Below are 72089 nucleotides of genomic sequence, written 5' to 3' on the forward strand. Positions count from 1 at the left end.
TATATTATTATATTTTTGACTGCAAGCACAACAACGGAGAAGATTAGAAGAGGCAAGATAAAAACATATTAATCTAGTTTAGTACCATTAGTTGCATGGTTTTAGACAGGCGAAGTCCTGAATTGTTAATATGCTGGAAATCAATGAGTGTCTGTATGGCCTGTTGTGGATGATGGAGAAGATGTAAACCAGTAAAGGGTGGGGTGTCTGCCTCAGTGCTTCTGAAGATAAACATGTAGTTCAAGAACGAAAACGACTGCATTAGAGAAGACAAGGGGGGGGTCCACAAGAACAATAATGTGACTTTTGTTTCGTTTTATGTTATACTATTGTGAAAAAAACTATTACAAAGTATATACTGGAACATCCCATCCACCTCCCAGGCATTTTTATCACAGTAAACAAGATTTTCAGTTACTAACATTCAGTCCTCTTCGCCTGCAGCCTCTGGTAGTCCTAGCCTTTGCTCTCTGGGAGCTCAAGTAGTTGTCATTTCTTCTGTCTTGTTTAGTGATCTGGATCTAGACTTTTATCACCCTTCTGCACTTGTTTTCTTATGGTTCTTTGTGTGAAATGTCCAGTTTATTGCTTCTTTAGTTTCCAGAGCTCTTCCTTCTCTTGCTCTATTTTGACATACTATACAGGATTTTTTTAATCATTTAGGGATTTCTTTTCTTCCCCTTATGTTTCTATTCCTCTTTCGTCATCTTAACTGCCTTTTTGTAGTTAAAAATAGGAGTAGTATTATTTCAGGCTTTACTGTTCAATTAGCTTTGTGACCCAATTCTTGTATTTTCTATATTTTTGCTCATTAATTGCTTGTTGTATTAATTTAATAAGTAATATATATTTTGTAAATGCTACATGGGTTGGATCGGCATCCAGACCAGAAGAGGGGATGGTTCCGGACAGGAGGCTAATAGCAGGCAGAAAAGCATCCTGGGCAGGACAGAGAAAGGTTCCAGATCCAGAAGTGAAGGCCAGAAGGGATGGATGGACAGCCCACCAAAGGAAGAAGATGTCACCAGTGACTCTTAATTCTCTCAGGATGCTAGATGGCAGCAGCCTCGGATATTGGTCCTCAGTACAGAACCAGTAGGTCATGCCAGGAGCTGTAGTCCGGCAACACAGCCCTGATGGGGCTGGTGGGTTCCACAGGGAGAGGTGTTCCCCAATTCCACATGACTCAGATGTACTTGCATAGGGCAGTGTCCCTGGCACCAGAAATACTCCTGGTTCCTCAATAAAAGGGACCACGCTCCCTGTTACATTAAAAAAAAATCAATATGTTCATCTTCACCTTTGGTCAAGAGCTCTGGGTAGTTATTAAAGGAAAGAAACTGCAAATAAAAGTGGCCGACATAAGGGTTCAACAAAGGCTTGTTGGGCTCAGTCTCAACGAGAAGATCAGCAATACAAGAGAACCCTGGAGAAGAATCACTGCTTCTTCAGATTGACAGAAGCCAGCCTGCGGAAGATTGGGAATGTAGTTAGGATGACCTCAGACATCTCTCTCAAGGAAAACAGCCCACTGTGTGAAACTCAAGGGAAACCCCTGGACACTCAGGAGGAATTATATCCTTCAAATGTCCTGTGGAGGGAGCATCTGGGTATTTCCCAAAAAAGAGTGAAGCAAGTTGCTGTGTTATGATTTATTACCATACATGGTAGCATCAAAACCATCTAAAAAAGATCAAGTTCATGCTGAACTTTATTTTTTTAATTAAATTTATAAATGTAGTAAAAACTCTAAAACCTTAATTCAAAAAGAAATACCAAATAGAAAAAGAACACAAATAACCAACATTTCAGCAGAAGGGGGTTGAAGAGCAATGTTACACAACCTGATGCTATGACGGTCTTGGTTGGCTGCAGCTGCCATGTCTCTCTTGAACCCGGGACCATTGATAGTCAAGACCACATTAGCTGGGTAATGAGGACACAGAACAAGCAAGAAGTGGGTGCAAAAGTGAAAATAGTGCTTTTATTATCAACAATCAAGGACTAAAATCCAAAATGCAACTAGTGTTGTGCCTTTCAAAGTCATTAATGAATACACCAGTCAATAAATAATTAGACAAAAAGAGGTGCTCTTCAGTGTATGATTAAAAAGTCCAATGTAGAAGTTGAATTTGAACCCTAGTTTGATGTGCCCCTGACATGTATGTACAGTAGGTGTGGTGACAAGACAAGGTAAACCAGCAAATGTACTGGGTTTATTCTGAGTCTCTACTCAGAAGTGTGGATTAAGTAAGGAAAGGGCTTAAGGATGTTTTATTATTGCAGTAACAGCAAGGCTTGAACAATTAGAAGAAGATAAAGTTAAAAGTGCTTATCTTTTAAGGCTTGCTTGCTTTGATACGTAGGCTTGTCTGTGGCTGACAACTCAGGATAAGAGTGGAACAAGGAACTTGTGGTCGACTGGTCTGTGTAAGATAAGCACAAAAGTGTATGGGTGTACAGAAGTTTAAGAGGCCAGTGTATTTTAACACTTTGGGATCACAAACCTTTCTCTGGTTGACGAAACTGACGAGCAGCCATCCAGCCAAGCGGACCAGGTGGATAGTGACCTTCTAAGGTATCTCTGTTCTGCCATGTCCTGTTAGCAGCTAGGTGTCCCCAATGGTATTAGAGCTTATTATATGAATTGTGATTAAGGTCTGATTTTGGAATGTATAAAAGGAAGCAGCACAAACTCCTCCTTGTAACACACTTCCTTTCATTGCTTTGATGATATATGTTTAATGAGTGTTACCCCTTAAGGATTTAGAAAATAAAGAAGATTGATTGATGCTTCCTCCTGCCTGTGCTTATTTTCCTCAACGTAAAGGAAGAACAGGACACCCAGCAGGGATGACCAGTACGTTTTTTTCCACACCAATAAATAAATAGGAGTGAGGGAAAATAACAAAAACAAAAATAAGAACCAAATTCACATTCACAAGGAAAGCCAAATAAAAATGATGAAGGTGATGATGAAGTTAAAGTGTTTTGCCCCTCTTAGTTAAGATTTAACAATTAAGTTAATGAAGTCATTCTGAGATTCCAGTGTTTAGGTGTTGTTTTTGTTTGTTTTTGCGGTTCTCAGATTACCAGTTTATAGCAGGATAAACTCGAACACATGCTAATACGACGTACTCACACCGGGTCAGACTAGAGGTGGTAATTAACTGAACATTCACACATCCTTTGTTTTTAGGCTTTTTCACCATGGGATTGTCAGAAACATACAATTGTAAAGAGAATTATCCTGTCTCTTCCTGTGCAAGGGCAAGTAACTCAAAACCAGAAGGTTTTGTTTTTCATTGAATTCCTATATGCCACTCTTCTACCTAGTGAGAGTGCTGCCATTCACTATCTCTAAACTGTAAAGTCAGTGTTCACTAGTGGGTTAAGCCATTTATAACCGTTGTGACAAACGGCTGGGTCCCATGCCCGGCCGAGATGCCCCTGCTGTGTATGTTCCGGGGGAGCAGCCATGGACAGCTCAATACCTCCCCCGGGGCGCTTGGTGGCAGCCTCCCTGACCGATGCTGATTCCCCAACCTCCCGCAGGGCTCCATGGGAGATGGAGTCCTCCACAGCTTGGTTGGGGCCCGGGGTGGCCGCTAGGAGGGGCTGTCTCCTTCCAACAGCCCGGCTGGACGAATCTGCAGCCCCACTCGGAAGTGCAATTAGGACCAGGTGGTCAAGCACCTGGAACGCTTCCGGGTGGGTTATAAAAAGGGCCAGCCACCACCACTCGAGAGCCAGAGTCAGGAGGAGGAGGACTAAGCTAGAGGAGGAGTGGTGGTCAAGGAGAAGAGTGTTTGGGTGTGTTAAGTGCTTTGTGGGACTGTGTTGGGCCTGTGGGACACGGGGAAGGCGTGCCCCATGGCTGAAGAGAAAATAAAAGTCTGTTTAAGTACGTGCCTCTGTGTCAGTCTGTGCCAGGTCGGGCACTATATAGCGCCTTTCACACCGTCCTAGGTTTAAGTTCCAAAGCAAGTTCAGTGCAACATCTGGGGTCATGGAAATTTTAATCTCGCTGAACTCAGACATATAATATATACGTCTGGAGACATCCATGAGTGAATTTTGTGTTAAATTGGGTGGGAACAATTAGACGGCTCACTGAGAGTCACATTTCTAAACCAAAAAAATGGCTCATGAAGGCAGTGCATAAAGTAGGGGTAGTAATTTTTAACTGCAAAGAGCAGTGATGTTCTTGTTAACCTGCTTCAACAGAGAGCAAGCTTCTGTTTATGATGAATAATCAAAGACTCCTAAAAAAAACCCTATTAGATATTGTCACACACGTACACATGGATTGACGGTTTACAGGCTCAAATACAGTGGACCCTTGACTACAAACTCAATTCGTTCGCGAGGGCTGGTTGTAATTCAAGTTGGTTGTAAGTCAAGACTATTTTTCCCATAAGAAATAATGGAAATGCCCTTAATGTGTTCCGAACCGCCCACAGCAACACTTACTTAACTTTTTTTAATAGAAAAGGGTTGTATAATGTGCATAATTTACCAAAAACACTAATAATTTTTCTAATGTACTAACTAAAAAGTTATAAAAAGTGCCTAGCCTACCAGAAACAACAATTTCATACTGTACTCACCATTTAAGTTGACATCTTTGGCTTGCAGGAAGGAAGGAGGAGGAGAATGAAATGGAAGGTGGTTATTGTTTGGAAGGAGTTTCCTTATACAAATCTTTTCTTTGTAAAATCGTCGAGATGGTGGATTTTGACATGCTGTACATATTAGTGAGATCCATTACATGAATGCCACTCTCATATTTCCACACAATTTCCTTATTCGTTTCGATTGTGATTGCTTTCTTTACCTTTGTTACCTTCACTTCCTTCCTTAGCAATTATTGAAATAAATTATATAAATCACTGCACTGACCGAAATTACGTCCACAAACACATGTATCTGGGCTCCGACTGATGCTTACAAATGCTCTCGGCTGTTTGTTTACAATCGCGCAAGCGGATACACATGACCGCATTCGGGTCGTAATGCAAGATGTTGGTTGTAATTCAAAACAAAAATTTTGGTCGTAAAGCAAGTTGTTCGCATGTCAGGCCGGTCGTATATCAAGGGTCCACTGTATTGTTATTTCTCAGCCAGACCAGGGGTTGGCACTGTCATCTGATCCTTTCTCCTCTTGTACCTCTGCGGACCAGCTGAAGACCGTGCCTTTCACTGACACCACTGGTTCATCCACTGATGATGTTACTTCTGGGACCTTTTGATGACATCAATATCAGTTTCTGTTCCGGCCTACCTGACTCCACCTTTTCCTCTAAGACTGCATATTTCTAGCCCAGATTCATCCTGTTAGTGAGTTTGGTTTTGAACTCCGCCTTGTAATGACGTGTTTTCTTTATTTTCTGATTTTTCAGTATGCAGGGTGGCAATCCCCAAACCATTTTCTGTCTGCTGCCTATTGTTTACTGCAACATATAAATGTGTGTCACATATACAGAGAGCACATTGCATGTTTTAAACATGAACATACCCTACAGGGAAAAAAATCTATCTATACCATCAGATTATACATTGGCAATCAATGGACGAGCAGTAAACGTGAATGATTAAGTTGTTGCAGGTGCTGTGTGTGTTCTCTGTTGTCCAGTTACAACAATGATAGTGTGGGAGTCAATGTAAGCTTGAAAGAATTGGCAGCTATGATTGTGAAAATATGAATGGTGTAAACGGTATGTAACACTCCGTCAAAAGGACTGACATTGAGAGAGCTGACAACGAAGAGCCACCGGAGATGCAGGTTTCAGTCCTCAAAACACCCAAATCAACAAATCTGCCTAACATCCCCAGTAAAGCACAGACAAGGCTGCAAAGCACACAAATTCTGACTGCACGTCTAAACAAATAACTAAAGGAAGTTAACATTACTGTGTAACTGGAAATGCAGACATGCCATGACAAAATAGACACAGTGTTTTAAACATGCTGTATATCTATAGATGAAAATGCTTATCTAAAGTCTTTATTTGCTGTCATTATGCTATATAGTGATGAACTAGTTAAAATCACAATAAGATTTCATAGCAGATAGAGGGGCATCTCAAGAGTGCAGGGCCCAGTAGCTGTAATATACAAGTTAATTAGTAAGCTTCAGTTACCCTGTGCTACTGAGCTCCTGAATGGATAAAGCAATTTTAGCCTTTTATTTTCTCCTAGCGTCAAGTCTTTTGTTCAGTATCTTTTGCTCTCTCCCTTAAACCCCAGCAGCAGTTTAAATGCATGGACTGGAAGAAGCCCTTCGAGTGAAGCCTTTGCAGTGCTGGATGTTTCCACTATTCACTACAATCTTCTTGAGGGATGGTCCCCAGTCATGTATTCTTGATTGAGAATCATGTCTGGCCCCACAAGACTATGGATATTGCACCCTTGTTTAAAAGTATATCAGTCAGGCAGGAAAGCTTCCTCATTGCCAGTGAGAAGTGGTATGTCCATGTCCATATCTGACATCTTTGTTTATACCCTCAAAGCACCTCACACACTCCTTAAAAATAAGCCTCCCGTGACCCTGCTCTGGATTAAGTGGACTTAGAAGATGGTACAGTATGGTATAATTGGTTTGCAGCAGACCTCTATCACTGAGCTGTGGTACAAACAGGTTAGAAAGAAGGCCAGTTCAGTTCTGTCGGAGAGTAGCTAACTTCATTTTTCCTAAATTTCACATGCTGTCATTAGGCTTAGGCTCCTGAGGGTAAAGAGCAACAGATTTAAGAACTCTTTTATGCCCAGAGCTAATATATCCATTTTGAGTTCTGTTACTTGTATAGATGCTGCTAAAGTCTGATTTACTTTATTTACTGTTATAAGTAATATTTCTTCTTTATACAAGTCTTGACTCTGTGTATATATGATAATTGTAATTGTCTAACAGTGCCTTATGTTTTGTACTTTCCTTTTGCAATCAAATTTCCTTCTGGGCTAATAAAGCCAAAGTTCACTATACGTTAAAGATTTCTGGATATACACATATCAAGCCTCTTTTTGTGCATATGCAAGGTTTTTAAATCCAACCCCTGTTTTCTATCTGCTAGTCCAGGGGTCTACAACTCCAGTCCTGGAGAGCTAGTGTGGCTGAAAGTTTTCATTCTAACTCTTTTCTCAATTAGTGACCTGTTTGTGCTGCTAATAAACTGTTTCCCTTTATTTTAATTGACTTTTCTTGAGACTATGATGGCTGAATTGATTCTTTTTTTTCCTTAAACAGTACCTAAACATAAATCTGATGTGAAGTGAGCCAACAGATGACCAACTAATTTGGGGCCTCAAACTCCAACCAGCTTCACTTCATTCAGTTTCTTAAATTGAAGCCAATTCTTGTTGCTAATTAAACCTGTTCTTTAATTCCATGGCGCTCATTCTGCCATGGCAGACATTTCCAAAATTGTTGGTTTTCTTTTTTAAGAGCACTGTCAAAATGTTTTGTGGACCTGAGCAGATCAACATTACTGAGGCCTTCACCTTTCTTTTTCAATTATTGTGTGATGGACGCAGGTTGTTGTTTATGTGTTGGTACATTTTGTGTCTTAATATTGTTTGGTTACTAATTAAGGAAAAAAGAAATAATTAAGGGGCCTGAGTCTTAAGTTGTGCATCAATTAAAATTAAGGCATATACAGAGTTAATAAAGAGTTAATTAGCAGCAAAATCTGGTCACTAATTAAGAAAAGGGTTAGAATGAAAACCTGCAGCCACAGTAGCTCTCCAGGACTGGAGTTGGAGACCCCTCTGCTAGTCGCATCCCACCGATACTGAGATATGTTAGACATCACACTGGAGAAAGTCTTCTCATGATTTGTCTAAATAAGATTAGTTTGTGGAGATCTCCCCTCTCTGGCTTGATATCCATGTTTTGAGACCTGAGTTCTACTAAATCATAAACACAGAAAGCCTAGCCTTTGAACGTCAGAAATGCAAGAGACACAAAATTTGAAATGTTAAAAACCTTGACCCTGATCTAATGCGGTGACTGTAAATGTATGCATTTGAGGCACCAGAAACGTACTGGACATATTTTGAGTTACCGTAATATCACTAAATAACTGAAAATGGTTATTTGAGGGTGGACTTGCTTTTTCATTCATATACCCATGTAATCACATTTTTTTGGATGGGCTCTACCATCTTGCCCATGACAATACAATTTTTGGAACTATTATCACTGAGGATAGCTGAAGTGAGAAGCCTGTAGATCATAAAATGTTCTTGAGTTCTTTGGCAGAGTAGCCACTCTGGTAAAAAGTAACATCTCTCCATTTGGTCTTTATTGCTGTGACTTAGGTAAAGAGGAACCCAAAAACATTAGAAATGGATTTGTAGTCTGTTTGAATTGACTCCTTCCACTAGTTTACTTTTTTACCCGTTCATTTCTAAAAATTTCTACAGCTGTCTCTAGAAATTGTGTTCCACAATTGATGCTAAAAGTCAAAGATGGTGAAGTAGACCGGGCAGGCTAGCCTTTATTAAGTATTCCAACAGCTGACCTTCACTATCCCTTTAATCAAGCAGAGTTTCCTAGAGCTGGAATTCATGTTTAATTCCTGTAGTTCGTATATTTCATTACTTCATACTCCAAACGAATAAAAGAAGCATCAAACTCCAGTGTCATTTGTGGACTAAACCCATAAAAATGTTTGATCAAATTCACTGTGAAAAATGTGTGCCAAAGAAAGAAAATCAGAGAGAGGACAGATCCTCCTTCTTGTCCCTACATAATATGAGTACAGTGATGTGAGGCTGTTACAGGACTACTTGGAGATATTAATGTGCAGTTTGTGCAGATGCTACTCTGTGTTTCCAAGCCAGTAACTGTAATGCACAGAAGAGGAAGCTGTGAGACTTTAAATTAAACTCTTGACAACTGTTCCATAATTTACATAGTTTATTCTTTAGTACAAGCCTTGCACATATCACAGTGGTTAATAGAATGTACAATCATAAAGGCCTTTATAACCAGCATGGGCTGAGGAAGCTTACAATAACTGTATAGAGTATCAGCGGTCAGCACAGACTGGAGTTATATTTGCAATAGTTCACTGCTGAAGTCATTTTCCCATACAAGGTGTAAGTATGTCCTCAGCTGGTCAGGTAAGCTGCTGAGTTTCTTAGTCTTTTATATATGTATTTTATACATAGCTAATTTTCTTATTTCTGATTTTAAAACAACATGTTTAATTATGAATTATGACACAGAGGAATGCTTAAATATTCCGTATAAAGTGGATACATTTTACAAGCTATGATAATGGGGCAACCTGAATGCAAAGGAAAAACAATCTCTTTTAAAGTTTAATAAACTGTTAATATAATAAAGAACACTTTTTGAACTAATATTTTTTAAATGAAACAAAAATTTAATTACTGGAACATATCCGTATATAAAAATTTAATATACATATGGCTTATAATGGCTAAAAAAAATTAAAATGGTTAAAGAAAGATGGTATTTACAGCTAGTCATGACTGGAGCAAAAGGAAAAATGCAATACAAGCATTATTATTTTGTGATGATGTCTACTAATACAAAATCCTATGTTAAAACGTTCAGCTGGATTCAAAAGGAATTAAAAAGTACAATTTTTATATTATGGATAAAAGGATGATCAAGCCACATGCTCTGACTTTGTGATATCACTCCACACTGAGTTCAGTTTTTAGAATAGTTTGTTATTTGGTAATAATATTCCTTTTCATCTTTCAGTTCTGAATGGGTCTTTTGTGGGAAATTCAATGAGTGCTTGTCACGGTTTAATCATGCAGTTTTACAGTATATTGCATAACATATAAACAACAAATAAAAACTGCAAGTACTATTGTGCCCCCTATCGACTAAGAAAAAAACATAACAGACTTAAAGAAACAACCTGCCTTATTACTGTGACAGAATAACAGAAGCAACAGGAAATAACAATTAAAATTACAAAAGTGTACATTTGATTTTTTTAATACATAGAGCTTACAGAGATTAAAAGTAGTTTGTACTAATCCAAACTGTTTAAAATTAATGTAGTTAACTTGACACTCGTTCATTTCTTAAAGATATGTTATTAATGAGTTTTCTTATGCTGCACCACAGCAGCAATGGTCTCTTTCAATGGACAGATAAATGTCAATTGCTTCCTTATCCTGTAATCGGGCAGAGTATCTGGTGCTTTTAAGCATGCTGTCGTAGAACCAATGCTAAAAAAATCCTAACCTTGATTCTGCTGTACTGTCCAATCATCACCCCATTTCCAACCTTCCTTTTGTGTGTATGGTGCTAGAGAAGACTGTCACCTTGTAACTACAGACTGTCCAGATTTAAAGTCTTTCAAGGACTTCTTATGGCTGCAGACTCGAGCTTTTGTAGTCTGCTTAGCCTGTTTGACCAGTCTGCTGCCTTCGACACTTTCAACCATGGCATCTTACTACGTCACCTCAGTGATGCTGGAATCTCTGATACTGTGTTGGAATGGTTCACGTCCTATCTTGCTGGAAGGAAGGAGCATGTTGTCTATCTTTCCTTGATTTACATGCTACCCCTAGGTTAAATTTTACACCAGCACAATGTCTCTTTTTTTGCTGATGACATGTAAATCTATTTAGGGAATCTAGGATTATCACAAGCCACCAAATTCTTGGGTGATAAACAGTGCTGGATGAGCAAAAACAATTTGCAACTAAACAGAGACAAAAGAGAAGCCATCATTCTGGGTACTTCATGTTTTGATTGCACTAATGTTACTGTAAAAGGCCACATGATTGCACTATACTCTTGTAATTACAAACCCAAATGTTGTGTTCCATGATACTCATATCATACCATAGCCATGATACCATAGCCATATTGTCTCTGCATCTAAGATATCTTTCTATCACCACAGGGATGTATCCAAATTTAGATCATCCCTGTCAATGCAGGATGCTGAGAATTTGGCCCATGCTTTTAAATCATCCTGTTTAAGTTACTGCAACTTTGTTTGTTGGTTTCCCCCAAAAGACCATCAAGAAGTTACAGTACATCCAAAATACTGTTGCACGTGTACTTATTAATACTCAAAAAAGTACTCCCATATAACTCTTCTATTTTTTACTTAACATCGGCTGTCTGCTATGGAGCAGATCCATTATAAGAATCTGCTCCTCAAGTAACAAACGCCTTGCTGCCAGTGCACCTACGTATCTTTGGGTCCTACATACTCCATGCACTTTTTCTTCTCCAGTCAGCATCATCTAATTCTCTGGTTGTCCTGCAGACAGAGCTGTCCACAGTGGGAGATCAGGCCTTTTGACAGACAGACAGACAGACAGACAGATACTTTATTAATCCCAAGGGGAAATTCACAAATTTTGTTCCCACTGCCTCCACCTATGGAACAAAAAGTCTGTATGGGCCTTCCCATCACTGACTGTTTTTTAAATTGAGGTTGAAAACTTAGCTCTTTCAGTGATCTATATAGGTTATTTATTCTACCTTTTGAATTTTAATGTAAAATTCTTATATTAGTGCATTTTTTTCTTTTCTGTTTTAATACAAAGCTTCTAGAGATGACATTGTTTATACCGTGTGCTACAGACATACAAATTTATTACTATTATTATTAACATTACAATTATTAAGAACGTTGTTTAACCCAAATATATTTATCAGCATGCTAAAACCTGAATCTATGGAATCCTAGACCTACATTATAGGTAGGAAAGAAGTGAAAAAATCATGAAAATTTACAAGTGGAAATCTCCTCTATGTTTAGTTGAGAAGTTTACAAAAACTTCACACTGTCAGTGGGATATATTGCATCCCTACACATAAATATATATTTTTATTTCTTCACTCTAAATTATAATTTCCATTTTATAATTAGCATTTGATATATCTGAAAAATATTTCAAGGATTTACTAAACTCAAGGAGTAGAAGGTTAGGAGCATGCACTGCTCACCACATGACAGGAGTACCAGAGTGCAGCAGGTGACACCTCAGCACCACACTGGAACAGCGTGAGGTTTTTTTATGGTGGCTGGAGTGCCAATCCTGCCACCAACCCCCAAGCAACACCAATAATTAATTTTATACAAGATAGATGGGTAAAACTATTTTACTTCGTATATACAGTAGACCTAGTACATTCTTCCTCAATATTGTCTGAGGAACAGGTTAAAAAGTCAATGGCATAATGAAATCTTCATCCTGTATATTTTTCACACTGCCTAGATAATATATAGTTTAAAATATCTATAATACCAAGCGGTTATTGCAACTGGCTCACCTAACAGGTGCCTGGCACTACAATCACTCCTTCTTCATCTTTACAGTCTCCTCCCTCGCTACAGTGGAGTCTGCTGGAGTACACTCTTCAGCTTCACAGAGTTTGGAAAAGCACAGCATTCTTCACTGGTGTTTCATTGTTCAGCCCGTAATACCTCAGAAGAGCTTAACAGCAGAACAAGAGTCCTGGAACTTCACTTTAAGCCACTCAGGTCTACTGAGTACGATGTCTGTTCTGAAACTTTGTTGCCAGTTTGGCGTTGCCACCATTTTATTTCTGAGACATACCTACCACAAGGCTATTTCTAACTGCTTTCTCAGGAACTTCCTCTGAGCAGACAAATTAGCACCAAGTACTCCCAAACTTCTCCGGACAAATTATCCCTGCATCAGACCTCAAATGGCAGATTTCATACTGTCCGGCCCTTCTGCTGACACTCAGGGATATTTCCTGATTTTCAATTAATGTGTCTCGCATATCCATTCCTCCCATGGAAGTTACATCGCTAAGGACGGCCTGCTTTATGGTTTTTGACAATAGGATGATATCTGGTGAAAGGTCTGTTATGACAACTTCCTTGAGGAATCTGGGCTGTCTCTTGAGATTTGCCTGCATCTCCCAGTCACCTGCTGTACCTCCTGACTCTTTAACCACCTTCTTACCATACCTGAGGCAATGGTTAAAGTGGAGCCACTGAATATATGTTTAATTTTTTCCTCCTTACTTTCTCCACTGACAAAGCCAGCTGGCACAGCACATGGTCATGACACCACCTGAACTTCCTGTTCGATAGGCTTGCTTGGCAGGATGAATGGATATACTCATAGCTGGTAAATCTCCTGTGTAGCCCAAGCAATCAGTCAGTCGCTGCGTGTAGAAAATGATCAGTTTAGGTAGAACAAAATGAATGGAAGACACGAGAAACTTAATTCATTGAGCCTCCATCATCCAGCTGACCTCCTTTTTCATGGCTACAGCTCTAACTTGCCTATCCTCTTCTTCCATAATCTGCATCTTCCTCTGAACCATGCTCCATCACTCTTTCTGCCTTGTGTTGTTCCAGCTTGACCTGGAAATACAGCCCAGATCAAACTTACGTATGTTCACCATCACTTTAATGGCAGCATGCTTCAATCATGCCACTGCTTTCTCAAAGATCTGTTGGCAGAGCACTTGAAGGCTGTTCAGACATGAATATCTACTTGGTGAACCCTGACATTTTCTCACAACATCACTACCTGTGTGATTTTGTGGCTCTGTATTCTTTCATGACCCAGTCTGACAGCAGCTACAGTTTATTCCACTTGTTGTATAATTTAATAGGACAAAATCTTTTGTGGACAATCAACCCCTAAAGAATATGTTACTTTTCCTCTCCAGCACTTCTACTGTGATAAGGGGTACCCCTAAACCAACAGAGGGCATAGAAGTCTGGGGAGTACACTGTGTTGGTAGCTCCAGGGTTTAGCCAATCTGCCAGACCACTCTTACCCAGCAGTGTCCACTATTGTGTGTATGTTTGGTTGAGCATCTCCTTCACACTCCTGCTATTATTAGGCACGGTTCTGAATCATTTCTCCAAGTTTTACACTGACTTCTCTCTTAAAGTAGAAATTGTCTCTCCTCCAGTCTGTGCCATATTTAGCACCTTAAATTTACATTACATCAAGTACATTTATTTTTATGTATTCTCACATACTATGCAAAAGTTTTCATTTTCTTTTTGATTTTGTAAATCATTACCCCAACTGCCATATATTGTATGCTCGCACATTGAAACAAATATTCTGTTTGTATACAGACTGGTAGCAGTAGCAGAGCAGAAACTGAAAATCCACATGAAAATGGGAAAAAAGCTATCACTTAAATTTATAAATAATATGTGAAACAAGCCGTTATATTCAAATAGAAAAGCCACCCAGAACTGCACATACAGATCTTTCTATCCTGCCACCTTTTACAGGCACAAAAGAACAGATTTGTCTCAGAATTTTTTAAAATTCCCTGTCTTGCAGCTTGTATCTTAAGGGCGTCTAAATCATCTTAACTATAAAAAAAACTGTTAAGTCTGACTTGCTGGGTGAAAGAGGCTCATTCAAAGCACATCTCTATACAGACATCTTGCTCTGAGGCCACGTTTAAATTGTGGATATGTAAGGGCTATGTACAGATCTCTATCCAACTTTCTGGCTTCAAGCTCCTATTTGATGCTACAGTTTACAAATGATATTCTATAGTACCATAAAGTTCAGTATAATATAAAATTTCAAAATTAACTTTCAGGAGGAAACTGCTTCACATCATATTCTACAACTGACAGTATAACAGGTCATAACTAAAATATTTATGCCTGATGCTTTTCCATTCATAAGTGGTCAATCAGAAAGCATGGACCACTCAGACCTACAAACTAAATTAATAAACATACTTTGGCATCAGTTTCTCAGTGCAAAATACAATTACGTTATTAATTTGAGTGCAAAGGGTTTAACCCTCATTTTATTTAATTTTCTCCAAATCTCATTATCAGCTAGTATAATATAAACACCTAATTTTTAGTTACAACATAAAAACATGTGCTACTTTCCTTTAGAGCAAAAATAAGATAATAACAAAACAAACTAAACACTTAAGCGTTTAAACAAGGATTGGAACATTAGCAAAAATGTAAAAAGTAAATGCTACTTTAATTTACACTTTAAGTTTTTACACATATACAAACCTAAATTTGGTTTATCATGCAATTGTTTTTGGCAACAAAAATATTAGCGTTAATAATTTAGAAACACTGAACATGTTAACACAGAACCAGAAGAGACAATAATCAAATAATGTACAATTTACATTGCTTGCATTTGAACATAAACATTGAATACAGGAGTCAAAGCAGTGCTGTTTGTACATATTTGAATTCCTGTTTTGTAATTTTCTTAAATTTTTGTTTCCTGAGCATCTAAATTACTCAGTGTGTGTATATAAGGCATGTGCTGAATTCACAGTGCATTATAAAACTACCTCAGAATCAACTGACATATTTGGGGCTTTATTACAAAGAAAATGCATCTATGGCAAAAGTAACTTTTACCTTCATTATTTTAAATCTCCTTTATTTGTTGATGGTCATGATGGTATCACACCAACGTGGACTTTTCAGGCCACCCTATACCCAGCAAGGCCTTTGTGAATTCGTAGATTTTCCCAGGTCAGTTGAGACACAGACCCTATGTCCTGGGTCTGCCCCTAGGTTTCCTCCAAGTAGGACATGTCTGGTACACTCTACTGTAAGAGAAGGGTGCCCACGGCCATCTAAACCATCCTATAGGCTCCCTTAGTATGTGACATGCAGTGCTGCTACAATAAGCTTCCCCAGATTGCCAAGCTCTTTACCCAGTCACACAAACCTGCACAGGAGCCACAATTTAGTCACTTGTACTCACTGTTCGATTAAACAAGTTTACTACTGGAAAGTTTAGTCTAGGATCTAGCATATTCCCTATTCTGAAGATACCAGAAAGTTCATTAATCAAAAGACTTTTTTTCCAAGAAAGCCAAAATTCTGCTAGTGTGTAAAACATCCTTAAAAAACCTGGAAAACAAAATATTGAAACCGCTGACCATGTGTAATAATATTTCGACAGTAATGGTAATACATGCATTACTAACAGCTTTTTGTTATTTTTGTGTTTTATATTATTCCATTTTGATGTACTAATTTTTAAAATAAATTCAAAAAGTTGACAAAAAATATACTTCTCTGAAAATGAGCAATATATATTATATTTTCTTTGACACTATAAGCACCGCACTACTTGAACACATACACAGACTAAAAATGACCACATTTTTATGTGAATTGCTATGATACCCTTTAATTACCGGTATATGTTTTTACCATTTTTTATTAAATATTTTCCTTCTAATTTTTTCATATTTTTAGGTTTGGAACCTGGACATTTTTCAGTACACATTGCACTAATTAGTCAAATGAAAAGGAAAAATACATGTTCCAAAATTTTAAATATCATTTCCAAAAGTCTTTTACTTTGTTTTCACTGTTTTATAGATAACAAATATACTGACTAACATGCTGTCATGCTTCAATAATCTTTCTTTCAATATAAAAATAAACATATTTTTACAAAATAAAAAAATATACTTAGAAACAACACCAAATTGATTTTAAGCCCAACTGCTTTTAAAGTAGAAGTGACAGTGCCTGGAAATTTAGTGACATCACAAACTTAAAGCATGACTTGCTGAAAAGCTGAATGTGTTAGGAAGAAAACTATGAAAAATTACAGAAATGAGGAAAAAATAGTTATCGCTGACAAATAAAAAATTGTACAATAAATACAATGATGCAATAAACGCAGCATGTAATGCAATGGAGGGTCGAGAGAGGCAATGTCTTACACCTTGAATTGAGTTACGAAGCATTACAGATGCCTTCCAGAAAGAACCAATTCCAAAAAAAAAAGTTTTTAAATTCCTGGGGAAAATAGCATTTTTTATGCCTTTAAGGTATAGACCCAGTGTGTAAATACATACAATATTTCCACTGAAATAATATTCATTAATAATAACTGTGTTGTGTTCTACCTGTATCTTACTAAACATTGTGCAATCAAGACTGCAGTACTTTAGAATAAAGGACAAATCAGAGACTTCTTGATTTTGAAAAAATGAAGCTGGCCTTTATCTAATACTGTACATTATTATGACAATGAAGTATTATTTAAATATACAGTAATCCCTCGCTATATCGCGCTTCGCCTTTCGCGGCTTCACTCCATCGCGGATTTTATATGTAAGCATATTTAAATATATATCGCGGATTTTTCGCTGCTTCGCGGGTTTCTGCGGACAATGGGTCTTTTAATTTCTGGTACATGCTTCCTCAGTTGGTTTGCCCAGTTGATTTCATACAAGGGACGCTATTGGCAGATGGCTGAGAAGCTACCCAACTTACTTTTCTTTCTCTCTCTCTTGTGCTGACTATCTGTGATCCTGACGTAGGGGGTGTGAGCAGGGGGGCTGTTCGCACACCTAGACGATACGGACGCTTGTCTAAAAATGCTGAAAGATTATCTTCACGTTGCTACCTTCTGTGTGCAGCTTTTAACTATGCTGCACGGTGCTTCGCATACTTAAAAGCTCAAAGGGCACGTATTGATTTTTTTTATCTGTCTCTCTCTATCTCTCTGTAACTCTCTCTCTCTCTGCTCCTGACGGAGGGTGTGTGAGCTGCCGCCTTCAACAGCTTTGTGCCGTGGTGCTTCACATACTTACAAGCCAAACAGCCCTATTGAATTGTTTGCTCCTTTGAAGAGGAAGATATGTTTGCATTCTTTTAATTGTGAGACGGAACTGTCATCTCTGTCTTGTCATGGAGCACAGTTTAAACTTTTGAAAAAGAGACAAATGTTTGTTTGCAGTGTTTGAATAACGTTCCTGTCTCTCTACAACCTCCTGTGTTTCTGCGCAAATCTGTGACCCAAACATGACAATATAAAAATAACCATATAAACATATGGTTTCTACTTCGCGGATTTTCTTATTTCGTGGGTGGCTCTGGAACGCAACCCCCACGATGGAGGAGGGATTACTGTAATTCTACAATACAATATGTTCACTTTAAACCTCTGACAAGTAATGCTGAAGACAGCTTACTGTATTTTCTTTATCACCCTTTTTTCAGTATGTTTCCGCCTTTACAAAAAAAGATTGTAATGACTATAACTGGAATATTTGGGCAATCACGCCATGAGGCAGACGGCTTTTGAAATTGCAGCCTTCCTAATTTTTTTTTAAAAGTGCCATTTTTTTTTATGGAGTACAATAATCAGAGAAAAAACAGAGCCTTGACAGTTATTTTTGCACAGATCATCCTGGGCAATTAACTTAAAGAAGAAGCAGCACAATCTTTTGCTGTGATGCGACAACCCAAGAGTCCATTAAATACCGAATGCCTGAGTAAAGCAGTAGTATGCTGTAGTAAACTGTGTGCAATGAGCAACAAACACATTTCACATCACTTTCTTACCCACAACTCCTGAGCCAGAAAAAAAGGCAAACATCCTGATCTGTTTACTTTATCAAAATTTGAACCTTTGAATTGCATTATTAAGTTATATTTGGAGACAACCAACCTAATTTGGGCTGTCAGGACAGATGTGGGATAGAAACATATCAATCTGATTTTTCACAATAATTAATGGTGGATGCAGAGCATGGGGAAGAGAATGAGCCAATGTCATTTCCCACGCATCCACTAGAACAACATCAAGCCCCTGAAACATACGTCTTAAAAGGATGTCGAGCTGCAGTGAGAACCAGTCGCTGTTATAAAGGCTAACCTCTGGATCGAGTGCTTGCAAGTTTGCTGTTTTGATAACAATTAATGTATCCGGACTGCGATCCAGCAGTCTCAGTACTGCCCGCCGGATATTGCGCAGTCTTCTGATGTAAACTTCCACAGGGAAGGTGCTAAAATGGGACCAGATGGTAATGGCAACGACAGTGTTTTTGCCCCCCTTGATGCCTTCCAGCTCATTTGCAATGTAGCGCAGCTCACTTGCTGCTACAGTGGAAAATCGAATAGGTGGTCCATGGCATCTATATTTCAGCATAATATTATGCTCACTATCCACTGCAAGAAAGGGTCCCACTTGCCTGGGATTTCCAAGATTGAACTCTTTGAGGTCTGAAAATACAAAGAAAACAGAAAATTAGACCCACCAGCCCACCGCAGCTGAGGGCATATAATGAGTAATAAAAAAATCAATGAAATATAACATTTATGCTATTAACTTCAACATGATGCAGTTTCCTGGATAAAGAACTGATTTTTTTACACTTTCTTTATTTTTAAAAATGGCATGGAGACAGAAAGATTAATTAAAAAATACATGCGTCACCAACTGAGGTGTATTTTTCTGTTCTTAGTTTATTTGTTGTTTATTTTGCTAATGCAGATAGGTATGATGTTTGCATTGAATGGTGGCAAAGAAATAAACATAAGCTCTTTAGTTAACAAAAACATTTATTAGGGAACAATTTAACTTGTTCCTGCAGTTTGCTGCCATTTCTCTTTATTGAGGCATTATTGTTCTAGTAGGAAAGACAGCACTTTTTATCTCTAATGTGTGAATAATCATACTAATTTTAAAGTAAACACTTTTCCAGTAAACAATGTCTCTTTTTACTCATTATCAATAAACATTTTAATTTAGTGCTTTTCCTCTTTTCTGGTTTATGTTTGTCTGTAATTCACTTACCCTATAAATGACACAACCACAAACACTCTATATGGATATGAGCTACTCATTAAGTGTCATACTTTGAAAGGTAACAATTTTTTTCATGTGAATCAGGCATTTTTGAATTTTATTTGGAAATGTTACCACTTTGGTTTTAGACATAACAGTCTTTTCTCTTTTGCAATTTTATACAGACCTCTCTGATTGGACTATAATCTTAAAAAATTTGTCCACACAGCACTAAATACCTTACCGTATGGAAGTTACGTACCCGGAACAAAAGCATTTAAATATTCAAACCACTGGCGAACCGTAGAGTCCCCAAACAAGTAGATGACTTTTCCTTTTAGGCACTTTGTAATAGACGAGGTGTCATTAAAACGCTTTAAAATTTGTGCTGCTGACATCCACATATCTTGGAAATAGAAGCCGGAAGGAGAATACTTTGCAGTCTCGGCATGTATACTCTTAACAGGTTCTGGCAGATCTGCAGAAAATTACAACAGATAAAAATAATTTAGTTGTGCATCACAACATAAATGTCAGGAATCCTCAACCATTTTCAGTCAGTGTTTTTAGAGAAAACAGATGTACTGTACATGTTTCTTTCCTTTGCAATGGGTCTCTGTTTTTGGTGGAGAATTGTTGAACAGACAAATCTTTAAAGTCTCTTTGCATTCTTTGTTAATTTTTTGTCAGGACTGCATGTTTGGACTGCATTCCATCAAAATTTCACACTCTATCATGCATCCCAATTTTGCTGATAAATCTATTCACATAAGCTTGTGTGTGCACATTTACTTAAAGCTTACGTGTATACTCTCACATTTTCTGGAACAAAAGCTTTTCAGTAATGTGTTCAAAATATGTGGTGCACCAATTCATGTGTCAGTTTTGCAATCACATCTGTTCTTACACTTTGTCATGATATTCTAAGTGTTTCTTCCGTGGCTTTAGTTTCTTTTTAATCACCTATTTTATTCTCCCTTTTCATATTTCTTTATTTTCTGTTATTAAATATAGTATATTTTTTGTTTGTATATTATTTGTTAGTGAACATTGTTTTGTTGATTAATTATTTTGTAGTATTGCATTATGTTGATTATGCATTTATTAGTTCTTCATCTTATGTTTCTTGTAAACTGCCTGTTGAACCTGTGGGGGCTGGGCCACCTAATTCTGCAACTGAAGGGCCATTTTCAGGCTTCATAATCAGCTAAGAAGCTTCTGTACTTCATTGAGGAATAACTTTAATCATTATTAGAAATTATCATAGTATTCATTAATGATAATAATCCAAGTAAATGTGGTGCATCTTTATTTTTGTTGATTAATCTTTGGAAAACACCTCGAGTTGCATGTAAATTTATGATAAGGTGCTATATAGTTTATTATTATTATTATTATTACTATTATGTTGATCATCTTCAATCTTTGGTTCTCTTTGCTCCTTTAAATTTTGTTTTTGGTTTTTGATTTTCTGGCTTTGGACTCATTTTTTGGCATCTTTCAATATTTTGCTGTTTTTGTGAAAATCTACTGTTAATAAACTTTCTAGTTATTAATAAATCCTGTTATGTTCTCTGAGTCAGGGGTTTTACAGATTCCCTCTCCCTTAAACGTTTATAGGTGTTGCTCCTTTTGGCCTGTGGTTTCAAAGCCTGCTTCTTAAGTAATAATTACTTTGTTTTTGAGTCTTATGTAAACTTTGAAAGCTACTTTTTTAAGTGAAATCTGTTATTGAATGCTGTGGAACTCTACAACAAAACACTTGAACATGACTTTAAGATACTTTGAAAAGATTTGTGGACAAAACAGAAATCTTTAATGTATAGTATACTATCAAGCAAGATAGATCAAGAAAACCTAAACTTAGCCTGTGTTGCTGTATGCAGCAAGAGTCCATTTATAATCATTTACCCACTGGTATTTCAAATATCTTTTAAAATCTGTTCATGTCTATTTATGCAACCAGTTGAAGATCTAAATAAATAAAGGTTTTCTGTAAAACCTTTATATGGGAGGTTCTTGTGGTGACCAAAATTGGTTTGCCTATGGCATCGCTCTAAAGAATCACTGTATCACCTTTATTTTTAAGAATCTAAAGTTAGATATCTTTCTCATTGACCACCTGAGCATTGACATTTCCCAGTAGGCAGTACCCTTACAAACAGTCAACCCACTGTCTCTAAAAAGGCAGAGGATCTTGAAAAGATATTAAACAAATAATCAAAAGCAGCAGCAAATTTTTCCTTTTTGCCTCTCAAATTTGCATCGAAGCAACCTTTTCTTCCACTGATGCAAACTTCAACTCCTGTCACACGCTCTGGCTAAATCCCCACCACAGACGTTAATTTGAAGTTAACTTTAGTCAGTCTTCAATGTAGCGTTGATTGAAGCACATGGTGCTCCACCAGTTGGTGTAAATAAAGAACGTTCCCTTTGGAGTTAATTTGTAATGATGACTCAAGACTCTTCTTCATCTACTCAGTATTTTCCACAGCGACTCCCCTTTCTAACCCATCCAGTAAGCAATTTTTGCCCAGCAAACGCTGTCAAGCCACAGACATAGAGTGGGGATGCAGGTGGGCAAAAAGCAGTTACATGGAAACATATTTCAGATAACATGGTTCTTAACTGAAAATAGTTGGACGATGTTGATCATTTAAGAAAAGCAACTGTTAAGCTGCCTGAGGTATCTACAGTAGTCCTTTAAGGACTACAGGGAATCCATGGACCATCAAAAAGAGTTTTACCCAGATGCCCTATCCTGTGCCCTGAAGGTTTTTAGTGATAAAATTGAAATCCATAAATGTCCTGTCAGAAATGTTGATCCCAGTTGAACTATTTAAGGAACAGAAAAAAATGATGAAATGTTGACTATGTTTTGTTCATTCCTGAATGAAAAATCAATATAGTAGCACAACTCTTTCACCCTATTCTGTCCAGAAAACATAATCCAACCCTTATCAGACATTCTGATATGTCCGGAGAAGTGTCTGCATTAATGTTAGCATTTTACATCCAAGGCTTCAATACATCTCAGCAACCTCATAAAACATGACATGTTCAGTGTCACACATTGTGGCTTTGAACTGACATAGATGAAAACAATGGACATTCCTGTCTTTTTTTTTTTTTTTAGTAAAGAGCACTTTTCTTCACTACATTGGAGATGCCACACATTAACAAAGGAACTGCAAACATGCACTTAACTTAGAAGCAGTGTCTGCACATACACACTCAGACACATGAGCCGCCTTCTTGAGAATGAAATAAATAACCACCATCAAAGAGGAATTGCTCAGGAATAGTCACAGATAGGGCAACTGAATTTAAACAAGTGCAAAATTTCTGAGCAATAATAACTGATAATAGACTGGTTGGTGGAACAAACTGCCCACCTTCATCCGTTCTGCATAGTCCTTCACCTTTTAAAGAAATTTTTCTGAAGACTCTCCTCTTCAGTGGATACCCACACCCAATACACTTATTAATAGTTTTGATTTGGGATTCTGTAATGGCATAGGCAACAGTGCTACTTCTGCATTGTACTGTAGTGCACTTAGCTGATGGTTTTTACCAATGACGTACAAGTAAGCTTTTAAGTACTGTCTAAATGTTGAGATCAAATATCCAAAATCCCAGGTTTGAACAGGGTAAGTTACCATTCAAAGAGTAGACAATGAAAAATCTGTTGCAGATTTGTATATTAAAGTAATCAATCTCTGCTTTCTTTTGTCATGTAATTACCAGACAATACAAGGTTCAGTGCAGGCAGGTTAACGTTCAACATTTCTTGCAGTGATGACTAGAACAACACTATGTATGCTGAACACTGAATGTCTTGGGTCTTACTAATACATTTTTGATGATTTTAAAATTGCAGAAATGGAATACAATGCTTCCTTGAGAGCATATAATGTTTCAAATAGAGTAATATTGACAGGGGTACGTTTTACACAATGCAACAATTCACCACAAAAAGTTTACAAAGATGTTATTGATTAACTCTTTTTACACGTTCATTGTTTCAGTGATATCCTCCACGCCATCTCCCTTTCGTTAAAGACGCATACAGTGCCACCCCGCTGCCTGCGCTTGGGAAAGGAGATCATAACCTGGTTCTGCTTCAGCCTCACTACAAACCAAAAGTGAGAGTCCTACCTACAACCACACGATCATTCAGGAAGTGGACCCCGGAGGCTGAGAATGCTCTGAGACAATGTTTTGGAACTACAGACTGGGATATCCTGCAGGGATCACATAGTGAGAACATTGAGGAGGTTGTTGACTGCACTACTGACTACATCAACTTCTGTATGGACATTGTAGTTCCAGTAAGAACTGTACGCTGCTATGCTAACAACAAGCCATGGATTACAAGTGACATCAAGGGCCTTTTGAACCAAAAGAAAAGGGCCTTTAAAGAAGGTGATCAGCATGAGCTCAAGCGCGTGCAGAAGGAATTCCGAGTCCAGCTCAGGGCGGCGAAAGAGCAGTACAGGAGAAAGCTAGAGCAGAAGTTGCAGAACAACAGCATGAAGGAAGTGTGGGATGGGATGAAGATCATCACTGGCTGCAGCTCAAAGCGGGGTACCACCATCGAGAGAGACGTGAAGAGAGCAAACCAAATGAACATCTTCTTTAACAGGTTTGACCACCCTAACCCACTCTCACCTCGGAGTACTGCACTCTGTACACATCCTTCTGCTGATACCAACATAGGAGAGACATCCCCACCCACAATTACAGCAGCGCAAGTGAGCAGAGAGCTGAGGAAACTTCGTGCCAGCAAAGCAGCAGGTCCAGATGGAGTATCGCCACGACTGCTGAAGGTCTGTGCATCAGAGCTGGGGGGGTCCTCTACAGCGCATCTTCAACCTGAGCCTGGAACAGGGGAAAGTCCCGAGGCTTTGGAAAACATCTTGCATCACCCCAGTCCCAAAGGTATCACGTCCTGGTGAGCTGAATGACTTCCGGCCTGTCGCTCTAACATCACATGTGATGAAGACCATGGAGCGGCTGCTGCTTCACCACCTGAGGCCACAGGTCCAACACGCCCTCGGCCCTCTGCAGTTCGCATACCAGGAGAAGGTGGCAGCGGAAGATGCCATCATCTATATGCTACATCGATCCCTCTCCCACTTGGACAGAGGCAATGGCGCTGTAAGAATTATGTTTCTAAACTTCTCTAGCGCCTTCAACACCATCCAACCTCTGCTCCTTAGGTACAAGATGACAGAGCTGGGAATAGATTCATACCTGGTGGCATGGATCGTGGACTATCTTACAACAGACCTCAGTATGTGCGTCTCGGGAATTGCAGATCTGACATTGTGGTCAGCAACACAGGAGCGCCGCAGGGGACTGTACTTTCTCCGGTCCTGTTCAGCCTATATACATCAGACTTCCAATATAACTCGGAGTCCTGCCACGTGCAAAAGTTTGCTGACGACACTGCTATCGTGGGCTGCATCAGGAGTGGGCAGGAGGAGGAGTATAGAAACCTCATCAAGGACTTTGTTAAATGGTGCGACTTAAACCACCTACAACTGAACACCAGCAAAACCAAGGAACTGGTGGTGGATTTTAGGAGACCCAGGCCCCTCATGGACCCCGTGATCATCAGAGGTGACTGTGTGCAGAGGGTGCAGACCTATAAATACCTGGGAGTGCAGCTGGACGATAAATTGGACTGGACTGCCAATACTGATTCTCTGTGCAAGAAAGGACAGAGCCGCCTGTACTTCCTTAGAAGACTGGCATCCTTCAACATCTGCAGTAAGATGCTGCAGATGTTCTATCAGATGGTTGTGGCGAGTGCCCTCTTCTACGCAGTGGTGTACTGGGGAGGCAGCATTAAGAAGAAGGATGCCTCACGCCTGGACAAACTGGTGAGGAAGGCAGGCTCTATTGTTGGCATAGAGCTGGACGGTTTGACATCCGTAGCAGAGCAACGGGCACTCAGCAGGCTCCTATCAATTATGGAGAATCCACTACATCCATTAAACAGTGTCATCTCCAGACAGAGGAGCAGTTTCAGCGACAGACTGCTGTCACTGTCCTGCTCCACTGACAGACTGAGAAGATCATTCCTCCCCCAAACTATGCGACTCTTCAATTCCACCAGAGGGGGTAAACGTTGAACATTATTCAAGTTATTGTCTGTTTTTTACCTGCATTTTTTTATTACTCTTTAATTTAATATTTTTTGCTGCTGGAGTATGTGAATTTCCCCCTGGGATTAATAAAGTATGTATGTATGTATGTATGTATGTATGTATGTATGTATGTATGTATGTATGTATGTATGTATCTATCTATCTATCTATCTATCTATCTATCTATCTATCTATCTATCTATCTATCTATCTATCTATCTATCTATCTATCTATCTATCTTTCCTTAGCTGCTTCATCTGCTGTGTTGCCCCTCTGTTGGAGGATATGCTGATAATCTGCATGCACTTCCACCAGTGCCTCTTGTTCTTCTGGTATGAAGGTTGTTCTCTTTGCCGTAAATGCATGTTAGTCCAAGTATATATCTCTGCAGCCCAGAGCTCCAAGTAGGAGGAGCTGTCTCCAGTAGGCAATCCAAGTAGGTGGAGTTGACTCCAATGGGCACCAATATAGACCAGAGCTCTTTTAGATTATGGTTAATATTAGGGCTGTGGGAGTGTTATCTGACTCAAATAATGCCAAGTACTGTCAAGTAAGTTAGCTCCCCTTACCTGGAGCTCCAGATGGATGCTTTGGGCTGCAGAGATGCCAGCCTGTGTTAATCAGGATCAACCTATCTAGGATTGTATTACCCAATTGATATCCTGTGTTCTGGAACCAGCTAATCTGCTGGTGCAAAAGCATGCCATATCAAGACGGAATTCGTTCTGACATTCAGAATTATCTAATCCAACTTTCTGGAACAGACCCTAGGAAGTTGGTGTTCTATTAGAGTGTGTAGGGACCTTAAACTTGTTTTGACTTTTCCATACTGAGACAATGATCAGCTAATACACATTCTGGAAGATATCCTATGGGATAAACTTTAAAGGATGTTAACAAAATGTTGAATACATTTTAGTAAATATGGTGCAGACAAGATTATAGAATTACCTTGTTTTACTGGAACTTTCACTACCACATAGCCGGCACCAGAGGGTGAGATAGGTATTTTGATATTCACATCACTGAAACCAAAGTAAAAATTTTATTTATCAAAAGCACAGCTGTTCATTCATTTATGCTTTAAAACTAAAAATACACTCAAATTAAACATTTATTCATTTTTCTCATACTGAAATTTTTTTTTTGTTTCTTGTTTTCTTTCTAAATTACCAAAATAAAGATAAGCATTTACCTTTGGAAAAACAGGATCTCTTTCCCAACAAGAATGTGCTTCTGATAGCCACCTTTGGCATGGTCAATCCGGGTATCGCAGCTGAGAAGCTTGGGTTTATAGCAGAACCAAGGCTCACCAGTATGTGGGTCACTGTAATTACAAAGAGGCTGGTGCAAAGGAAGGCACAGGTTGCATACTGTGGTCTCTGACAAGTAACCAGAGCGAAAAAGGCTTTTAAAGTAAACACGGTCAGGTCTTTCTTCGCGTAGCCGTTTCAAAACTTGCACAGCTTCACTAGGATGGACCAGAATAATAGAGATGTGAACTTCACCAGGCCACAGCAAAGAGAAATACACAGAGTAGAAACCATTTTGGTGGTCTACCACCTTTCCTGCAGCTCCAGCTTTCAGCTCTGGGCTATGAATGCGAGCTAGCAAGAAGTCACCACCATGCTGCTTTGGATGACCTAGGAAATCATGCATATGGACCAAAACTTCCAGTATGTCACCAATTTGGAACACTGTCTTGGAGTTAATGATAACAAAGAAGCTATGTTTGGGGTCAGAGCTTTGCTGAAAAGGGATCCCTTTGTGAGGTGGTCCAGGCCAAACAAGAGACTCTTGTAGGTAAACTTCTTCAGAAATCTCCTCGGGAGTAAGGTCAGAAGCCAGATAGCCACAGTGTGTCTGGTTAGCGCTGCCCATGTGAGAAACATCCTTTCTAAGGGCTGTTTTAATGTCACTCTGTAGCTGGTTAAGAGCAGAAACAGTTCTGCAGTTGAATTTCTTTTCATTAGAAGAAAAATAAGAATTAGAAATAATAAAACAGGTATACAATAATTATCAAAAACAATAAGACAATGCAGGATAAGAACATGGAGAATATTTACTGCTATCAACTTTTCAGGTTGTGGGAAAGCTTAACAGATACTGACATTTTTAAATGGATAAATAATATGTATCAATAAGACAATTTAAAGCATCTGGGTAGATGCAAAAAATGAGTCAAGGAAGCAGTGTCAGTTGCACTGAAGAACAAATTAAGAAAACAAAAAGAGCTGGTGGATAAGTTGTTAACCAGGCCAAAATTAAAACAGACAGAGATTTGTGTTAAACAAAAGAAAAAGTAAATTGTTGTTTATGAATGATCTTTACTTAGAGAAACAACAACTAAAATTATCTAGAAGGTGATCTAATATAACATATCAACTTTCATATCTAATACCCCACTATATAAAAAAGAAAATCTACAGTATTTATCATAAACTAAAGAAAACACAGAAGGACACATGTTAAGGAGACACAGCGCAATAATCTACAACTAAAAATAACATGCCAAGAAACCATGTAACATCACAGCGACCAGACACATAAAGTGGTGGCAGCCATTAAAACCAGAAATAAAAAATGGCAGCGCACATAAAAAAATAATCTTCCGAAATAACTCTAATTATTACAATGGCACAATCATTAACAGTAAAATTGTAAGTAACTGATAAAACAAAAATGAAATTCACAGTGTTGCTGACACTTTTAGGGCAGGTCTTGGGATAACTTGGGAACTCTTGGGGTTATTCTCTACGAACCATGTCACTTATTTAAAGGGACAGGCCTACTCCAGGCAATTTGTCAGTACTGAAGTGAAACACAGACCAACATGTAATATATTGGGTCTCCCTGCCACTTAGTGAACTATTTTGTATTGAAGACCCAGGAATAACAATCTCCAGGGATCAATGGGTGGGAGGGACTGGTCTTAGACTTCAAGAAGAAGAAGGCAGACAACAAACCTATCTATAACAAAAAAAACAAAATCTGTTGAGAGAGTCAGAAGTATTATATTTCCCTGAATCACCATAACAGATGATGAGTAAAGCCTGGACGTCTTTAAACTCAATGACATTTACACGTGTACAGTGGAGTCCATGAACACGGGGTGTGTAAAATTCTCGTATAGCACCTGCTCAAACCAGAACTGCAAAATTCTATTGGGCAGTGTTTCTTAAACTATAGGTCGTGACTTATGGGCATGCTTGTGATGGGTCGCCATGTGATTATCTAATATGAATTCTGTGGTGAACGATATACTGCCGTCCATTTAGCATACTATTTATTACAATGGTATGCAAAACAACACTGCTGGAGCATCACTGAAAGCTTTCTTTTCTATGGAATGAAAATACAATGAATATTTCAAATGATATCAACACACCCCTCACACCCTATGAATCAAGTAACTGAGGTGACTGACAAGGAAAGGCAGGTATGGAAAGGGGGAAAAAGAAAGGAATGACAGAGACAAGTTTGTAAGGTTTAGTGGACTGTGGCAATAGATTAAAATTTTGAAATGGAAAAAATGGGTACGGCATAAGGATGTGATGATTTTCAGGGAGTTGTGGAGGGTGATTTTACAGAGTGAAGGCACATATACTGCTATGACAGTGTTGTGTTCTAAATGCAGTTTTAATGGAAATGATTGGTGTCTCATTATATGTTAACCATCACAGAATTTGTTGAGTCCAAATTTGTAACAATTTTGTATTAAGTTTTTCACACCCTAGTGAGGATCAATACCTTGTCATAACAGTATTTTAAACTGGTTTGATAAACCTTAATATACTGGTAGTTTGAAAAGCATGTTTGTTGAACCAATGAGAACTGGAAGGACACAAGAAAATATCAAAAGAGTGAGACTGGCTGCAGAGAGGACTGTTCAGTGCTCATGACAGTGTCAGTTGGAAGTATTTAATATTTCAAGTTAGACCATTCATTCACCCGTATAAAATACAAATAGCGCATTCATTTTTTACTAACAATTTAGCTATGCAGCTCAATTCTTTTATTCCGGTTATTGAATTACTAAATGCAAACAAGGATGTTGAACATCTGCAAACTCATTTAGAAGAATGTATTGTTAACTGTGGTGCTCACTTGAAAAGCATAATTTTATATAATATTTTTTAAAGTATAATTGTCAGATTTCACCCTGGGGACAAATAAAGTTCTATCTATCTTTCTATTTATCATATTTTTCATTAATGCTATTTAATCCATTTTTGACCACTTTATTCCTTACCCGGCACAGAGTCAAGTCTATAATGTAAGTGATCATTTATTCCATCCTTCAAAAACCATCATATACTTGCCCAGCACCCATTATGAAGAATGTATTTTTTTTTAGTTTTACTGATGCTTACACTAAGAATTTACACCAGCAGTGATATACTTCAGAAATCTATTCCCTGTTCAAAACACTAATTATTTTTGTTTTATTAATAATATGTTTGCTTCCCACATTAGTAATATTCTTATGAGAAATATTCTTGAATGAAAAAATAACTTTTAACATTTTTTATGGGCGGCACGGTGGTGCAGTAGTAGCGCTGCTGCCTCGCAGTTACGAGACCCAGGTTTGCTTCCCGGGTCCTCCCTGCGTGGAGTTTGCATGTTCTCCCCTTGTCTGTGTAGGTTTCCTCCGGGCGCTCCGGTTTCCTCCCACAATCCAAAGACATGCAGGTTAGGTGGATTGGCGATTCTAAATTGGCCCTAGTGTGTGCTTGGTGTGTGTTTGTGTGTGTCCTGCGGTGGGTTGGCACCCTGCCCGGGATTGGTTCCTGCCTTGTGCCCTGTGTTGGCTGGGATTGGCTCCAGCAGACCCCCGTGACCCTGTGTTCGGATTCAGCGGGTTGGAAAATGGATGGATGGATGGATGGATTATATGGTCATTGTTATTTGTCTACATATGCCTCTGCTGTCATTATAAAAATCATGCTCCTGTTGGGTCCCAGTATGGTACTGACTTTCTTGTTTGAGTCATCAGTTTAAAAATTTTAAGAACCCCTGCTATAGGGGATAGTACAATTGGCCCACAATATTAATGGCATACAGCTCTCCACTGTTGAAGACATATACAGTATGACGCCGGCTATTTAAGAAAACAAACAATTTTAAAGCCTTTAGCCATCCAGCACAGTCATTTTTATCATTCCTGCATTTCAATAAATGGTACAGGGCCTTTAGCTCTCACTCCAATAAAGCTAAGGACAGTTTTTATCCACAATTTGTAAGGCTACTCAGTAGTCACTCATAATGACTGCTGCATTAGTATTTTTTTAATATTCATTGTCTGTTATTGATTGTACTACTATCACAAATCTACAAAAGGTATGTAAGACATCCATTGGATTGTGTACATAAGCCAATCACTTTGATTTTGAACATTTTAAAAAATCTAAACAGGAGAAGAAAACATATTTAAGATATCTCAAAATGAATTTCAGATACCTCAACAGTCAGTCAATTCCAAGATATGTTAAAAGCATTTTAAAATATTTTAGTTACATCTCTGGGTAATTCCTGTATTTTTTTAATTGTATTGATGTTAAAATTATGAGATCCCATACATAATGACAGATTTCACCAAGTTTTTGTCCACTTGTCTGTCAGCTATTGTAGCACAAGCAGTAAAAGATAATTCCCACAAAGAACAACACACACAGAATAGCTGACTTACTCTCATGATTCTGATACTCCTGACTTTACAAACCAGTATTCCTCACTGTAGGAGCTGGACGGGCGGGGAAAAGGGTTGATTTACTACAAGGATGTGAGGACAGGAAAGAAGCCTCTGTGACCAGCTGGTATAAAATAATGGAGGGACCACTGGAAGCTGAAGTTGGTTTGGGATCCGTACCTGGACGGGACACCCATAAGGTGGAAGGTCAGGGGAGAGCAGTAATTCCTGCCTATTGTCTCCCCCTGTAAGCTAAATGGCAGTAACCCTGGATATTGGTACCCTTTTGGACACTTGCAGGGAATGCTGGGAATTGTAGTCTGGTAGTGCAGCCCTTAAGGGGTACTGAGGTGCTGCCAGGGGGTGCTGCAGGGAGTTACACTTCCTATCATTTGGGGCTTCCGTATGACCCAGAGGTGCTTCCAGCAGGCGAAGCCCTGACACCACAAATACTCTGGAGTCTTCCATAAAAAGAACCGCACTACCTTCTCCAGGTGTGTCGGAGCTGGGAGCGGAGATAGGCAAAACTCAACTGGAGGGGTAGCAGTGCAGTGAAGAGAGAGGGAGAGAGAAAGAGACAAAATATAGTATTTATTCATTGTACAAAGTACTTGTTTAATAAAACCCCCTTTGAATTAAACCCAAGACTGTGTCTGTGTGTTCATGCTTGGGGTTTGGGGCTCTGTGGCAGCCCCTAACCTTCATACTCACAAACAAAAAACATTACTTTTTCATTGCCATGTCTATTTAAGCTCTCCCGCTTGTCTGCCAGTTGCTTGGAGTTATAAATATTGAACATGTTTAATATGTATGATTTGCTGTAAATTGGGGAGGTTAACATTAATCATTACATACTTCACGTTACAGGACAATCTGTGAAGATATTATCATATAATAGTTGAAAGGATTAAATTTGGCTCAGATTATGGCTGATTATCCAGTAATGTGCGCCTAGCGTAAGTTGAAACAGCTTTGTGTCTGAGAAAACATTTTAACATTTAATATATAAAAAAGCTCTCTCTAAAATGTAATTTTGACTAGTAAGAATTCCAATATTGTACACCTACAATATAGTATACTGAAGAAAAAAAGATGCCAGTGAAATTTAACTGCTACTGCTAAAATAACCACAAACAAATGAGAATAACATGAAAACAAAGCAGTAAAACAACAAAAACTACAGGAAAACAATCCCAGCTATGAACAATAATAACAGTTGTAATGCAGTCCTCCAGCAACCTGTGTGATGTTCTTACAGCCACCACTGCTAGACATGTCTAGAGTCAATTCATGCACTATTTTCCCATTTCTACATTAGGGACTGATTAAGCTGCTGGGCAAAGGTCAAGAGAAAATGTAGGTCAAGGCAGCACCTGCACACCAGCATTCGTTCCTAAGCAGTTAGAACATCTTCACTAATCTTCATAATTAGTGATATCTTCAATTGCATTTTGACTGATTATGTTTTAGGTATCCTTATTTCAAACACAGTAAAGACATACTGCCTGTCATTCTAAATTTGATTACTCAGGCTTTTCTAAATTTGATATGTTCTTTGAGTTTTGACTGCAAACCAAAGTGACCCATCTTTCTTCTCTGTAATGGTTATAAATTAGTTCCTACAATTCACATCTCGTATAATGAAGTAACACCTGGATGCCTCAAGCTGTGTGTGTAGACTGATACTTTTTCAGTCCCTCAGGAGTGAATTCCTCAGCCAAACTTAAGTATGCTTTATCTTTCCCATTTATTCCCATGAGCACAGTATTACTAAATTCATGTATTTCTGAGCATTCAAAGTACTGTGAAGGCATGCCAGGTGAGGACTAGAGTTGCAGGCAACAGTGGGCTGGGAAGATAAAGTGAATAGTGCCATGGGGCATTAGAGTGCATGCTTATAGGGAGTGTCTTGGATGAAATAACTCCAGAAACACTGAAATTGTTACACAGCAATGAGGGTGAAAGGCAATGCTTTAAAGTTGCCCAGTAAAGTTGCCACCTTACACATGGCCCCATTCTATGTGTTATGTTAGGGAGGCTATAACCTCTTGGAAGACAGCCCTAAGAGTTCCAAAGGGTATTCCCGACTCCAGAAACGATTTTAGTGCTAACCCCAGAAGCAGTTCTTGGTTGGGACATAAGAGCTCTGTCTTGTCAGATTTCCAATTGATTTGGAGTTTAGAAGAAAAAAGATAAAGGTTTGAATGGTGGGAAGCAGGCCAAAGAGTTAATGAGGTACACAAGGTAAGAGAAAGGAACATACTCTGGTGTCTGAAGATAGCCAAATGCATAAGGCATGTTATCGAACAGACATGGGAGTAAAGCTGTATTGATAAGGTCCAGAGGGCCAGCCAGAGTTTTTGTTATCTGTTTTATTATGTTATTTTTTCCTGCTTAAATTTATTTTTCTCCTTATGATTTTATTTTATCAATAAAATAACCTTTTCAGTGTATTTTAGCATTATGGGCATTTATTCTGGATTCAGGAATATCTAGAGTATACCCATCATTTTAGTACATATGTTTATATCCTTTCACACCACTACACCACACCTCAGCATTAATCCATTTATGGTGATCAACTTCATTCATGGTGGCACAGTGGGTAGCGCTGCTGCCTCACAGTTAGGAGACCCGGGTTCACTTCCCGGGTCCTCCCTGCATGGAGTTTGCATGTTGTCTGCGTGGGTTTCCTCCTGCAGTCCAAAGACATGCAGGTTAGGTGTATTGGCAATTCTCAATTGTCCTTGGTGTGTGTGTGCGCACCCTGCCTGGGGTTTGTTTCCTGCCTTGCACTCTGTGTTGGCTGGGATTGGCTCCAGCAGACCCCCGTGACCCTGTAGTTAGGATATAGTGGGTTGGATGATGGATGGATGGTACTTCATTCTAAACTGTAATGTGCTACAAAGTCTATTTTGTAACATTAAGAAGGATTGCAAACACTATTAAGTCCAACAAGTTCATTATTATACATTGTCACACATCAAGCAAGTCAGGAGCATCCACGTGGCCTTATGAAGGTAAGGACACAGGCACCAGCACTGGGAGAAATGCGATCACTAACAGCCTGTCTCCTTCTGTCTGCAGCCCAGAGGACAAAGCCTACTGATGTCACTGCCAGCTTGGCCCTGAAGGTCCTGCCTCTTCCGTCCCAGCAGCTTATTTAAAGAACCATGTTGATAGAAGTCAGTGAACAAGAGAACAAAGAGCCACAAAGAGGAGTGCCACAAAAAAGAATCACTGGACAAGAGGACACTCAATGTCTACAATTAATTCACTTGGAATTTTTGTTTTCTTTTCTCCAATCTTTATCTCATTTTAAATGGGGTACAATCTGGTTCCCAACATTTTATTCTCTTCATCTTGTCCTTTCTCAGTACAACACAAAAAATTATTGCTTTTCATTTTCCTGAAATACAGAATAATAAAAATACTGTATAAAAAGTACAAACTGCAGTTAAGCTTTTTTTCCGGTCATTTATCCAATTGTGGCTGCACTCGGGTCCTAATCTGGATCCTGAGTTGGTTCGTCGTGTGGTGGGTGCAGCAATGCACTGTATCAGTGCATGCTCGTAACCTCTATCCAATTTATGATATATATTGTTGTATCATACCAACTTAATTATACATAAGACGGTGCAAAAGTTTACAAATTAATTTACTCACTTGCATAACTTACCTCTAAGTTGTGGATATTTCTAAGCAAGAACAATAGACCAAAAAGTGCTATAAAGACAAAGAAAGGCAGGTATTTGGAAAGATTACTCCACATGGTAATTTGTGATCTCCCCTTCAGCCATCTTCATCTTCACAGATCCAGAATCGCTATATTTTTAGTTAAGATTGCTAATAATCATGTGCACATCCTAAAACAAAAAGAAACACATGGTTTATGAATCCAAGAGTGAAACATGTAACAATACAAGCAACATGTACTTATATTTTTATAGGCCTTCCTCTTTTTGGGAATTAGACATTTACCCCTACAAATGTATCTGGTAACTGTGGTTTCCTCTCACATTATGATTAGTTACCTGGTAACTCTAAATTGGCCTCCAGTGAATAGGTAAGTGTAATTATGTGAGTGTGTGTGCTGCCCAGTCCAATGTTTATTTCAGCCCAATTATTATAGGACTAGCAAAATACCCGCGCTTCGCAGCGGAGAAGTACTGTGTTAAAGAGGTTATGTAAACATATATATACATAAACATATATACATATATACATATATATATATATATATATATATATATATATATACACACATGCAGACACATATATATACATATACATATTTGTATATCTACATATATATACACATATATACATATATATACATATACATATTTGTATATGTACATACATACACATATATACATATATATACATATACATATTTGTATATCTACATACATACACATATATACATATATATACATATACATATACATATTTGTATATCTACATACATACACATATATACATATATATACATATACATATTTGTATATCTACATACATACACATATATCTATATATATATCTATATATATATATATATCTATATATATATATCTATATATATATATATATATATATATATATATATATATATATATATAGCTGATTACCCAGTGGATTCGCTCAGTGAGTGCAAGAGAAAAAAATAAAATGTATGTATAAAATAAGTTTAATTGCCAAATTTATTTTTCCACAAATAAAGAGCACTTACAATAACATAGAAATCAATATAAACAACATTAACATCATTATTATATGAGAATATGAAGTAATATATAAGAAGCACATTGCATATAAATATAAATTATTAAACAGTAAAATGTTCTTCTATAATACGCTACCGTGGCTATTCGTTTGTCTGTCCAGGATTTTAAATCAGCTGTAGCTCGCAAACCGTTTCACCTATTGACTTGAAATTTGGTACACATATACTACGTCACGTCTACTATTCGCTTTCCCACACATATGAACATATATATATATATATATATATATATATATATATATATATATATATATATATATATATATATATATATACACATACATATACACACACATAGACATATATACATATACATACATAGTGCGTTGCAACACGGGCTGTGATTGTTACATGGGAGGGAGAGGACAAATCACAGCTTCCCGCTTTCTAATCGGGCTTGTGATTGCTGCTTTGACGGATGCCCAGATCCCACAGTATTTCCCCTTAGGAGAGGCGTTAGGCAAGTGTAATTGAATAGCGGTGCTGCAAGTTATTACTCTTTTTATGTTTATTTTATTTTATTGTAGAATCAACTCACAGCTGCGCGCACCAGTGCGTGCGTGGCGGATGCGTACGGCTGACGTTTTCATTGTCTACCACCTTCGCTAATCATTCTTGAGGCAGATTGAAGACTTAAGTGCCAGCTTAACTGAAAAATTAAAGAAAACATAATAAGTTTTAAAAAAAATCAGTTTTAACGGGAAAAGATGCCGACGAAAGGAGAGAAGCAGCGGGACGCTAGGGTGAAGAGCTGCTCATTAAGCAGCAAGTGCATCAACCTCTGAGCAAACGAATGGTAAACGTACAGAGAAAGAGGATAAATACTATGAATGGTCATGTCAAGTGTATTCACTCCACGTTATCGTGCAGTGCGCTGTTACTGGTATTTTGATAAAAGAATCTGAATAACATAAAAGAAGCGTATAAATTATTAAACAGTAAAACATTAACATTTAAGAAGTAAAGATACATTGAGTACTACTGTAGTGCTTTCGGGTATAGTACATGTTTTGTTTGCCCATTACATGCATAAATGTATACATTTTTTGGTGTACCTACCCAAGAACACGCGACATGAGCCGGCAGTTAAAAATTTATCGCTCCAGCAATTTTAACTCTGTTACAAAGTCATCTAATATGGTATTGCAAACGGCAGCGGGAGCGTTTCTATAAACTCAATTTAAACTTACTGTTTACACCGTGCTTTGAAGATGCATAGTATGCGACACGTGTTTCGCCATAATTGTGGGCTCATCAGGAGTACACAGTCACTGCACTCCCTTATGGGAATCGATCCTCGGACGTAGAGGCGAAGCCCCTAACGTTGTGCCACGGCGTGTGGTTCGTTCATTTGACAGCATGTACATCGGGGTAATTACATTGCAGGCATTCGTAGTCTGATTCACAATCTGATTGTATGGGTGGTTACCTACCAGGTAACGCTTGTGGTTGGTGAGCAAGTCGGCTAACTTCTGCCACGGTGCCCTCTTTCAGTTGCGAGAAGCACATCATACAATGGTTGAAATAGTTTAATATATATAGCAAAATCACCGCGCTTCGCAAGTCGGCTAACTTCTGCCACGGTGCCCTCTTTCAGTTGCGAGAAGCAGATCATACAATGGTTGAAATAGTTTAATATATATAGCAAAATCACCGCGCTTCGCAGGGGCGAATATGGTATTGCAAACGGCAGCGTTTCTATAAACTTAATTTAAAGTTACGGTTTATACCGTGCTTTGTTTCATATTCTTTTCCTACCTTATCAATTGTGTAATGTGTTTTTTGAACAGGTTTGATTTATGGAAGTGATCACTCCTGCTGCGTTCAGTCACTTCACGTGAGCCGCTCTCTTGTGTGATGTTGCGATGTCCACGGGTTTATTTAATGTTAGCTAAGACCCGGCAGTTAAAAGTTTCTCGCTACAGCAATTTTAACTCTGTTACAAAGTGATGCAAACTGTCGTTTATACCTCGTGTCTTCTCATTAAACTTGTATCTCGCGAATATGGCATTGCAAACGGCAGCGGGAGCGTTTCTATAAAGTTAATTTAAGGTTACGGTTTACACCGTGCTTTTTTATACCTCGTGTCTTCTCATTAAACTTGTATCTCGCGAATACAGTATTGCAAACGGCAGCGGGAGCGTTTCTATAAAGTTAATTTAGACTTACGGTTTACACCGTGCTTTTTTATACCTCGTGTCTTATGAAGATGCTTGTATGCGTCACTCACACGCTTCTTATTGTTTCGCTGCCTTGTCAATTGTGTAATGAATGTTTTCTTCAGCGCTCTTTGGGGCTCCTCCTTCTTTTCTACGTACTGAGTTCACAGTCAGTTCACGTGATTACGTGGGAGGCGTGATGACGCGACACGCAACTCAGTCTCCTACGGCCATCTTGCTGCCTTCCATTACAGTATATGGACAAAAAAGAGGTTCCAGTTATGACCATTACACGTTGAATTTCGAAATGAAACCTGCCTAACTTTTGTAAGTAAGCTGTAAGGAATGAGCCTGCCAAATTTCAGCCTTCCACCTACACGGGAAGTTGGAGAATTAGTGATGAGTGAGTCAGTCAGTCAGTCAGTCAGTCAGTCAGTCAGTGAGGGCTTTGCCTTTTATTATTATAGATAAGCTATAGCTTCATGGGGAAAGTGGTATTTGAAATGTTAAGCTGAACAAAATGCAGGTAAAAAGGGAAGTAATCTATTAAAAAATCCCTCAGAAAGTACAAATCTGATGTTCAAACGTCCGTAAAAATGTAACTATTTATTCAATTTTTCTAATACCACCCATTTCTGTTTTTCAGACTTCCACACCCAATTTTCACATTGGACTAATGATTGTTTATAACAGTTGTAACAAGATTAAGCCCTTGTAATCATGAATTAGATTAAATCAGTTAAAAGTTTAATGAATAGATGAATGATATCAAGATAACCACAATTGCAATTGTTTGCATGTTGTGCAAGGGACTGTAGTTTAGATGTAGTGGTAGCATCCACAACTCACAGATACACACCTACTTTCATCTGTATATTCATTCAGAATAAGTTTAATATAAAATGAGTGTAAACTATAATGTTTATTTAATTTGATCAGAAATATAAATACATTATAAGGAATTGTGGGATTAATTTGCCACTGAAGTGCCATATCGTGCTGATGGCAGCAAAGATATGAAGAAGACAGCAGCATCCTTTAACTATGTATCCATTTTTTGTCATTAAGCTTTACATCAAGTCCTCAAATTATTTAATTATTTTTTGTCCATCTACAGCTTATCCAATTAACCTCATGGGAAATCACTGCCTAGACTTCTTCCTTTTGTGTTCAAGAAAATTCTCTTGTTAATTATTTATCATTCCTCTTGAAGAATAAAGATGAATTATAAATGTGGGATGCTTACTTAAATATGTAAGATGCCATGATGTCTTAAATCAATTTCTGTATATATGCACATCAAACCAAAATGATCATCCTAGCAACTGTGCTTGAAATGCAAAATATACACAATATAGTAAAATAAATTAATTTTTACACACATGGACAGAAAAAAATAAAAAATTGTATCATAAAACAGCAAATCCTAATAAATCACAAAGTTTCTGCCTGAAACTATAGTACAAAAATTATCACTTGCCTCAGATCATTTTAGACCAATGGTAACAAAAAGATAATAATGGTAAAAATAACTTTGTGTTTTCCTGTTTCCTGTAGAATTTTGATCTCACAGTGGATAAATGAAGTCTGTAGCAAAGATGGAAATCCCTTTGTAGCCAAAAAAGAAATGTTTGCTAAATATTGCCGCAGTCGTAACCACTGTTGCATGTGCAGTAGGGAAACCATGCCAACCACAGGGAGAACTTCATAATACCATCCATAGTGTCCATACTGTATATAGTTACCAATCAATTTATACAAGCAGATATGCTAATGTTCTAACAATTTGTTTTTTGTGCTGTGAAAGTGATCAGACTAAGTGATAATATCTCAGGTATCTAGGATCAGAGTTTGATGTTATATCATTCTAGGAAAAGAAACTAGGTTGTTCATTTTAAGTATGGTAGGCTGCTGCCTACAGAGACATGAGAAGTTCAAGATGCTCAATTGGTTGTAGTTATAGGCAAGTTTGACAAAAATATATATACAACTTATATGCATACAAGATTAATATACTCATCATTAACCCATCTAGACACTCATCTGTTGTCTATACCTAATGTTTGTATTGCAAAGCAGTGGGTACCAGAACCTGTGTCTCTAGCATCTCTACATCTCTAGCTTCAGACACAAGACAGGAATCATCTTTGAATGTAACACTCATGTACAAATCCTCCCTTGATTCCAATGAAACAATTAAGAGTCTCTAAATAACTTAACATAAACATCCTTGGAATGTAAGAAATGTAAAATCAGAAAACCGAGAAGGATACACAGAGAACATGCAAACATCTACACAAACAGTAATCTGGCCCCATGAATTGCAGCAGCCACTGTACTGCAATGATGGCTTCAAACGAAAGAGATGTTTTCAATTAATAAACAAAATTACTTTAGAAACCCGCTGTCATTTAACCTACTCAAATAATATTCTGCCTGAATGTCCCTGATGAATAGCAGGTATTGCTGCTGCTAATTAATATACTACTCGTATAAAGTAACATGAGACAAGCTAGTTCAAGCCCTTAGGCTGATTTTAATAACTAAAGCAAACAGTATTTGAAGAATCTACATTATTAGAAACTGACTAAATGTGCACAAAAATCCTCTTCTTAAACTCATGTACTATTTTAAAGACAATTAAATAGTATTTAGGCATCATGATGCTGCTACTATGCCTGATAGGCATCCTGCCATGGATATATATTTTGGCCAGAATCCAGTGATAGGACAACATCCTTAAATAAAGATGAACAACACATTTTTAAATTTGACAGCAATTACATATCACAGGGTGTCCAGGAGAATCATGCTGAGTGGTTGGCTGGACTTTTTGGCACAGCCTGTCAGCAAGGGGATAACATCCATCTATCCATTATCTGAAGCTACTTTCATCTAGTGCAGATTTTCCCAAGGTAACTTTTCTTTTCTGTTAGTTACATTTCTAACACAACAGCAGACATATTCCTCAGAATGTACAACATAATTCTTTTATGGTAAAATAGAACTCCACAAAAGAACAGAAACCAGATTGGAAATTATCTGAATTTCTGTGTTACTGTTTGTGATCCACTGCACTAATGAACCACACAGCACCAAATGAAAACAATCGTTAAATTAAATTTAACTAAGGCCTAATTTGCAGCAGTCATAACTTTCAATCTTCATTTCCATTGTCAAACATGGGAGACAGATGACTGAGTCCACATTCAGTAAATATATTGAGCTGCCTGGTCCATCTGCTTTTCTTTAATAACAAGCATAAGTAATGCTGATAGTTCATAAAAAGTAGCTTCTGGTTTAGTAATACATAGAGTTAGATCTAGATAAAGCAAACATAATTAAGGTTAGATGGAAATAGTTTGAGGATTTGGAAAAGACAGATGAATCAGAGTCTCTTTTAAACCAGAGTAAATGCAGAAGGAAAGAAACTAGTTTTTATGGTAAATGGTTCTTGATTTTAGTGGCCAGTAATGTTTTTGTGATGGCAGTAACCGAAAGAGATGGTTACCCAGGTGTGTGTAGATTTTGATTATATTTTCTGTATTTTTCCTTATAATATATACAAGTCCTCAGCAAAGGGCAGTATCGGCAATAGAATCATTTCTGCTCTCTAAATTACAGGATACAGTTCATCTTTTGAATAAGCAGTCAAATTTCCATACCAGAGAGATAGTCGAAAGTGAGGATGCTTTCAATGGCGGTACTATAAAGCTGACCCAGCACTGAATAGGAAAGGGTAATCTTTTTATGCTGACACAGAGAAAAGTTATGTTTTCATTCCAGGTCGAAATTGATGGTGGCACCATTCATAGCCAGGGGAGTATTTAGTTAGAGATTATTGAAGTTGCACCAACTGTTCAGCCAATCTGCCTACCTCTTATATCGTACCCTATCCCTGTCTGTGATCAGGTCTAGCAACCTCTTCATGTTGAAAGCATTAGGGTTTATTTTATTACTGATGTTAACACTTCTCAGAATCATCAGAGACCAAAATATTAATATTTCTCATATTTTCTGTAACGTCATGATTTACCAACAGTATAAACCTATAAAACCTATGATACTTGCTCACTTGATACTGATCTAATATGCAGCTCCATAACATTTACATTATTACTGGATATACATGTCAAAATTGAGCCTAACTTGGAATCGAAAGGGGGTCTTCAGCCTCAAATTGTTGTGATTTGTCTTACTTTATTAATTTTTTGCTAGATTACCTGAATTCTTTTCAGAATACCTTATATTCTATTACAATTTTTTGGGTCACAGATTGTGTTTCTGTTATTATTTTTTAGCTTAGAATCTGTTTTAATATGATTGTAAATATTTTGCATCTTTTACGACTGCATTTTGTTTTCCATGCAGCAGTTTTCACAATGTTGTTATACAACATATTACAGAGGAGTGTGTGATGCAGACATCATCATTGCCATGGCATAAAGGTCGGCATCACGCACCCCTCGGTCATCTGAGTTTGATGATAATTTAAGGAAATTAAAGTTGACCACAATTTGATATTTGAGTTAGTTCATTTCGGGATAAGACTTTAGACTTCCAATATTAATTAGCGATTTTGTTTTGACAAAAGATCAGGCAGACCAACGTTTCTTCTCCTGGTCACATTTATTTCTTTCCTGTGTCTTACAAATTTTCAGTTGGATTTCATCAGTGCCTTTTCAAACAACAGCATCTTAAATATTTTAAAATAATATTCTTATGGAAAATAATAACCCTGAAATGTGCATTGCTTGAATTGCTTGCAGTCTTCTGATACCTATGATGTTTTCCTAAATACTGTAAAAGAGTATTCTTTCTTGAATACTTTCTGCTAAATTCAATTTAGTATTCCCCACGCTACTCAGAATGTTCCTACATTGAATGCAGGTGACAAATGGCACATACTATCATGGTAAATTTATCAAAATGTGTTTCTTAGTGGTACTAGGGTATCATTTCAAAATATCTTTGTCAAATGTATTTTAAACTCATCTCAGCAAATGTTATTCCCATAGCATATGGGGAAAGTAGTTTGACAGGATGATACGTAAATGGAAGGTTTTCATAATTTGGGACTAAATTATGCTTAAATGTCTTCTTAAACTATACACCCACAGGAGGGATTACACAGACTTTGTTTCCATGTTTGTATAGACTGAAATGCTAAACTAACTGCCTGAATTCCTGAACTGACTTAACTGCAGCTGTTTATCTTAGTTAAGGTTTAACATTCTTGTTTGTTTTGATTAAGGTTAAACAATTGATAATCTAGCTTTCATTTAACAAGAGGCTCAATGAGAAATTCATTCAAATATTGTAGTTTAATTCACTGTATGTATTTGAACAGTACTGTATACTAATTACTTAAAGTTTCATTTAGAACATTGATAACAAGGAGGCATTACTCAGCACTCACAAGATGGGCATATTGTTGCTTAAGATAAAAGGCTTGTTTATACTTGACGAGTCACAAGAGTCCACCAGACCCTTGCATCGGTGACCGCATGCCTCCAAAATTTTTTAACTGCACAGTCCAGTGCCTGTCGACTACACATGTACAATACAAGAAAACATGCACTAATTGTCGAAAAAGTTGTGTGAAGTGTTGCTACTTGCATTTACACAATCCAACAGTAAAAGCACACAGTGATACCCAAATATCCACATATTTATGGCAAGAAAAAGTCCAGACCCTGGACAAAAATGAAAATTTCTGCTGGCATAAATGGAAATACCTGTGAGATTGATATGTAAAGGCAAAGAAATAACTTCTGGGGAAAAGTCTGGAGGATTCTGCAACTGCGCAGTATTGTGCACCGCGGACCAATCACTTGAACTATAAGCAAACCAGGTTGCATTTCCTCTATGCACAACCACATCTGCAGCTGCCTGTGTCCAAGTATAAATGTGCTATAAGAATAACCTTAGCTGTTGTGAGTAACCTAAGCTGCTAAGAGTCTGCCTTTACTGTAAATAAAATAAGTGCTGCTTGGGCAAAGAATGAAGATTACCTTAAAACTGCTGCATCCTATATATATGATTTCTTGTTGGTGGGAATAAGATCTTATTATTTAATTCCAGGTTAGTAAAGGTAAGAGGGGTTTCCCTCAATAGAGTCTATGCATATTGTAGTCAGGTGAAACAGTGCTGTATGTGCAAGGGTGAACCTAGGTGGCTAAAGCCCCAGCTGCCTCATGGATATGCTATGGCTGATGTCAAGGCTGATTACAAGTCTGGTAAAAAGAAAATATGAACACAGAAGTGAAGGTGCTACATAATACTACAGTTTGGAGTATTTGCTTCCACATAGCAAAGGAGCTAAGGTTTAGGGTCAGCGTGAAAAGCAAAGCATTTTCCATGTTATTGCATTGGAGATGTCTGTCTGCAAGACAGGACAGGAACAGGAAATTAGTCCAGAGCATCATATTTGATATTTATTTAGCAGTTTTATTTTCCTTTTAACCACTTCTGCAAATTTCCTAGACAATAAGAATACTGTGTTAAAAATAAATTATTTTGCCTCTGTAAGGCAGTGTCTCCCATTTTGTATTTTTAATTGACATTTCTTTTGCCCAAGAGTAGCCCTTTACACTTTTGTATGTTAAATTGCAGTTTTGAAGTGTTTGCCCAGTTCTTAAGATTGTCCAAATAAGCAACAATTATATAAACTGCACAGTAGTGAGTGATACTGCTAACAGGGAACTTAACTAAATTCAGTATGGTCAACTGTTGGTGTGGAGTTTGAAAATTCTCTCCATATGTGTCTAGGTTTTCTTTCAGGTAATGTACTTCAGTCCCAAAAACATAGCTTAGTTAATTATTCTAATTTAGGCCAGTGTGAGTGGATATTTGAGTGTATGTGTGCTATGATGAACTGGTGCCACTCAGAATTTGTTTCTGTCAATGCTGCTCCAGAAACCTATAACCCTGAACTGGGCTAAGCACTAAATTGAGTAGCTTGTAAAGTATGTGATGTAAATACTGGAAAAGCAGTCAAAAACAAAACTTTTCTTTATCATTTGATATTTAATGGACTCCCAAAAATACAGAATTGACCCTCTGAAACATAATGTCTATATCTGAAACTAAATAAATAGGTAAATAAATCCAAATAGCAAAAACTGTATAAGTGCATGCAATGCACATATACTTAGAAGAATAAAGATTTTTTATTTAATAAACAATGAAATAAAGAATGAATTAAATGAAATAAATGTCATAAACAAGAAAAATGAGAAACTGCATCAGGATATGAAAGACCTGGAGCAACGTTTAAGTACTAAGTTTACCATAACATTTATAAAAATGCTACGAACAACTGATGAAAACCTACAGGAAAATTCAAGTAAGCTGGAGAGTAAAATGAAAGTACTTGCTGCTAAGCTTGAAAATGTTAAGCAAACGTTCACGACCCATATTGAAATGGTTGAACAATCAGCTTCCACTATGGATGAAAAAGCAACAGCTGCAAAATCAGAATGCAAAGTGCTCGCTGACAAACTTACAACACTGGAAGATACAGTAGATGTAGAAGAAACAATATTGTATCAGAATTCAAGGTCTTCCTGAAAAACGGGAAAGTCCAAACCCAGTGAAATTCATAGCTGAACTATCCTCTAAAATAACTGGAGACATCGAGATCTCTGCAACGTACCTAATGCCTCCAAACCAAAAAGCCTACTGTAGATACTCGCATATTAGTCGATCTCGCAGATAAGTCCAGTGTATTTTTAAGCCGAAAATTACGAAATTTCTTATGACCCGCGTATAAGTCGAGGGTAAAACTTGACAGCTATCAGAGATAGAGGGCGACAATCAGCTGTTAATGGCGACAAAACTCACTGTCACGTCACAGGCATTCCCTCTGTGCTTGGAGAAATGCTACACTCGTTGACTCGGCAACTAATCCTTGCGTGTGCGTGAGTTGCGAAATGTAAACAAAGGCAAGATGGCATCGACATGTCACAAGGGAGCGAAGCGAGTGCAGAAAAGAAAACACTCGACAGACGATGTTTTGCACATTATCGCTGAGTTGGACTCTGATTTTTCAGAATCGGATTTTATTGACAGTGATCAGGAATCGAGCAAGAGAGTGAGAAGCCGGCATCAGCTGATCGGACACCAGCCGAACGTATTCGCGCAGCCGATGCACCTACGGCAAGGTTTGCATGGGAGGAATACCCAGACATTGATCCGTGGGAGCCGAACTGGCTACCGGACTTCACAAGACAGCATGGCTTGCTGTTGGACACGACAGATCACACGCTGCTGGACTACTTCAGGCTGCTCTGTCCTGATGCTGCTTTTCAGCTACTGTCAGACGAGACAAACAGGTAGGCAGACAGAGAAATTTTTTGAATCACGGGCTGCGCTTGCATCATATTGGTAGCATGCGTTGCCTTGGTTCTTTTGATTCCAAATCTGGTTGCACGTGGCAGCTAATGGTATGTTTGTTATCCAAAACCTGCAAAAGCTAATGCTCAAATTCAAGTATTTCACAGTTTAAAGAATTATTTAATGAAATTAGAAAAAAACTAGCTAATTAGCAATAGTATTGCTGGCTTATAATTATTTCAAAGACCATGGGAAACGGCAGATGACCGGTGACTTAACACCGTGAAGCGTTGAGTGTACAATGTCATTACCCAAATTCTATGGACAATTGTGTTGCCCCGTGGATAAGTCGACCCTGTTTTTCTGAATGAATTTTAAGGCATAAATTTTTCGACTTACTGTATAGGCAAGTATAAACAGTAATTGTCCGTTTCGAGAAACTACAGGCCAAACAAAATCTCATGTTCCTACGCAAAAAAGAACGATGAGATTATTTTTGAAAATACCCGCATTGGAGAGAAAGAAAGCAATGCTATTTCCTTTTTTATCCCTTAAGCCCCAATATTTGTTAGTGACAACATAACAATATGCTTCATAGTTATATCACTTGGAAATAATATGACATCTATGTCAAAGCTATCATTTGTACAATGTACTACCTTAACCTAAGACTACAAAATGTCAACAAAAGTTCAGAAGAAATATTTCCATGACTAAATGATGAACTTTGTGAGCTGGAATGTTAAAGCTCTCAATCATGAATTAAAGAGAAAGAAAGTACTCTTACTCTCGCACTTAATAAGTCTAAACGCCAAGACAGTATTTTTACTGAAAACTCACTTATTAACAAAGGACCATTTTCAGTGGCAAAGAGAGTGGTATGGCCAAATTTTTCACTCTATCAACTTACAGGAAAAACTTGGGGCTTATTGGCAGGATTGGCACCCCAGCTACCGTATAAAGAGTCACACTGTTATAATGTGGTGCTGAGTTGTCACCCACTACACTTGGGTTCCAATTCAGGTGGTTCATTGCGTGGTGGGTACACATGCTCCCAACCTAGCAATAACAAGAAAACCAGCGGTGAGGGAATGTTATTACACAGCACTATCGCATTTATAGTGTCAGATGCAATATCTGATTCTAAACTGCAATATGTCATGGTGACGGGCAATTTATCTAATACTAAAATGATTCTGATTAATATCTATGCACCTAACATGGGTGATAAAGATTTCTTCTGAAATGTATTTGCATCTGCCCGTAATGTGAACACTTATAAAATTATAATCGCGTGAGACTTTAATTGTTTTAAATCCAGACGTGGACAGATCGTCAGACAGAACAGCGAAACATCTAATACTGAAAGGATAATTACACAGCTTGTAATGGATCATAACTTATCTGACCCATGGAGGTTCTTAAATCCTAACCTAAGAACATACTCCTTCTTCTCATCTGTACATTATTGTTACTCAAGAATTGATTATTTCCTCATAGACAATAATTTTTTGGCCAGTATCAAATCTGTAAGTATGACGCTATCATTATCTCTGACCATGCCCCTCTGATCGTGGAGCTTAAATTACTGCTTCCTACACACTCATCTTGTAGCTGGCGTCTTAACCTCCTGTCATTAGCTGATGAAAACTGTACAAAATTCATATCCATTTCTTGAGACAAATGCATCCTCAGGGGTCTCTGCAGGTATACTCAGGGAACATGCATATTATTTCATATCTTTCTCACAAAAATTACCATAATAGATCTAGAATATGCCAGGTCTCCAAATGAGGCACTCTATAGAAAAAGACAGGTTTTGAAATCACAATTTAACCACTTGACTACTAAAGAAATTGAACAGCTTATCTTTAAATCGTTACATCATTATTATGAAAACGGAGAAAGGCCAATAAGAACTTAGCCCAACAAATCCACAAGCAGGAAATACAGTACATAATGCAATAACAGCAATAAACAACATAGATGGAGATAAAATTATTGACCATAAAAATATAACTGACACATTTAGAGAGTACTATAAGTCATTATATTCTGCTAAGTTTTAACAAGATAAGACACAATCTAATGTGTTTCTTGCTTCATTAGAGATACCACAGCTAGATACTCTTAGTACTGTGGAACTGGATAAACCTCTGACACTTTCAGAACTACTAGATGATATAAACTCACTTCAGAATGGGAAAGCAGCCAGCCCTGATGGATACTGAGTAGAATTTTATAAAAAATTCTCAAATAAGTTAGCCCCACTATTATTAGCAACTTTTATAGAAGCTAAAGACAAAAAAAATCTACCTCAAACATTTTGCCAAACACTAATTGCCATCTTTCCTAAGCAGAACAAGGACCTACTACAATGTGCATCATACAGACCAATCTCTCTTCTGAATAACAATGTTAACAATGTTAAGATACTCTCCAGTTATAGCCAGAAGGATTGAGAAAGTCACAATCACAGGACTAACCAGGATTTTTTAAAGGCAGCCACTTAACTTCCAACCTTCTACATTTGTTTAATATGTATTCAGCCCTTATGTATATCTAACACCCCAGAGATCTTATTTGATATGGTTGAATTGGACTACCTATTCATCACATTGCACAAATTTGGGTTCGGCCCAAACGTATGTGCATGGATCAAACTACTTTATACTACTCCAGAAGCCTCAGTTTGTATTAACAACATTATTTCAGATAACTTCAAATTAAAATGTGGTACACAACAAGGATGCCCCTTATCAATCACAATTGAACCATTGGCTGTATACTTTCAAAATGCATCAGAGATAAAGGAGATTTTCAGAGAAGGACTTGAACAGAAAATATCACTATATGCCGATGATATGGTACCGTATATATCAGACCCACAAAATTCTGTGCCAGCAGTCCCAAAAGCATTAGCAGATTTTCAAAAGATATCTAGATTTTGAATAAAAGCGTGCTTTTTCCAGTGAATTTTCTAGCATGTTAAATATCATGGGGTAAATATAACAAGTAAATATAAAGCTCTTTTTCAACAAAAATTTGCTGTCTACATGGAAAACATTAAACAAGACGTGACTAGATAGTCTATCCTCCACCTTATGTTAGCAGGGAGAATCAACATTGTTAAGATGATCATCCTTCCCAAGATGCTCTTCCTATTTCAAAGCATCCCCATATACATTAACAAATCATTTTTTAAGAAATTAGAGTCAATCATAACTTCATTTATTTGGGATTCTAAACATCCATATATCCAAAGGGTGACTCTACAACGACCTAAAGCATGGCATTATCCATCTTTCAGTTTGATTACTGGGCGACAAATATGCAAGCTATAAAGACCTGGAGCCTCATGTACAATGCTGTGCATAGAATTCACACTAAAACATGGCATAGGGACAAAAGTGGAAATGTGTGCACACACAGAAAAATTCAGATGTACAAAGACAGGCGTAAGCCAACTTCTACAAACTTCTGCTCCATAAATCCTGGTCAGCTTGAATTGTAGCGCACATGCACGTGCCTGCCGCCCCACCCCAGCTCCTCCCAGAGTTTTCAATATAAATATCATCTTCCCTTCAGTGTTTGGTTAAAAGACAATAGCAAAAGCACATGAAAAATAGAATTTCAGCGAATGCGAAGTGAAGGTAAGGAAAAATGTACTATTTGTTGGCTTAAGTAGTGGTATAAGCAACAAAAGCGTGGTGGAGACATTCAAAAGTTCAAGTTTAGAAAGTCGCACAGTGCCTGAAAGAAAAAAGAAGTGGTCAGATATCACAGTTGATGTGTAAATGTGAGTTGCAGCCCGCCATTTGTTTATTCTATTTCAGACAGTATTACAAAAGCTGACCCACGTGCGATGGTCAGGTGGTAATTGTGCTGCTTTCCTGAGCATGTCTTTGGGCGCTGGTTGTACATACACGTTTTCTCAGAAACCGCTGGGCAATCATCTAGCTGTGTGCAGATGGACACTGTTCTGAGATCACAAAATGCAATATTGAATGCTGTAAGAGATGTGTCCAATGAACTAAGGAATATAAGGGTTATACTATGTGATATTAATAACAAATTAAATGAATTGGTAAAAATATAAATGCTGCATCTGATTACCTGTTTTTACATTCTGCTGATTAGATTCAAACAAAGTTGTAACGATGTCCGATTTGACTGATCATTTGGTGGGTCAGGGTCAAGTTCGTCATACAGCATCTCTTCAAGTACAGGCAAGCCATGCTTGTGTGCCACATTATATATGCGGTTTTTATGTGTTGCACCGCTACATAACAACCACTTTTTTCCACCCTCTCAAACACATACACTATTCAATGTCTGGAAAATGTCTTAGAGGCTTGTATATAGATAATGTATTTGCATCCTACGAACAATTACGCTTCAAATACAACTTCTCATCAACACAATTCCTCCACTACTTTCAAGCAAGAAACTTTGCTAAACAGAACCTGCCCACTTTTTCTCACATTCAACCTTGTTATATTCCAGAAGAATTATTGATCAGTCTTGAAAATTCAGATAGCATCTCTACAATTTATAAAAATATTTTAAAGTCTGTTCCTTTCAAGGACCCCAGAGTACATTAAGGAAAGGATCTGGCACTTAATATTTCAGAAAAGGAGTGGAAGGCAGACACACACAGAATACACTCAAGCTCAATATGGCAAAACATTCAATTATTCAACTTAAAATCTTTTATTGAGCGCATTTCTTGTGCTTAAAATTGTCCTAAATATTTCTATGGCAAGATTCAACCTGTGAACATTGCAATCTAGCTCCAGCCTCACTGGACCACATGTTCTGGGTGTGCACCAAATTGCATGCCTATCAGACAACCTTGGGGTCGCAATCACTTCTAACCCATTAACAGCTGTGTATGGTGTAAACCCGGATGGCCTTACAGTGGAGAAGGACAAACAAACTGTAATTTCCTTTACTACACTACTAGCATGTAGACATATCTTGCTCAACTGGAAGAATCCCACCCCACCACACTAAAGTCAGTAGGTAACCCATGTTCTATACTACCTACTCACTTAGAGGATCTGTTCAAAAAGTTTTTTTTAAATTTGGCAGGATTTAATCAATAACATTTTAGAAAAAGCTTCCATTCTGGGGAAAAGGATACCGTTCTTTTGTTGCCCCTTTCATAGCATAGCTTCGGTTGCTGGCTCCTCTCTCTTTCTCTTGGGTTGTGGTCGAATTTTGCTTTCATTAGTTAAATTTGACTTGATTGTATGGAATGTTATCTGTTTCTAATTAAAATTAATAAAAATAAAAAAGAGTAAATATTTTCTTAAATCATACTTTGCAAAAATGAGCAATTCCTACAGTAACAGTTGTATTTCAAACTGAGCGTGACAGAGATATGAGAAAAGAAACCTATTTGAGGGAGTTTTGATTAAGCAGTAGTAGCATGGCAGAATGTTTTTCCTTCAGCAAACACAATTAAATAGACTCTAGGGGGGTATTTTCCGTATGTTGCTTAAATCATCCGAGATCAGATGCCTCATCTTGGATAAGTTAATGCCAGTGAAACTCATCCGGGATAAGTCGGTTTTTCAAACGCAGCCATGTGTTAGATTAGTCTAGCTGGATCTAATCATAAGAGATGAATGCACGCGCCCGCGCTGATTGAAAAGCCCATATATATTGAGTCTAGAAAACATGATCACCAAGTCTTTGATAGGCTGTAACAAAATGACGAAAGAACAGGCGCATTTTTTTCACACTAGCGGAGCAGGAACTTTTATTCAAAGGATATGAAGAATTTCAAGATTTAATATGCACAAGGGGTAACACTGCAAAAGCAGCCCAAACCAGAAAAGACGGCTGGCAAAAAGTGGCCGACAAATTAAACGCTAAGTAGTGTACATTGTACTTACTGAATGCAGCGTTTCATTTCCTATGTGTCAGATTAATTATTATTTAATATGTCATAATTCCAGATCAAACGTGAGCACAAGGAGAACATGGAAACAGGTTAAAGTGAAGTACAAGAATATACTTCAAACTGGTAAATATTGGTATATAACTATTTAAAGAATTGTTGACATAAATAATCATATATAATATAAAAAACATTAATTTTAAAGCTAATAAGAAGGCAGACAAGCAAAAAAACAGGTGGAGGTCCACGTGGTCCAGACCTAACCCCTGCAGAAGAGTTGGCTATCCAGCAAAATGCCCATCGCCCTGTTTCTGAGGGCATTCCAGGGGGAAGCTCCTCCTCAGAACCAGTGGCAGGATGCAGTGGTCACTTCACTTCAGGTAAAGGATGGTCATTGCATATATTTGTCCTCAATGTGTGTCATAGGTATGTTCCATATAGTGCTCTTTTTTTTTGTTGGGTCAGTTGCAGGGAATGTCATATCCCTAGAACTTGTGTCTGACCAACGAGATATTGATGAAGGTCAAATATTTGATGAAGACACTGTGTCTGATTATTCATCAGGAGGAGAGGTACATTTTCCAAATAATGTTTGATCAAACTGCACTCTGATCAGTCCCATGTGCCCCAATCACATTTGGAAATCCTGGGTAATGAGAATGTTAGGCTGATTGTGAGATTCTTTATGGAACTGTGGGTGTTTTTGCCTGTGTATTACCTACCTGCAATGGCATGAAACGTCCCTTTAATTGTCTGCACACGTAGCTGTCCAGGAAACACTATGCAAACCTGAAGGAAATATTTCAGAGCCAAACAGACTTTAGGAATTGCCTGGAAAACTGCACTTTTAGGTAGATTTTCCGCATTGCCTACAGTATATAAAAAAGTGCCGCTTGCAAAAAACCTCAAAGCAATGCATACTGTCTGTGTGGATGTGAGAGCCCGACTTTGCCTAGTTTGACTTGGAATATAAGGTCCTAATAAATCTTTGAGATACAATATTCCCCCTCAGCTAAAGCAGTATCTTTCGAAAAGAATTTCCTCCGGGAGCAATAAAGGATCTCGCCGATCGTGCAAAACCCCATCTATATGAAATTCTCTTCTTATAATTTGCGCACCAATATCAATTGGTCACTCATTCATGAACGGCGAAGCCATGACTGAATGAATTCCATGAACTGACACTGATTAACTGTGTGAGCTAATCCTTGTTTACATAGAACAAACCTGCTCCAAGCAGGTTTGAGGATTTGGATGTGCTGCTATGACAACACATCCAGCAAGAGTTTCAAAAAACCGACAGATCCAGGATCATGGCAAATCGTCAACAATTACATCCGGCTAAACGAGTAATCCACATATGAAAAATACCCCCTAGGACTATACCATTTGTTGACCGTGAAGAAATTACTACATATTGTTCAACACAGAACTCAAAAACAACAGACCAGAATAATTTTCAGCCAGACTGGCCAAAAAGAGTATGACTAAATTACTAATGATGAGTAACTAGATTATTAATGATGAGTATAACATTCTAGTGATTTTATTTCTTATTTTCTTATCTCATTATTATTTGTTTATTTTCTTATCCTTCTGTGCTATTCAAGTGTTTGTAAATTATGCTCAAGATAAGGTCAATGGCTTGTTAGGTTTTACTTTTTGGTGCTACAATATTGACTGAAATATATGTTTAATGTTTTATTATTAACTAGACATTATGCCCGTTACAATAACAGGCGCTAGAATAGTAGTGCATAAACATTAGTAGGAACAGTCTATATTAAATGTCAAAGGACTGTCTATTTTCTGTTACAGTAATACTGGCTTGTATGTGGCTATAATATGCGTCACTATATTGTGTGCCTTTAATTTTCTCTCACAGTAATACGTCTCTCCAGCAAGTATTTTAATCTGTGCTAGCGTTCAGCTGATTATTGTATGTATGGTGTCTCCCCAGCAACGAATTTTATGTGCACGAAAATAAATCTTTTAAAAGTCATCCTATTGTAATATCATGAAAATTTGTATATTTAGGAAAACACTTTACACTTTACCGGGCCAACTTTGTTAATCGCAAATCTGACATCCTCAGAGTGAACAACAAACACTAATCCCACCTCTTTGGGGAAGCTGGTCTCCGCGTTTCAGTACCCGATTGGATTTTTCGTGCGTTATGTTTTAGGTCTTACCTCATTTACTGAAATCCGAATGGATCGGTCGGCACGATATTTTATAGGTCCCGCCCTCTCTGTCTTGTGTGACACGTCAGGCGGCCTTTGAAGCATCACACCGTGCCCCGCACACTTCACCAGAAGATACACACACACTGACACATGGACGCACACAGGGATTTTATTAAAGAGGATTACCATTGCACAATGTGCTATATAACATCTTGAGTACTCTCTGTTTTATCGTCTGTGTAGCTGAGTGAAGTTCAATGTGAAGCTTAATTCTTATCAAGATTTATTTATGCATTTTGCCAAGAAATGAAAGAAACAAAATAAAAATCCTCAGGAAATGAACATGTCTCTCTATATATAAAAGGAAATCCTGGAATGGAAAGCAAATGCAAGAATACAATACGTGATAATCTTGAAAGACATTTCAAAGACCCGTGAGACCAAGGAGACTTGCCACGGTGCGTCTTGCGGGGACCGTAAACATGACACTTGGTGCCAAGAGACTGTCCCAGGGCCGTAGCAAAAAGGACAGCGGCTGTACAGGCTTTAAGGCGATCGAAGGGCAGCGCGACAGCAGCTATAACCCCCCCCCCGAACGCGAGCAGCGTTATACATCCTGCAAGAAAGAATTCAAACACGCCCACGGCCAGAAATAAAAGACAGGTATTGCTTTAACAACGTCACGCGAGATCAGGCAGTGAGCCATCATTTAAAACAAGTCAACAGACCTCTAAGCTAGCAGTTGTTGGATTGCTTTTGGCAGGCAAGCATCATGTGCTCCGAGCTCTTAAAACAACGACATGTGACAGGCAGAAGAGGCAGCTAGCAAGCAGCAAAAAGACAGCAAATGATCCAAAGGCATATCCTTAGCGTACGTTCAGCCGCAACGCCCTTCACAACACAAGCAGCATTATATGTCTGGGAAGAAAGAGATATAACCAGGCACATGGCCGAAAATAAAGGACAAGTATTGTTTTTACAGAAGTTTTTAAAGTAAAAGTGAAAATAATGCATATGTAACAATTCCCAAGAAAATAACAATCTCTTTAAATTGTAGATTACCTGCCTAAGGTAAAGTCATCCCTAATGAATGGGGACGTGGGAATGAGGGGTCCTTTCATCGGATTAGTGCTATTTTAGATGTGGAATGGCAAAATGGGGGAGGTCTCCAGGACTTAAAACAAATCCAAATCATATTATGTGATATCATCTAATGTGAAATTCTACTCCGTACTTCTAGAATTTTTATTTTTATATTGTATTGAGGATTTATTCTGTTCTATGTATTGTACTGTACGGCTCAGAATTAAAAGACAATGAGTAAAATGACAAAGTTGAACTTCATAAAGACGTTTACAAACGTTGACGCTAAACAAATGTGGAGCAGGTTAGAGATTATGAAACCATTGAAATTAGAAAGGCACAAAAAAAAACAAAAAAAAAAAACGGCGCTATGCACATGAGGAGAAAGTTAAAGGATATGAAAATAGGAAAATTTAAAAATATAAAAAAAGAAAGTAAAGATCACAGTAGCGCAAACAAACAAACTGCCTCATTTAACTATGCACCAGTCTAACTTTGGTTTGGCACAATAATTACTATACTATTGCACCTTAACACTTAATTCTACTTTATTCACATAGTTTTACTTATTTATTATGTTCTACTATACTGTTATCTTTCGATCTATGACTTTTTGTTAATCTAACTGATATTCTTCTAACTTTGCACAGTTTTGATAAGCGGATCAGGATGCATTTCACTGCGTGTTGTCCTGTATAACTATGCATGTGACAAATAAAGAATCTTGAGAATTTCAAAAACGGAGTTTACCGCACATGCATTTATTGGTTACTTTGTTCATGTATATATATTCATCTGTCTGCTTATTTAAAAAGCTAAATTTACCCCAGGAGTCAAAAACGTTCTGTCTAGCCCTTGTACAAAAAAATAGAGAAAAGCTGGGGTATCACCTTGGTAACCCCATGAACTTTTGGAGCTGTGAGAGCAAAATAGCACGACTTTACAGACAGGAGTCCAATGCAGAACTCTACTTACTTTTTTACTTTGTAATAAAAAAATTATTAACTACCTATGATATAGATCGTTTTGTCTAGGCTGAAATTCCAAACAGAGAAACCTATCCTGACCTCATTAAAAAGATTCAGCATATTGGGACTCGCAAGATTACAAATATTGTTTTTACAGAAGTTCTGAAGTAAAAGTGAAACTAATGAAATAGCAACAATTCAAAGAAAAAAAATGTTAAAAGTGTGTATCCGGAAAACCAAACACGGGGGTTGGCGAGCGAAGCGAGCAGGGGTGAAGCCCCCTAGTACTCTTTAAAGATATTTCTTTTTTACTGCTATTATTTATATTTCCATTTTTGTTTCTGTGTTTCCCATCATTAGTTATTTTTAAATAAAGTAAGGTTATCTGACATGGATGATTACTGTCTTGTCTCATGAAGAATGCTACAGTATATGTAAGTACTGAGTCTTCTTGTGTGCATATTAAATAAATATTTAGAGATTTGCCAGACTTATGTTAAAAAAAGGTCACCCTCATTGGTGAAGCCCCAGCATTTTTTATGTCTAATGCTTAATAAAAAAGATAGCGACATCCTCCCCAGAAAAGAATGTTTCTGTTTTTTAATCTCTAAACTTGCACTAGAGTGCTTTTGTGTGCATGACTTCAGAAGAAAGAGAGTTCTTTTACACTGCAGTCTCCTAGAGCTCAGTCTATAAGTACATGGCACATGGAGTTTTTCTCAAGTCAATAAGGGCCAATTAGTTTATTGTACTCTACAGTGTATGGAAAATACGAAACATGTCTATTTACAAACAAATGCATTCACTGCACTAGTTAAATTGTTACCTTTATGTTTATAAACACTGCAGCCCCAATTATAAAATAATAACATTTTCAGGATAGTTTATTTATCCATTGATTTTCTAAATGTGCTAATTTAAATTCAGGATCATGGTGAACTGATGCCAATCCCAGCCACATCAGGCACATGTAAGCAACCGTCCCTGGACGGGATTACTGGCAGCATCCAGCATCCAAACAATTGACAGTAAATAATGAATGTAAATGATAATGTCTTTGGTGTGAAGAAAGAAATTACAAGTTTAAAATCCATGCTATCTATCTATGCAATATAAGCCGATTTCTATCTGTATGATGGCTGCAATTAGAAGAAGTTTTGCACTTCAGCACTTAGAATTAAACAATAGGCCAGTACAATTTATTGAAGCCTGGGTCAACTTGTATAAAATATATTCTATATGTTCTGTTATATTTAAAGCAAAATAATATATTTAGGAGACTGCAATTTTTGCCTTTAAAACCAATAAAGTTTTTTCGTTATTTCTACACCAATAAATCTTTACTTTAAGAAGCACCCTTCATACATCACATCAAGGCAAAGCACCATAAAATCTGAACAAGAACACTGATGAAAAAAAATTATGAACAAATACATTTTGAAGAGTTTTCACAACTAATCATGTACTTCACCATCAATACTGTACATGTTTGACAATATATTAGATAATAGCTTTCCTAAAATGAAAACAACTTTCTCCAACTCACCTAACCCAGTTTAGTGTTGTGGGAGCCCAAAGCCTAATCTGGGAGGACCTAGCACAAAGAAGTAGCATTAGGTTAAGCAACAGCTCTAAACTTGTCCTGTATGATTTTGGGGGTACACTATGAGTGTTCCATAGTACTTATCCACATTTGTTTTTTACATTTCACCCAAAAAACTGGATTAAGCTGACTCAATGATGGACATTTAAATGAAAACTGCACATTTTCACTGAGAACTAATTTAAGGGCAACATGGTTTGTGCAAGTGTTTTGGTGTGAGTGTACATTAAAAGGAAATATATAACATTTGTTTTAGAAATAGCATGATGTGACTGCTGAAATTTCCAAGTAAATAAGCAGAATTTCCAGGTGGGGTGTTTCAAAAAATTGGATGATATAATGTTCTTACATGTCCCTAGTAAAACCTGCTAGTTGGCACATATACAATTTTCATAACAGAATAAGAGCTGAATTTAAGAGATATTGGAGACAAGAATATAGTAGAAATGAGACTTTTTTTTGGGTATGCTTATTTAGATGTGTAAGCTAACGAACCAATCTGAGTGAGTATTAATTCAGCACTGTTATGTAAATTCAGTAATCTATTAATACAGCTCTCTGTCCATACTTTGTGACCATTCCATCACATAGTGCATCCCGCTTCATGAAGAGAAACAAAAGACACAATGGACAAGCTTCCTCCTGCCTGGTTCTTTGGGTTAATTATTTATATATACAGTATGTATATATATATATATATATATATATATATATATATATATATATATATATATATTATATAAAAAAATCTTGGGTCGAGACGTGATTATTTTGGAGAGACACTTTGAAGTCCCGCGAGACTACTTGCACGTCACACCCTATTTACAAACAATTTCTCTATGACACTTTAACGTCCCATAAGACAAAGAAGTAAGACAAAAGGACAGCTGCTGTACAGGCTTGTAAATGATCATCGCGCAGCGCGACATGCAGATCACGCAGCATGGCAGCAGCAGCTTCTGTACAGGTTTTTAAATGATCGACGAGCAGCGTAACATGCAGAACACATAGTTTGGTAGCTGCAGCTGATTCATCTACATCTCCTTACCATGCGTTCAGCCCTGCCCCCCCCCCCCCCTTCACAACGCGAGTGGCAGAGACGCGAAGTGGCAATCGTGAAGCGTGCCCCCAAGTGGGGGTGGGCAAGCGAAGCGAGTAGGGGGAAAGCCCCCTAGTATATATATATATTTAAGGTAACAATTTCTACCACAGAAGCCATCAGTAATTAGGAATCACAGACAGTTAAAAAAGAATATAGGCACACTGATGTGAGTAAATGCACGGATAGCTTTTGGGAATCATGAATAGCAGGTTTTGCTAAAGACCAAGAGGAGCTCATTCATGCACCTTGTGGAGTGTGAATAACATTACTGATGCCTTGGGATAAAAGTGTGTGCACACATTAGGAATGATTAAGATAAACTGTCAATCACAAAACTGTGTGGAAAGAAGCATGTTCAGATTTGCCTTCCCATTACAAGGTTAAGGTTGAGGCTGAAAGCTTTCTGTCATGGATCATTGCTGGGAATGAAACATGAACTCATCATTTCGAACGAAAGAATGGCGTCATGCAACTTCTCCTTGAAAGCAGCAGAAAGTCAGGGAAAATTATGTTTACTTTTTTACAGGATGATTAAGGGGTGATTTTTGTTAAATGTTATGTTATGTCATCAACACCTCATTGCGTGTGCAAACACAAATATGAAGGCACAGAAACAAACAACAAAACTCAGGTGCAATATTCTTTCCAATGCAGCACAGACATTTTCACCTTACTTTGGAAATAGTTTGAGAGTGGTAATGAGAGTACTCAAGAACAAAAAGATGTGGCTGTGAGTGCAGGACTCAATCTGGTGCAAATCTGTTGAAGTGGATGAAGATTATGTATAAAAATAAGGAGTATAGCAAATATATCTGTGTCCTACAGTATTATTATGTTTTAACTGTTCTATAAGTATTTATGAAAAAATAAAAAGGGTGCTGTGCATTTTTCTGGACAACCTTAGTACGTCTGAAATAAAATATAATATTTGCATCTAAACACCAAAAAAAACTCACTTAAATCACTCTTCCACATGAGTAAAAGGATAGGAGTGGATACTGGGCAAAATATTGTCATTTGTATTTTAATGAACAGCAATAGAGCTTTAAATTTACTTTTATATTTATCTGCTTAGTAGATTTCTTTCTCCAAACTGACTTAAAAAGAGGTCAACATAATCGAGTAAACATCAGCCTAGGGAACTGTTTGGGAACGAGTGTGACAGGACAAGGTTACAAAACTGACCACATGTTTGTTAACAACACAGAAATATCAATGGTATACATTATGTAACATATAAATCCGACTTTTAAAAAGAATTTAACTATCAAAAGTGAATCATCTATCCATTCATCCATTTTCAAAACCTGCTTATCCAGAGCAGGTTTACGGGGAAGCTGAAGTCTATCATACTATCATAAGGCAAGAACAATCCTTAAACTGTAACATAACTGGTACTACTCCGGTTTCTCTAACTCTACTTCTTGCTGTTATGTTCATTCATTACAAACTGACTTACTGTATTTTTTATTTTATATATATACTAGGGGGCTTCGCCTCCTGCTCGCTTTGCTCGCCAACCCCTGTGTTTGTTTTTCTGGATACACACTTTTAAGATTTTTTTTCTTTGAATTGTTGCTATTTCATTAGTTTCACTTTTATTTCAGAACTTCTGTAAAAACAATATTTGTAATCTTGCGAGTCCCAATATGCTGAATCTTTTTAATGAGGTCAGGACAGGTTTCTCTGGTTGGAATTTCAGCACAGACAAAACGATCTACATCATCAGCAGTTAATAATTTTTTTTTACAAAGTAAAAAAGTAAGTACAGTAATCCCTCCTCCATCGCGGGGGTTGCGTTCCAGAGCCACCCGCGAAATAAGAAAATCCGCGAAGTAGAAACCATATGTTTATATGGTTATTTTTATATTGTCATGCTTGGGTCACAGATTTGTACAGAAACACAGGGGGTTGTAGAGAGACAGGAATGTTATTCAAACATTGCAAACAAACATTTGTCTCTTTTTCAAAAGTTTAAACTGTGCTCCATGACAAGACAGAGATGACAGTTCCGTCTCACAATTAAAAGAATGCAAACATATCTTCCTCTTCAAAGGAGTGCGCGTCAGGAGCACAGAATGTCAGAAAGAGAGAGGAAAGCAAACAAATCAATAGGGCTGTTTGGCTTTTAAGTATGCGAAGCACCGCGGCACAAAGCTGTTGAAGGCGGCAGCTCACACCCCCTCCGTCAGGAGCAGAGAGAGAGACAGAGAGACAGAGAAAAACAGACAATCAAAAATCAATACGTGCCCTTTGAGCTTTTAAGTATGCGAAGCACCGTGCAGCATGTCGCTTCACGAAGCAGCTGCACAGAAGGTAGCAACGTGAAGATAATCTTTCAGCATTTTTAGACGAGCGTCCGTATCGTCTAGGTGTGCGAACAGCCCCCCTGCTCAATCCCCCTACGTCAGGATCAGAGAAAGTCAGCGTAAGAGAGAGAGAGAGAAAAGTAAGTTGGGTAGCTTCTCAGCCATCTGCCAATAGCGTCCCTTGTATGAAATCAACTTGGCAAACCAACTGAGGAAGCATGTACCAGAAATTAAAAGACCCATTGTCCGCAGAAATCCGCGAACCAGCAAAAAATCCGCGATATATATTTAAATATGCTTACATATAAAATCCGCGATAGAGTGAAGCCGCGAAAGGCGAGGGATTACTGTAGAGTTCTGCATTGGACTCCTGTCTGCAAAGTCGTGCTATTTTCCTCTCACAGTTCCAAAAGTACATGGGTTTACCAAGGTGATACCCCAGATTTTCTCTAGGTTTTTGTACAGGGGCTAGACAGAATGTTTTTGACTCCTGGGGTAAATTTAGGTTTTTAAATAAGCAGACAGATAAATATATATACACTAACAAAGTAACCAATAAATGCATGTGCGGTAAACTCCGTTTTTAAAATTCTCAAGATTCTTTATTTGTCACATGCATAGTTATACAGGACAACACGCAGTGAAATGCATCCTGATCCGCTTATCAAAAACTGTGCAAAGTTAGAAGAATATCAGTTAGATTAACAAAAAGTCATAGATTGAAAGTTAACAGTATACTAGAACATAATAAATAAGTAAAATTATGTGAATAAAGTAGAATTAAGTGTTAAGGTGCAATAGTATAGTAATTATTGTGCCAAACCAAAGTTAGACTGGTGCATAGTTAAATGAGGAAGTTTGTTTGTTTGCGCTACTGCGATCTTTACTTTCTTCTTTTATATTTTCTAATTTTCCTACTTTCATATCCTTTAACTTTCTCCATATGTGTATAGCGCTGTTTTTTTTTTTGAGCCTTTCTAATTTCACTGGTTACATAGTCTCTAACCTGCTTTGCATGTGTTTAGCGCCAACATGTGTAAACGTCTTTATGAAGTTCAACTTTGTCAATTTACTCATTGTCTTTTCTGAGCCGTACAGTACAATACATAGAACAGAATACATCCTCAATACAGTATAAAAATAAAAATTCTAGAAGTACGGAGTAGAATTTCACATTAGATAATATCACATAATATGATTTGGATTTGTTTTAAGTCCTGGAGACCTCAGTCATCAAGCTGCCTCCCCCATTTTGCCATTCCACATCTGAAATAGCATTAATCCGATGAAAGGACCCCTCATTCCCACGTCCCCATTCAATCTACAATTTAAAGAGATTTATTTTCTTGTGAATTGTTACATCTCTTTCTTCCCAGACGTATAATGCCGCTCATGTTGTGAAGGGTGTTGCGGCTGAACGTACGCTAAGGATATGCCTTTGGATCATTTGCTGTCTTTCTGCTGCTTGCTAGCTGCCTCTTCTGCCTGTCGCATGTCGTTGTTTTAAGAGATCAGAGCACATGATGCTTGCCTGCCAAAAGCAATCCAACAACTGCTAGCTTAGAGGTCTGTTGACTTGTTTTAAATGATGGCTCACTGCCTGGTCTCGCGTGACATTGTAAAAGCAATACCTGTCTTTTATTCCTGGCCACGGGTGTGGCTGAATTCTTTCTTGCAGGATGTATAACGCTGCTCGTGTTCGGTTGGGGTAGCTGCTGTCACGCTTTTTAAAGTCTGTACAGCAGCTGTCCTTTTTGCTATGGCCCTGGGACAATCTCTTGGCACCAAGTCTCATGTTTACGGTCCCCGCGAGACGCACCGTGGCATGTCTCCTAGGTCTCGCAGGTCTTTAAAATGTCTTTTGAGATTATCACGTATCGTAGACTTGCATTTTGCTTTCCAGGACAGGAGATTTCTTTTTATAATAGATATATATATATATATATATATCCTCTTTAATAAAATCCCTGTATGCATCCAGGTGTCCGTGTGTGTGTGTCTTCTGATGAAGTGCGCATGCGCGGGGCACGGTGCGATGCGCGATATTACTGTCAGAGAAAATTAAAGGTATATTATGGACGTACAAGCCAGCGGACGTACAAGACAGTATTACCGTCACAGAAAATTAAAGACACACAATACACGAAGAACGGTCAGCTCATCAAGTAAACATCAACAAAAGAAAGCCTGAAAGACAAAGAAAAATACGACCAACAAAAAGAATGAGGTCAAAGTCCCTTGCCATTTAATATAGACTGTTCCTACTAATGTTTATGCACTACTGTTCTAGCGCCCATTATTGTAATGGGCTTAATGACTAGTATATATATATATATATATATATATATATATATATATATATATATATATATATATATATATATATATATATATATATATCCATCCATTATCCAACCCGCTATATCCTAACTACAGGGTCACGGGGGTCTACTGGAGCCAATCCCAGCCAACACAGGGCGCAAGGCAGGAAACAAACCCCGGAGAAAGTTTTGTAAAAATCACACTAGCCCTAAACAACAATGCTAAGCTATGTTAACACATTAAATAAGTCCAATGAAAAAAGTGAAATTTATTGTCTACAAAATCTATTATAATGTATAACTGATGGGAGGAGTAAACAATAATGTAATCAAGCCCAATGGCTTTTCTAGCACAGCAGTCTATATTTATTGCAAATCTTAGAATAGTGCCAATACAGAAGCAAACATGGGTCAAATTAATTTAACCTGTCCCAGGTGTCCAAAATATCATGTCCCATAAAAGAGATAGAAATCCTATTGTGAAAAAGTTAATACTGTAACAGCCTGATAACTTTCTCCCATTCACTGAGTGTAACACTGAGTGTTTAGGTGCAGGCGGGCACATAGACTATATTGGGTAAGATTTGTTACAACAGAAATAACCAATAACATAATTATTTAAATTAAAACAAAGGTTTTTTTCTCATTTAATCGCAATGAGAATTCAGCAAGATGTGTTTAATACTGTAGTTTAAACAATGCCATCATAAACTGATCAAATTCTATTACATCACACATTTCACGATCCATGCTACATCAAAAGACTGACAAACAGAAATCCATAAACCACATATTAAATTAATAGCCTTCTATGGAAATACTGTTGATTTTGCATATTTTGCAGTGCGAGGCGCACCATAGGACTCCTCTCCTCAAATTCAGGTTATAGTGTTTCTTTGGGTCAGGTGGGAGACGGCCCTACCAGTCAGTGGAGGTCCGCAGAATCGTGATTGCATAGTATGAGGTTCATTAGCATAGTCCATATATGGTTGTTTCAGGGTGGTAACAGAGCAGGGTTCACGTACACACATTTACTAGATAACTGTGATTTATAAAGGGTAAATTGCAAAGGAATGTGTGTACATCAGGCTTTATAAATCTGATCTTTTTTTGACACATGCATTTTCCTATTTTTTTGGCATATGAATATTTTCACACTCAAATCCATGCAAAGTTTAATAAATGAGACCCCAGGTCTTAACCCAAACCTTTCCATTCATTTTCGGAATTTTTCAAGATTGCAGCATTTTTGAGTGAGACAGAATTAGAACCCATAAAGATAGTATAGAGTAGAATCACAGTGACAGAGGAAGTATCTGCCTACACATTTCCCTTGGTTAACATTCTTATCTAAATTTTTCTGAGCCATACATTTAACAATAATATCAATTGCACTGTGTAACTGAAATGGTTCAACAAGATTATAAATAAAAACTTCCATTATGTGCGACAGAGGTACTTGAAAACATTGTTGTTGCCATACAGTGCCGAAAGCATTTGCCACACTAAAGGTATATCTGGATTAGAGTATATTTAAACATACTGGGACCAAATATGCAGTAGGCACAAGTCCTCACCATATGGTGCCAGGAGAAAGGAAAGCGTTCTCTCCAACAGAGAACAAAGTGTAAACTGTATATTCTTCTATTTAAGGAGTGAGAGCTTTGCTAGGCCATATAATATGTTTCAACCTGGTTTAAAAGGCTGTAGTAAAGTCTTTTAGCATATCAGAAAGCTTTAACTGAAGCCCAAGCAATTTTTTTAATCCCACCATGGATGACCTGAACAGGCATATAAACTGTTATATTGCACATACAACAAGACCCTCTGTTACTTCTGAGATGGCACAAGACAACACTAAAGGCTACTAAGTTAGAATCATCCCTGTATTTTTTGCCATGGACTTCCCTTTGTCTCAGCTATAGTCACTGATGATGATTTTTTTTAAAGTTAAAGACTTTTCCAGTAAAAACTGCTCAGTACTCTTTTGTGTCAAGTACTTTCTTAAAAGCTCAGGGGGGCCAAAATGGTCACCTTCCATATTGTGCCTAATCTCTAAATGGGAAGAATAATTCCTTTACAAGACTCCTGTTTTTAGGCAATTTATTAACTTCTGATGTTGGGGTTGTGCAAATTGACATTAGAGAGGCACTGGTGTGATTATATGAGTGTCAGACAAAACTATAGAGTTATAAGGCCTCCACTATTTTTTAGACATGTTACACCGGTTATACAGAGAAAAATGCATTGGTTCCATGAGAAAATAAATAATGGGCATATCAGTGTTCATCTTAAATCTGAAATGTGTATTGTAGCTTATGATGGTAGGATTTTCACTTTTAATACAAACTGGCTTGGCTGCCAAGAACCTGAGAAAGAACATGAGCAGAGTGTACTTTAGCCATCACCTTAATAAAACTCAAGTCAATGTCATTTACGGTACACAGACAAGGCAAGACTGGTCCCTAAATATCATAACAGATAGAAACCTATTGCCACATTAGACTGTGTAAAGAACTACAATTCGGCTATAATAGAAACTTCATCAGAAGCAGGAGCATCAAGGAAGCATCATCAGGACTATATCAAATAGTACATCCTAGCTTACTTAACAAATATTATCTCAAATAGTCAACAAAATACAAAGAAAACCGAGCAAGAATATGTGGTGGTCTGCATTGTGGCTAACATAAACATTAACATGAAATTGATGGACAAGGGCTTACATTGCAACAATGTGTCACTTTATGTGTGATGTGAAATAGTGGTTGGCATAGTCATTTGACCAATGACAAAGTATGAGCATAAGTCAAGTAGGAGAAAGTATATTTTACAATGCTGGAAGTTATTGCAGCTGTTATCTCTGTGGAAGAAGAGAATCACTAACCCGTGATTATGGAAGGAGTCAGGGTCTCACACCAGAAGAGAATGTTCAAAAGCTTTCTTTTATTATTGTTATTTATTGCATACCTAGACTGGAGTGTCAGTAGCATTGCAATGCCCCCCCCAGTAGATGTTTCAGCTCTTATATATCAGCTGGTTGCGTGCAAAGCTTCACACTTTTGCAGAAGTACAGAGGATTGATGCGAGAGCCTAAAAGTTAAATTTATACGGCAGTTACAGAATACAGAGATAAACTTCTTCATTTTACAGGAAGAACAAGTTGCGAAAAATACATATTCCTGGTAAAGTCAGATTCTTTTGAACTGCTCACACAAATAAACAACTGTTGTGCATGCTAAATGTCAAGTACACACTTTTAGATTTTTGCTGTGCCCTACTCAAAATACAAAATGGAAGGTTTTCTTTATTCTTATTCAACATCTCCTTTCACCTTCTGCTAGTCTGCTCATACAATATGCCTTGCTTAACGTATAACAAGGACCTGTTCCAGCAGAAGGATTGGTGACAGACTGTTCAAGACTGCATGAACCTATGGACTTTTTGAATAATGGAGTTTCATGAATTATTTATTGGTTGATTTAAATGTGTCTTTTTAAAAGTTCTTAATCAATGTAATATCCCGTTTAAAGAAGGGGGGTATGTTTTAGTGTGGGGTTTTTCAGTGCTTTTATAGTGCAGGTGCTTGTGGGCCATGCCACGAACCCTGGTCCACCAGAGTTACGGCTTGTGGGGTGAGGTAAAGTTGTGCAGTGCATTGGTGGTCTGAGGCATTGGGGTTTTAAAAGAATGAAAACAGTGGGCTCAGGCACAGTGAGAGCATACGTGCACATGGTAGTGTGGATGAATAGCCCTGCGGTGTTGATGGAGACATCGGTGGAACCTGCTTTCACATGCAGATGTGTACAGTTCAGCAAATTTTCTCATTAACACTATACGCTTCATTATTAAGGTATCTGCACCTACTGCAGATAAAAGGAACTTGTGCAGAATAAACAAAAGATCTAGTTCAAACAGTAGACTGAGAAAAAGGAGAGAGAACTGACCCTCAGACTGCCTCCAACTCGCTAAGATTATGTAAATGAAGGTTATGACTGAAAATCCCTAAAAAAGTTGCCTAATGTGACATAGCCTTAACATATTTTTTCCAGTCATTTTTATTTTACATATCTTCCATCTTCCAGTTTCCCAAGCTTCATGCCTTCATTCAGGACATTTGCTTGAGCCCTCTAATAACTTTCTTTACATTTTAAAAAAGTATAACCTTTTTCTTGAATCAACCAGAAACTTCAAAAGCCAACCAGAGAACACATTTATTCCTGGAACCTGACAGATTTCAAACCTGTACACTGAGGACTTTAACTCTCTCTGAAACCAACAAGGAACCCCTGGAACGTTTCAGTACAAAAGCAAATGGCATTTGAACCATAAACAGAATAGCAAAAGACAGAAAATTATGGAGCAGGCAGCATTTTTTTAATGTTGCTTACCTTCTTTTTCTGGTTCCTGAGGCTCCAATTCAGTGGTTTTCTAAATTTTCAACTAGTTCCTCTCAATAAGGGTCACAAATCCAGGCATTGTAAAAATAAACTCACAAATTCACCTTCTGTTAAGAAGCTTGCAGGTAAGGATTTTATGATATGGCAGCCCAGTGACTCTTTTAGCAAAGCCAAGATATGTTTGCAGATGCCAGATACAGATCAGAGTCTACCCAAATGTGCATTACAACATAACTTAATCAAGCCTTTTTAATCCAAGTAAACACCATGTTAAAGCTGATACTATCTGAAACATTCAAGCCTTATTTGGTATATAAAAGACACATGACTAGACAATGTGCAAAACATAAAAAGACAGTAGACCAATAAACAATTGTTCTTGCTTCCCAAGACAGTTTCTATTTCACCCTTCAGTAGACTGTGTACTCTTCTTCTGATTAATCAAAATGTACTATATATTTTAAGTTCTTTGTAAAGATGAGAGATCTATCCAGCCCACCTAATCCAATTACAAAGTTGCACGGGGCCAGGCCACTCCAGACAGAAGGCAGAAGCCAAAACCTAAACAGAGCACATAGGATGAGAACAATTCCATCATAAGGCACACTAACTCATCAATCCATGGTGGATCAGTTTAGAGTCACCAGTTAATTTACCTTTCGACCTTGGGTGTAAAACAAGATTATCCAAACGAGTAACACAAGAGAAACAAGTGTATTTCACAAATACAGTGACTAGGACTGGAATCAAACCCATCCTTCTGAAGTTATGAGCTACAGTAAATACAGCATTCCCATGCATTGAACTATGACTAATTTAACGCGATTAGGTTTATTCACTTGCACTTTTATTATTTGATAATTGCAATAATTTTTTAGGTTGTTTATTGTATAATAATATTGCGCTCTGCCTTCACTTTTTACATGCAGTATGTATTTGATGTCCCCTTTTCTATAATGCAATTAGTATTACATTGTAAAACTACGGAACATTCGCAAATCCGCGTAATCCAATGCAGGCTATCGGAACCTACAAAGGCAGCATTGGGCACAGGGAAGGAAGCAGCCCTAAACGAGGCGAAAGTCGCATTTACACCCACCTAACATGTATAGCTGTTTTGATGTGGGAAGAAAACAAACGGAACACGGATAACATCCGTGATTCGAACCCAGGACGCTGGATCCATGAAGAAGCAGTGCTACCGCAACGCTTTAAAGAACAAAATGATAAGGAAAACACTGAAGCCTGGATGTTTGTATGTTTATCTTCAAGCCCCAGTAATACAACACTTTTTATCAAAAACTGGGTGGTTACGAGTATTAATTAAAATGTGCAACGACTGCACCCTTCAGATTGTAACTGCAGCTTCCTGTTTGTGTGCTTGTAACAAAGCACCAAGACTGTTCTGCCAAGAAGAAAACGGTTATATATATTATAATATTGTATTATATAATATTTATATATTTTAAGGGGGTTGGGGTGTATGCGATGCGTCACACTTTTCACCAGAGTTGCAGAGCTGGTTCATGTTGGCTACTGAAATTCTACATAAGATTCCAAATATAAATGTGAGGCGCACACCGCAACATTTCCAAACTGCAAATCTGAGCTGCCCCGATTATGCTAACAAAGATTAAAGGCGACAACTATGCCATGTCCTTTACATAACGGTACGCAGAGGACAGCCACCGCTACAGAGACGAAGCTAATACCCACAATGCACGTACACTACTCACCAGTCAAGTGTTCTGGAGGTCGCCAGCCGCTTAGCGCCAAGAGCAGGCGCAGAAATTAAAGCATCTCCAATTGCACTCCCGTGCCTTCTGCTGCTGAAACGGCGTGCTGCAGCGTTATCTACCACAAACCACTCTTTAAATTGTTCGATAACGAAGCCTGAAGGCTTTTCAAAAGAAACTAGCGAGCTCGCAGTTGCCAACGCCCCCTAGTGCAGGTGGACCAGATGGACAGAGGAATGCCTTCCAAGTGTTCAAACACTTGATCAATTAACAAATCCTAAAATATTTTTTTGCCTTGTGATATTTATTTATTTCAAACCACTGAAACGCAGAATAATGATTATTGTCTTAAATGTTACATAGTTCCCCGCGACCTTGCTCAAGATAAGCGGGTTTTGGAAATGGATGGATGGATGGATGAATGTTGCATAGTTTTGTGTTACAAAACAAACTGAGGGAGAAAGAAATAGAAATATCCTGTTTACATACGTTTTTGTGTGATTAGGCTTGCATTTCATTCATTCATCAATTTCAATCCCTTTTTCAGGATTTGCTTGTTTTAAGATTCTTTGTCGGGAGCCATCACAGGAGGTAGTGCCAGTCCAGCAGAGGGCACAGTCATACACATGCTCACACGTTCACGCGCTTACACCACAGGACAAGTGGAGTACAGCAGAGAAACCAAATCAGCCAGATTTGGGAAAACACATATACACCTGAGGCGTGACCACGTTGGGGGGCTGGGGTGGGCACTGCCCTCCCAGAGACAAGCCGTGCCCACCCTGCGAAATGCTCTGTCTGTCCAATGAAAACCCTGGAGAAGAATAACATTTGATTTTCAAAACTGAGTTGCTTTCCAAACGGCCCGTTTGAATTTGGGGCGTATCCGGCAGTGTCTCCTCCACTAGACAGGCATCGTGCTGCTCACAGTTCACTTCGCCGAACATTTTGCAGCACGTTTTGAACTTGTTGACCGCATTCTTTAATTAAAACAGCGTATACGTTCCATGCTTCTTTTATTTTCTGGTTGGTAACACCAAAGGCTATGCATAGGTGGCTTATTAAAAAGCAGACATCTTCAACCTCTGCCCTTCCGCAAGCTGCTGGCTCCACGGTTGAGCCCAGCACCGCTGCTACCAACTCGGAGCACAGCGCACCCACGTCGGGAACTGAAACTCCAAAAGATGTAGATAAGCCTACACAATCCTCCAGCTCTGTGCCTGTGTCGGGTACTCCAAACCTCTGCCTTCAACAAAATATACAGTCCGGTCTGCCTGACTTAAATATGGATAGCCCATCCCAGGCCATTTTAGTTAATTATCCCAAGCGCGCATTCAGAAAGACACTCAGATGTTTTAGTGCAAGCTGGTATCAGTCTCGACCATGGCTTGAATATTCTGTTGTCCGTGATGGCAGCTTTTGCTTTGCCTGCCACAAATTTAGTGTTTACAATTCGGACCGCGAGGACATATTCACCAAACACGGCTACACTAATTGGAAAAAAGCTCTAGAAAAAGACGGTGGCGGTTCCACAAACACGCGTCTAGTATCCCGCACGTCAGAGACATGTCTGCATCACAGCACTCATCATTGGTGTGTCTTCAGCTGCATGCGAAAGCTCTTTCTCAAATTTGAACCGCATTCTCACTCCACTCCGCCGAACAATGCTGCATTCAAGGAAGAGAAATGTAGTCATTCTGGCACATGAGAAAAACATCACAGAAAATCTAGACATGAATGAATTTATTTCAGAATTTGCCAAGAGTAACTGCAGACTGGTCCTGTAGATAAT

At 37.9% G+C, this 72089-nt stretch overlaps 1 protein-coding gene across 2 annotated transcripts; it reads right to left on the bottom strand.

Annotated features, from left to right (window-relative positions):
* Positions 1-14750: 14750 nt before the first annotated feature.
* On the bottom strand, positions 14751-35260 carry nxpe3 (neurexophilin and PC-esterase domain family, member 3). 2 transcript variants are annotated; one of them, XM_051926279.1, is made up of 5 exons: positions 35079-35260; positions 26906-27636; positions 26662-26735; positions 19817-20032; positions 14751-18989 (listed from the first exon to the last, which is right to left on the bottom strand). In XM_051926279.1, exons 1-5 carry the CDS (start codon positions 35169-35171, stop codon positions 18436-18438), a joined length of 1668 nt encoding a protein of 555 aa, XP_051782239.1. In that variant the 5' UTR covers positions 35172-35260; the 3' UTR covers positions 14751-18435. The 2 variants fall into 2 exon arrangements, with proteins under 2 accessions (XP_051782239.1, XP_028655945.1); XM_028800112.2 differs by having other exon boundaries at positions 26906-27672.
* Between the last annotated feature and the right edge of the window lie 36829 nt (positions 35261-72089).

This window comes from Erpetoichthys calabaricus, chromosome 4 (assembly GCF_900747795.2).
Source record: "Erpetoichthys calabaricus chromosome 4, fErpCal1.3, whole genome shotgun sequence".
NCBI classification, from domain to species: domain Eukaryota; kingdom Metazoa; phylum Chordata; class Cladistia; order Polypteriformes; family Polypteridae; genus Erpetoichthys; species Erpetoichthys calabaricus.

Coding starts and splice junctions, on each gene's coding strand:
- nxpe3 (XM_028800112.2), bottom strand. CDS start 35,171: ATGTGGAGTAATCTTTCCAAATACCTGCCTTTCTTTGTCTTTATAGCA. Junction 27,673..35,078: donor GAAATATCCACAACTTAGAG/GTAAGTTATGCA, acceptor TCTAATGAAAAG/AAATTCAACTGCAGAACTGT. Junction 26,736..26,905: donor GAGATCCTGTTTTTCCAAAG/GTAAATGCTTAT, acceptor CTTTGGTTTCAG/TGATGTGAATATCAAAATAC.